The sequence below is a fragment of the Chelon labrosus genome (genome assembly GCF_963514085.1).
Source record: "Chelon labrosus genome assembly, chromosome: 6".
Lineage (NCBI taxonomy): Eukaryota > Metazoa > Chordata > Actinopteri > Mugiliformes > Mugilidae > Chelon > Chelon labrosus.
The window spans coordinates 16,416,814-16,488,902 of NC_140342.1; the positions used below are offsets into that span (position 1 = coordinate 16,416,814).

A 72,089-nucleotide genomic window follows, 5' to 3' on the forward strand; every position below is an offset into this window, starting at 1 on the left:
CATGTTTTTGGAAATCAAAATTCAAGATACTCTCTCATTTGGGCCCATTCATATCCCAAGCTATTTTCACATTTTGTACAGTGTTATATTGTAATAATTCTCTACATGTTCTGAGTAAATATCAAATCAAATCTCTATGTTTTAGTTATATTAACATTTTAAACATACTTTGTCCAGTGGCCATTGTGTGATATAATATAACATGCCACAGAAACAACAACATTTGAGTCTATATACTTCCTCTTATTAAATTATTCTTGCTAATTCTTATTTTTTTGCAGGGTAGCTTTTGTACTGAGCTACCAAATAACACATTTAGTTGAGATTAGAATGATCTGCTGCCTCTTTGGGTCAGTTTAGTGGCAGGTAGTGAAGTTTATTACATTACATGTTGAGCCTAAGGAGGATCCATCAGTCCACTTTAGACAACATGGGCTCCTAAAGAGAAATCAATCACTGCTGGTATTTAAAAAAATAAATAAAAAAATTAAAAGATTCGTCTGCCTTTCAGGTTCTGATGTCTCTGAGAAAAAAATAAAAATAATAATGTGTAACTTCTTGTGATTAAATCTAACAGATGCGTAAAGGAGACATTACATCAATGGAAATATCCACTAAACTTTCCTGAATGGCCTGGCTGAAGCTTATTAAATATTAAAAACTATAAAAAAAATATCCCCAGATTTTCAGTGATGTTCTTTTTAAGTCCAGAAAATTATCGAAAATGCTGTCGTTTTGAAATTAATTAAAAATAGACTCTTATTGAAAATAAGTGTGATGTTTATATTTAAAATGGGCTAAATCATATCAAAAATAACCGTCTCACTACAGATCGCCTTTGTGTTTAAACGGTGTAGGCCACATTTTAAGCGGGATAAAATGATTTACATCCATTTTCTTTTTAAATTACTTTCTAAATAATAATAATAATGATTCAACCTGGATTCCAACTTTCGTATAAAGCGATTTATTAGGTCAATATACTTTACACTTGTCCCTTGTTTGGTTGTTATTTCCTTCACATCGTTTTTTTTTTCTTCTTCTTCTTTTCTCCACAAATAGCTGTCAAAGGTGGTTCTCAAACAAACAAACAAACAAAAAAATAAATGTAAAACGTCTTAAGTTACATGCAAAATGTGGTCAACAAATTGTACGAAACACAAAAACAAAAACAAAAAATCCGGGATAGCTTCACCAAATGAGGACATGCACATAACCAACAGAACGTTTTGGCCCCACATATAAATACTTAAAAAAATCTTTACAGTCGCATCCCATAGTGCCCATTTGTACCATTTTTTTTGTTTTGTTTTTTTACCGATTTATATTTACATATTCACACAACAATAAATAAAAATGACAGCATATTGCCAAATAACTGATCTGTCTGTGAGCGAAATCCTCTTCTCTGCTCAGTCTCACCTCTCAGACAAAATAACTGAATCCTCCTTTTTGTGCTTCATGCGTTCAACAAATCAGTAGAGTCAATGTAAGTGTTTTTATTAGTAGTATTTTTTTTTTTAATCTTCTTCTGAGTTCATGGCCTGGTCCCTTGCTCTATTTGTTGATGCTGACTCCTCACAGCGAACCTGTTGACGTGCACCGGGATGGGCACCACGATTTTGGGATTTCTCACCGGTTCCCCTGACCGGTTGTTGACGTTGCCGGCCTTGATCCGTTTCCATTTGGCCCTGCGGTTCTGAAACCAGATCTTCACCTGCACCTCGCTCAGTTTAAGTGCGTGCGCGATCTGGGAGCGTTCAGTCAGGGAAAGGTATTTTTTACAGTGAAACTCCTTTTCCAGTTCGAGCAGCTGCTCGCTGGTAAAAGCTGTTCGTCTCCTCCTGCTCTTCCCCGCTGAGCTGCCGGTCGGTAGCGCCTCCTGCGAGCCGGTTTTTAGTTTGCTCTTCTGGGACAGGGGGCCACAGTTGTTGCCGTCCGAGAAACTTTCGTTCTCGCTGTCTGCAGAGCTGTCCTCCCGGTCGCTGCAAACCGTGTCTGCGGATTTGAGGTCCAGCTTCTCGTCGTCTGAACTGTACAGTTTGGTCTCACCTGAAATGTGGAGAGAAAGAAGGAAAACGTTGACATTCAATCACTTAACAGCACAATGAACCTGCAAGTCAAACGAGACCATTACGCACGTCTTCAGACATCAGTCAGTGCGTATTTGGGAAGGCCGTGAGAGATAATAGGCAAGAAAATGATAAGAATAAAAAATAAAATTTAGAAAAACCCCTATTACTTTAAACTGGCAGCACAAGCTGAACTTATATTGGATCATTTCAGCTGCACCTAGTTGTTCTGTAAGTTTTCACTACAACTGGGTACGTTTTTGGCAACTTAGAACATATTAATATTTAATTTATACACAGAATCATTCTACTTATGTCAAAATTGGATTAAGCAGTCTCCAGTTCATTTTTAATAACATCCCCATGGAGATCAGTTCAGAAATAATTCCACATTTAGCCTGTTTCAATAATAAATGTGTGAAATAAAGCTGCCTCGTAAAGTTTACCCTTCATCCATCTGCATCCACAGGATTTAGACTATGATACATGGTGCATCGTTAATATTTCTGCCAACAAATAAAAGTGGCAAAGCTGTGCAAAGACACCTTCACTGTTTATTCCAATTCGACACCACCTTCAAAGACTTTCTCCAAGCATCAAAAACGAACTCTGCTTTATCGCTTTTTACGCACAGAGATAACGTTTTACGCGACAAAAAAACGATAAAGATGAAGTCGTAGTAAAACAGACTGAGCTTACCTGATATTGTTTGGAAAGTTTCCGAGAAGTTGAGCAGCTCTGAGCCCTTGTCTCGGCTGTGCAGCTCATCAGAGTGCGGACTTTCCTGTCTCCTCGCTCCCGGGTCTGCTGCGCTTAAACGGGGGCCAGGGAGCTCTTGCGGTGGGTAGAAACTGTCCGGGGGATCCGAGAAACTTGGCATCGTCGTGGTGAGCGCCACCATGGACGGCACCCCCTGTCCCAAGCTGGCACAGAACGTGTTGGTGAGCCGTCCCGCGAAAGAAGCCAGCGGCGCGAGTGGAGGTATACCAGACGATAAAGGCGAGTGGGATAAAGCTTGTGGGATAACCAAAGGTCTGTACGGCATGAACATAGGATAGCCCGTGTAGAGCAGGTGTCCCGGTCGGGGCTGAGGGGTCCCTATCAGGGAGTCGATTGAAAACGCCGTCCCTTGGCCGCCTGGTCTCTGCATTGTGCAGGCAAACGCGTTTATTTGGCGAAAAAAAACTTGACGGCAGATGTCCTCTCCTCGGCGACGCGCAAAACTTTCAGTTCAAAGGCAGAGTGAATTGAAAGTAGATCCTGTGCCGTGCTGTCATCCCTGGGAGTGGACTGCCTCTCCGGATCTCTGCACTCTATATGCGTGAGTCACTCGGGCGCTTTGTTGTGTGCCCCAGCGCTACCTTTTCCCTCTTATTTGTCACACACTGAGACATAAACACACGCTCTCTCTATCTATCTACCTCTCCCCTCTCTCCCAACTCCTCCTTCCGCCCCTCTCCGCTCAGGCACCGTGTGTGTGTGTGCGAGTGTGTGTGTGTGTGTGTGTGTGTGTGTGCGCGCGCAGGAACAGAGGGCGAGAGCGCATTGGTTATCATCTGCAATACAAGAGGAATGAAAAGGGGGTGTTTCCCTGGGGGCTCATCCATCTTCCTCAAATTACGCTTCATTTCCTTATTCAGCCTCTGACTTTTTGGCCGTCTTGAGAGGCGGTAGTTTCCCAGTGGAGACCAAATAGACGAGTCGCACCCCCCAGCCCTCCTCCCCTTTTGCCAGGTTCACCATTGACTGCAAAACGGTGTGAGAGACTGTTCCAGCCCTTCCCCTTCTATAATCGTTGACCACACCAACCCAATCAGCTATTATTAATTTTGATTGATGATAAGTAATTACTCCGAATTCAAGGGACAGCGTAAAACAACGGTGGCTTTTGTTGGAATATTGGGGCCGATGGGCATCAGAGTCAGGAGGGAGGAGAGGCAGATGTTTCTCCGCTCGCCGTGCCTTTCTCCGCGGCTTAAAAACAATGCGTTCGGCTTCAGAAAAAAAAGAAGTGCCGCAACAATTGTTCCCCGGAGAGCTACTCCGAGCGAAATTAGATCCAGATAAAAGGCGTTTATGCGAGGTCAACTGCAGTGTGGACGCTGCGGGCACGGACGCACCGTGGCCAAAGTCAAATCTGAGCGGATTTCCACTTTGTTTGAAGTCGAGGGAATTTATTTTAAGCGCTGTGAAATCATAAACGATTACAGATCAAACGTCAATTAAAATATCTTCATTTTTTTTTCCTTTTTAAAGTTAAATAACACATTTTTTGCTCTGCGTTTTGGGAATAGTAATTTGCCCCCTGATCAAAAATTCATGTAGACAGAGAGAGAAAGAGAGAAAAAAATCACTTTTCTCTTTTCTTTAAGCACTGGTTTAATCGCAGATCATCTCACCTTTTAAATGGCAATGGGGACTGATGATGATTAGCCCTATTGAGTCCTGGGTGCCCGGGCTCTCCAACTGGTCGTCTGATTGCATGAGGACATAAACATATCACCACCGACTCTGATTAGCAGTGGAGGGCCAGGCCAGGCTAATTCTTGTAATTGCAAGTGACTTCAGCAGCACCTCTCTTTGATCTACTGAAACCATTTGCCCAGCTCCTCTACTCCTCTCTTTCTGTCTGAGCTGTTCTGACGGTGCACTGCTCATCTTCACACTTTGTATTAACGAATTTAGTCACGTCAAAGAACATTCACAATCCCAGTCTTTTATTTTCTTTAAAAAAAAAGCTTGAGATGGGTCTAATAAAACATTATTCCAACAACCTGATGTCACGAAAGGCATATTTAGATAGTTTTTTCCAGTTAAAGTGAATTGACAAAACACATATGGAAATATTAATGTGAAGGCTACATGTCAAATATAAAAACAACAGATTTTTTATATTTTTTTTCAGTTCAGTGAAAGATTTGAATAAACTTTCTAAATTAAATGACCGGATAAAAGAAGAACCTTTTCATAATAAAAGCACAAATTACAAAACGCCGTTTAACCCAATTATTTAATTGAATTTAAATCACTTTCAAAAACTTTTGTAAACTTAATTGCTTCTTGGATATAAAAAAAAAATGTTCGTTGTTTTTTAAACATAAATTGTTACTTGCTATTTTTCCACTTTTATATTTCCAAGATCACGTAGTAATCGAAAACCAACCAGTAAACACTAAGTAGCAGAAACATTAGAGCCATTTCTGGGGGAACAAAAAAAAAGGAAATAATAAGAAAAACATTGAGCAGATTACACGGTCTTGGCGGAACATTTTATTTCATATCAAGCTCTAGCTTTGATACAAATCAATCATCTCGGTGGGAATAAGCAGTTACGCAAATATTTGATGGCAGTCCTCGATGTACAACACGTTCCCTAATTACTGTGCGCATTAACATCAAACTACGACAATCGTTGTGTATAAAATTACAAGTTAGCCTCTTTATCATCAAGTGCATAAGTAAAAAAAAAAAAAAAAAAGTCGTGACAAAAAAAATAAATAAACATATAAAACATACAGCTGCATACCTAATATATATCTGATCAGCTCTGGTCTATAGCTCCCTCTTGTGGTGCAAACTCAAACATGTTAGTGTGCTGAAGCATTGATTTAGAATAAAATAAATCAACATGTAAAGCCTGTGTCTACCTGAAAATATGTCATTATTTGTTACTTATCATTATTACTAATGTTGGTGTATAGTTGAGAAGTGTTTTCAGTGTATATACCCCCTGTACTCCAGCAGCAAGTAATTCTTAATGAAGGTAGGCAGGTCAAGTTTAGGGACCACCTTGTGTAATCGGCCCGCCAGGAAGGTCCTGAGCCTGCAGCGTGCCAAGTGCTGCAGGGAGCGAGGAGTCATCTCCAAGGAGAAGATCGACTCGTAGAACTCTTTGTGCTCCTGGTTGGATGAAAACACAGATTAAGTTCATTTGGTAAAGCACTGATATCTCATCTTTATCAAAATGAATAAGAGAATTACTATTAGCTATTCTGGATATTCACCAATTACAAACGTAATTAAAGTATTGTAGTCTATTGCTAATAGTCCTTCCTGCAATCTGAGATATTTATTGACTTTGCTCTTTGATTAGTGTGTTATTTAAATGCCTCTTATATAAGAAAAACTACACAAACTAAACATCATAGCCACAAACTATCTAATAATATTTAATTTGCATGGTTTCTATTGGAGGATTTTTAATTATAGTGCTGTTGAGATACACTAGCATAAAACATGTAACATCTGAGGGCATGAAAATAAAATAAAAACATCCGAGACGAATATACAATTCAAAGAAATATAAAAATAAATGATTAAACCCTATTCATCAGTTAATAACTTAAAGAGCTTGCCTTAAACACTTCTGCAGACACGGACTCAACCCACGCGTCTGTGACTTTGAGGTGACTGTAGGCATTCAGGAGAACCTCAATGGTGCGTGGAGACGCAGAGCAGTGCTTCAAAACCTAAACGGTACATAGCGGCTCAGAGGAAAGCAATAGGATGCATACAATCATCATTTAAGTTCATGAGCAAGCGTGTGACTCCATAGAACTGAAGAAATAAAGTAATTAAACACTTGTGAAATGAACAGATTGGTCTTCCCTCCAGGGGTTTAACTGGAAATTATGCAATTAGTGCTAATTAATCTCCTATTAACACTTGCCTAATTAGGAACCAGGCATTTTGTCTAGTGCACGTGGGTTCACTGATAGTTGTAGTCTGTTTCCCGCAGAGAGTGCAACACTTCATGTTGTGTCATGGAATGGTAATGATTTGGATGTGAAGTTGTGAAGTCTGGAATATTGCAACGAACTGCGTTGTGTTTCAAGACTCGTAGTCAAGGTGTTACATGTGCTAATTATGCAAAATGAGCCACCTTGATGAATAATTGGTTCATACTGTAAATACAGTATATTATTATAAACCAATCAGGACTGAATTAGCCCATATTAGACGCTTGTGCATGGATTTATCTTAGGTTCCCTACCATGGGAAGAGCGCCAGGCCACACCCGAATAGAGCCATGGTTGAGCAAAGAGCGGACGATCCTCTCGGGATGATGGGAAACCTTGTAGCACACCACCTTCAGGATGTTGTGCATGGGAGCTTCGCCGCCGTAGTCCATGTCGTTAACACTGGCACCGTTAGCCAGCAGCATATCCACTATGTCTGGATTTACATTCTTACAGGACATGTGCAAAGGAGTGCGTTTGTCCTGGTCCATGGTGTGGATGTCGGCCCCTGCACCCAGCAGCATCTGGCACACCTTGAAGTAACGCTCCAGGTCCTTTGCCTCCTGTGGTTGCGAGCAAGCAGCGTTCAGGGGTGTGAGGCCCTCGTCGTTCTGTTTGTCCACGGCGGCTCCATAGCGCAGGTAGAGCTCGGTGTGCTCTGGGAGACCGTTCCTGGACGTCACATGTAGGGGGGTGTCATCCTCATCTACAGTGCGCCCATTGATTGTTGCGCCATACTGAAGGAGATACTTGGCACATCTGCAAACACAAATGCAGAATACAGTTTAAGCTACACACAGAATGTTTTGTTTTGTTTCTTGCACACTTTCTCCATTTGGTGGCATTGTTGATTGAGTATGAGGAACTGGAGTACTTTACTCACTCAAGGGATTCAGGGCTTCTACAAAGGTGCAAGGGCATTAGGCCGTCTTCTGATACAGCATTGGCGTTGGCGCCATGCATCAGCAGCAGTTTGGTGCACTCCGGCTGGCAGTTTTCACAGGCCTCGTGCAGGGCAGTGGTGCCACCAGGTGCCAGTTCTACGTTGGCCCCGCGTTGCAGCAGGAGGCTCAGGCAGTCCGCGAATCCTCGACCAGCTGTGATGTGAAGTGGCGTCGTCAGCTCCTGCTCATAAGTCAGCGACCACAGTCCTGCCAGCAGAGAGTATAAAGGCCACAAGATCAAGCCTTAGCGCCGCTGTTAATAAGCGTTGCGAGGGATTTGTTTTAGTTAATTTAGAACAGACATTCTGTCATGCACACTGCTCTCTGATGTAAATTACACTATAGGCAAAATTGAAAATCAAAAGTGCTGGAAAACCTACTCAAGCCTCTGTAGTTAAACCTGAAATTCTTCCATTCCTCTATGTTGCTGGTGTCAAAAACAGCGTCAATGATGGAGCCATACTCGTCGTCGTCCACAATGCTGAGAACAGTCAGCGCGTCGCCAACAAGCAGTGAATTCCAGAACTGCAGAACACAACCCGTGGCCTTGGCCGTGGCGATCACGTCTTCACGGTAGTTCTTTGGCTTATGCCACTTTATTTTAGGTGCTACATAAGCCATGGTTATTTTTTTTTGGTTGTGTTGTTTCTCTTGTAGAAACACTTATGTAGGTTGTTTGTGCAGACAGGGCTATTTCAGGGAGGTGTTATGTGATATTTTGGCTGACCTGGTGAACCTCGCCAGCGCAGCTTCATTGGAGCCAATGGCTGCGTATCACATGCAACCTGCCTATTTTTCCAGCTATTGCACTGAAATCAATGGACAAAGTGCATTTGGATTAAAAGAAAAGAAGTAACACATTATTATGCTGGATAGACATTATAAGCAATGTTGCCAATTTTACGTTATAAATTCGTCCAGAATTCTAACTTACAGCCCTCAACAAGCCATTGCAAGACTAAAAATGTTTGTCTTTTCCCAGCTTATCTAGTCTTCAATGGAAGGGCCGTTATTGAATCTAATGGATTAATATTCTGTTGCACAAAACAAACAGGTGACTCCCAGGTCCCTGGTTGACATAGTCACGCTTCTATAAATATCGCCTTGTGCTGCTTCTATAAATATAGTGTTACTGCGTCTTTAAATACTAGCTTAGCATGAGATGCATCCCACCCATGTTGCTCAGTTACATATTCTAGTGATTTTAAACCAACACAATTAATGTCTTTTTGTTAAAATAGTTATTTTTGGATGTCCAATCACATGCATTCATAAATAGATTCCTAATGAAGACAGATGTTGTCTCTTACCTTCCCCTCTGGGGACCCATCGCATGTCCCCTCCCTGTGGCTCAATGATGAGGTTTGCTTTGGATCCTCTAGGAAAAAGGCGCTGCATAGCCTCCAGGTCTCCTGTATACAAAGCGTTCTGGATGACCGCATCTTGGCAGACGGCTGGTGGCAAGGCAACGCTGGATCTCAACAGCGCTCTGTCCATGGCCTCCTTCCTCAGCATGTAGCTGCTGAGGTGATGGGAGGCAAGCTGCCTCTTGTACTTGTGCCTCTCCAGCATGTCCTTGTCAAGTTCAAGTGAACGCAAGGCCGTGGGTGAGAAGACAAAGCTGCCTCGCGACATGCTGAATGGCTTGCCTCTCAAGGAGAAAAGTGGTTGTGTTAGATGTGTATGACTAAGTGGGGGAGACTGTCTAGAAGATGCCAGTCCCTCTGTTTCTGTTGTCGTTTCACCCTCTCTGGCTGGTGTCCACTTTGTGCCCGCCGGCTGTTCATAGGGTTGGTTCACAGAGTTGTTTTGATATTCGGCATGAGACCCTCCCTGCAGTGTGACAAGTAATGCTATTTTTATGTCTCACATGCAGCCGCTCAAGCCTCTCCTGTCTGCCTGCAGCAAAGTTAAAGCCATGAAGGCTCTCTGTCAGGCTACAAGTATCAAATGAGTGGAATAAACCCAAGCTCAGGCTAGTGCTTGTTGTTTTTCGGTGTGATCACACAATATTTGCATTCATTTACACATTTTTAGTAGATAAAATCCCAAATTTTCAGTGTTTCCACCTCTTCTACTCTAAAAGTACAAAGAATAAACAGTCGATAAATGGTCACTTTTAAATTAACAATTAAGTTCAAAACGTATTAAACATTTGGCAAACTTTTAAGGTCAAATATTGCCTTGACATTTTTCTTAGAGAAAGAGCAAATAAGAAAGCCTCTGTGAGTAGCTTGCAAAATGTCTTTTTGTGCTCAGGGTTTTTTTTTTCCCCCTTCCAAGAGCTTTAATGGATTTTATGTATCCACATGGCTCCCTGCATTAGAACATTAGGCTGAATGACTGGCAACCGCTGTGTCACTCTGCCCCACGTGTAGTGTTCTGATGGCGGAGGGACGGCGCATAATTAAGCCTCTTAAGCCTACTCGCTAGGCATCTGACAAACATCTCTTTTGACTGATGGACGACCATTTTCCAGGGGTAGAAATTCCACCCGGTAGCAAAACACATCTTTCAGCTGTGTAGACACAAAGGATAGATTTTCATAGCTCTCAAATGTGACCCAGAATGGACAGTTTTGAGATTTTAAACTAATTAATATACGTATTTAATGGATTAAAACGTTATATTTTAAGGGGGGAGGATCTTGTAGTCCATGGAGATGTCTGCAAGCTTGGCAGAGAGCAAGGCTTGCGCCACAGGTGGAGAAATACATGATACTGACGAAGAGGTTTTACCTTCTTCCCCATTTGAAAACACAGAAGCATGGCTGCCTCTCATCTGTACCTTAACGACTGTTCTGGTATGGAAATCAAGGTCATTTATTTTATGTTACAGTTTGGTAATAGATGCCACATTAAACTGAAGGCGAGTAAGAGTTTCAACTTTGAAAACACACATTACCAGAGAGAGACTAGGAATATTGTTTTTGCGGCTGGAGTACATCCTTTTAAATGATATACATAATGAGTTTATAATATGCATCTGGGCTACCTCCTCTCTACTTTGATGTCTTCCAAATGGCCCGGGTGTCATCAGCAAAACATGTAGGCACTTTCCCGCCTCATTGACTCCCAAATGTATTTTAAATATCATTCCTGGTAACGCAATTATTTAAAACGCTGAACTAAACACTTACTAATGGGGAAAAAGACAGCCACTTCGATAAATTCATTTCTCAAATGGTGGGCATTCGTGTTTTTTTTTTCGTTTTTTTTTCTTCCTCCCTCTCTGTGGAGCGGAGGCAACTCTGATGACAACAACGGAAAAAAAAAAAAAAAGAAGCAGCAGTGGTAACACCCCCTGCCCTCACAGCCCCCCGTGGACATATTAAATCTTTGGTTTCTTCACATTACCCACCAGTAGCTGCCTCTCCGAGGTTTTCTGCATTGTGGTCAACAGCCTTCCTTTCCCAAGGCGGTAACAGGCTGGACATCAGCACCGGCGCTGATGAGAGCGAAGCACTTCATTTATGCAATCATAGGCAATTAGTTCCCTCTGATTATGTGGCTCTTAATGCTATTTTGAGTACTGTGCCACACAGTAATACAGAAAGAGATTAAACTATAGCCCTCCCTCCACACTGAGCAGTCATTTAATATACTGAGAACATAATGAAATGTACACAGTAATTACAGTAATATTAAATGCTAATGGGTTTGCAATTGGATCTGCTGTTAGTTTAAGACAGTGTCAGAGCACCCAAAGACAGTCTAAGTTTGGAGAGAGCACCACCAGGCCATCAGAGCACTCAGGTACTCATCAGGTGTTCCAGTATTTTCATGATTCGTGTGCTATTTAATCTTATTCTGATCAGGAGAAGCAAGATCATGTCTGGCATTTGGGCGACTGTGTGCTGGTAAGAGAGCAATTAATACGCAATTTACACATTTCAGATCACATTTAGGGAGATAAAGAAGAAACCGGGTGTGAAGTTTGCATTTTGGCGGTTGAAATAACTGGTAGGTCGCCATGGAAACGTGGTAAGAGATAATGAGCATGCTTAATTGGCTGCTGGCGATATCTAAAGAGGAGCTCGTAGCTGCATTTATGCATTTGTGTACTGGCTCCGATTTACATCTACACAAGTATGATATTGTGGTCCATGGGGTATTAAGTTAAACACACACAGTCTGCTTTGAGTATCTGATGCTATTAAAGCTCCTTTGATGACCAATCAACATTGGTTCACTTCCATACACGCTGCTCATGAGAGTCCACAACAGGGCTTAGACAAGGTGCCTTGTTTGCAAATCTTCCCCAGAGCTCATCACAATGCTCGAGATGTTGGTGAAGAACCTAAATGAATTTATAGAGCCTTGAATTGAACAGTAGCTCCAAACTATTCAGTGGGAGCGTGATTACTTTTTCTGTACTCTTTTAGCTCTGAGCCCCTCTACCTCTAATGTATTATATCGGTCTTTGCAGATTCCAATTGTCTCTCAATGCACTGATCACCACGCAAATAGCCCCCTGTTTCATCATGACAATTGAGAGGTTCATATTTCAACCTAATAGTCCTGTATAACTTTAACCATCTATCACAACCTCATTTCATTGCGGTTGCAGTTAATACGCGCTTCCCTGCCAAGTGGAACATTTTCTAATGATGCACTCTCACATGAAAACAAGGCAAGCCATCCCGGGCTCTGCATCACTCACTAATGCACCCATCCATAATGTGTTCATAGCAGTCTGCCTAAAGGAGACTGCGACGACTACCACTAGGCACGGGCATGAGAGGGGATATGGGGAAGGTTGCAAGATACAAAACCTAAATGGCTACGATAATCATGAACAAAGTCACTGCCATCAACGACCGAATCACCCCTCATAATAACATCTGTAGATTTCATATCATTGCCAAGAATGCTGGGAAGCATCTGAAATGGGAATCTCAACAATAACAGTCAGTGGTGGGAGTCACATTCAGCTGCATTATCACAGGGAGCCTGGCTTTGTAGGATGTTGATAAGTGCATTCTAATAGGTGTATGTAAAGCCTGATGTAAACACCGTCCTAATTACAGAGACCTTTATCAGTTGCTCCATTTTATGCAGATTGAACTGATGCAAACGCTAGTGTCATTATCCCGTAATCAAGTACTATTCAAGTTGAAGGTGCTGTCTTCTACAAAACTGATTAAAATGCATAACACGGATACAATGTGGCATTACTTCCTCTGTTCGTTTACAAATATGTCCAGTTTTTAAGCTAACTGGATAATAAGGGTTTGCCTGAACCTCATCAGAAAACGATTACCAAAAAAATCTGAATATTGCTGTATTTTTTAATGTAAGTATACTAAACAATGTTTGACATGCATGTGATTGTTACTTTTTTTAAAAAATAAATAAAAATGTATCTGATTTTTCTCAAACTGAAAAAATTAAAATGGAAAAACTCCAAGTTGGAGAGTGCTATGGCAAATAGGCTACATTAGAAAACAAACAAATAACACAACCCCCAAACCAGAACAAAACATAACATGGTTTTTTTGTTCAGATCTAATTTACCCATATCAACCCTTAAATTCCAAATTAAATATTGGAAAAATATAATATTAAATTTTTCTACTATAAAAAACAAAAGTCATAAGTCTTGCGTACAATAATAACGTTATATCCTGTTGATATTGTTGTTTTGGACTACAAATGTAAAGGTTAATGTCACTTCCGGTCGCCATCTTCATTTTAACAATCGTAGTTTAGTTTCGTAGATTATTTGTTTGGGAAATGTTTTCAAATTACCTGTTAATATAAAGCAACACTTTTTTTGTTTAAAAGCATGGCATGTATCAAGACGGTACGTTAACATAACAACTGTGACGAATATTTTTAAATTTTGAGGTTAACAAGTTGTTAGGCTACTAACCTTAGCTAGCTACAGCCAATTTAGCTAGCTAAGATAACTGATAGCTAGCGTATCTAAGCTAACTAATAGCTAGCTAATGTTAGCACCCAGCTAGCTAAGCTAACTGATAGGCCAGCCCCGTTTGCGAACTTTTACCTGTATTATTTGAGGTCGTACTGTATCTACTGGCTCTCATGTTTATGAAGTCTCGATTCATAATATGAAAAACTCAAGTAGAGATTACCTGAGTGACAGGAACTAAACTCTGATCAAGCTCTGTTGCTCTTTTCAACGTCGCAGCCACCTGTTTAATCCCCCACCTGTCTGTGCTGCTGTGCTCTCACTGCATCCTCCTTTATTTGTGTCAGGAAACACAGGTGCATCCTCTGATTCTGGCCCGACGAGAATGGATGAGGATGATATACATTTTTGAGGCAGGTATAAGAACTCAAAGAGATGTTTTTCTGAAAAAATGGACATAGGTATTTACATCTTAAGCATATTTTGCATGCCGTTATTAGAATGATAAGGCTATAGAAACATATTTTAATTTTTCTTTATCTTCTAAAAAATTATGTTCGTGCATATTCTGGTAATATTACTGACAAAATACACACACGTGGGAGTTTATTTCGTGCACCAAGCTCAAACAAATATTCTGTACTATCAGTACAGTTTATAGTACTGAAACGTTGCTCTGGTAATTTTTAGATGTGGACATTCTGCATATGGTGCAATACAGATGTTTACAGTTTATAATTTAAGTGGGTTGGGTGGGATATTCAATATAGTTCAGAAGTCAAAAGTAGCAGACTGCTGTTTTGATTTACTTCCATAAGAATGCAGTTAAAGAGGGGATTTCTTGTCTTAAGACACTTTTTTTTACCTAAATTGCAAGCCACAAGTAAATCCAGGTATTGCAAGGATAAATAAATCATCACACTGCAGGCCACGTGCATGTGGGTTGTTCTAATAATGTACACGTCCTCAATTTTGTTTGCACAATGGGACAATAAATCTCCAGCTAATATGTGTAATAAAGATAATCCTTTAATTTATCCCACAGCTTTATATATGCTGAAGCTAATTACTGTGAATATCATACACAGTGGTGGTCTGACAAAACTCATGGAAGTTGCAAGTCTGCAAGACTTGACAGATGTGCAAGTACACCATCTAGTGGTCGATACCGACATTTTTTCGCTGGTGGGGGAAAAAATGACAAGAAAAAAAATCCTCTTTGTGCATTTATTGAAGCTTACAAAACCATTTATTGACAGGTTTGAAGTCCTTGCCATATGCGTGCGCTGAAGTTTTCACTTGGAGCTGGTGTACTTGGTGACCGCCTTGGTGCCCTCAGACACGGCGTGTTTGGCCAGCTCCCCGGGCAGCAGCAGCCTCACTGCGGTTTGCACCTCTCTGCTGGTGATGGTGGAGCGCTTGTTGTACTGGGCCAGCCGGGACGCTTCCGTGGCGATCCTCTCGAACAGGTCATTCACGAAGGAGTTCATGATGCTCATGGCTCTGCTGGAAATCCCAGTGTCCGGATGCACCTGAAGGCGTTTGCGTGTTTGCGTGTGTGGAAAATGGGGCGTTTAAGACGGGGTTAAGGAAAACGGAAACAAGAGAACTCGTCGCGCTTTCTTCACCCACCTGTTTCAAAACTTTATAGATGTACATCGCGTAAGTCTCTCTTCTTTTGGCTTTTCTTTTCGCCTTTTTCTCCCCAGAGCTTTTCCCTTTCTTTTTGGATATATCGTTAGCCATGTTTGAAGCGTCAAAGTCGAGTAGTTTAGGAGTGATTATCCCAGTTTTGTGGCTCGCCTTCAGCTGTTTATATAGTTTAGCTTAATTAGCGACTCATTTAATTCACCTGCTTTGCTTTTGGAGCGGATATGACGAATTAAGATGAACAACCGCTGCTAAAAGGCATCTCAAACATGCATTTATTCAGGCAAGTAACGCTTTTGTTTTTTGCCTTGAAGTCTTTCTTCCACCTTGAGGCGTTTACACTGTTGCACGTAATAAATGTCTCCACTAGGTGGCGCACTGGTATTAGTTTTAAAAGCTCGGTAAAAACTGAAAAGTGGAGTAGCATTGCTGCTTTAAATTCCACTGTAAACCACTTTAATCTCCCATGTACCTCATAAAATGTATTACACCTGTGGGAAGGCTTAAATATTACAAGATTTACTGGTAAACACTTTTAAGCAGCGTTTGCAGTCATGTCCACCGTTCCACATGTGGGCATGTGCCTTCTTTAGACAGATTAATATACACTGAGGCTGTGCTCATTAAAAATGTATGGTATTATGAGCAGGGCTGGATTAAAGCGCTCACCCCAGCCCCAAAAGCCCCAGGTTCATTTTGTCCAATTTCACTCTAACATAATGGATTTTGCGCTGTAGCCTGGGCGGCACAGTGGCGCAGCGGTCGGGGCTGCTGCCTGCAGGAAGAGGGGGAACCTGCCGGCCAGGTGGAGCCGTGTGGTGGAGTTTTAAATGCAAGTGGCCCAGTGTGGATTATCTCTGGGAGCTTACTCCCACACAGTCCAAAAAATATACAAGTTTAGTTGATTGGTAAAGTGCCCGCAGGACACCGATTAGACTCCAGTGACACTAAAAGCATAATGGATAAATAAAGTGTCTAGATTTAACAAAAGAATACTTTATTGTTTAAATAAAACTGCATTTATTTGGTGCGTCGGCTATTTTCTCTCTCCTCAATCCTATTTGCCTGTAATTGCAAATGTCAAGCAGTATTTTAGTTCTGTGTCAACGCCCTTCACAAAATAAAGTTTGGGTGTGCTCCCAAACATAAAATCAGTAAGGGTACGGTGCTGGTAGCTGGTGATTGTTGATTGTTTTCTTTGCCCTCTTGCTTTTGTACAAAGAATTAGTTTGGTTTTAGTTGGTGTTACTGTGGTGTATGATTGTTGGAGCAGGGTTGTATATTTACATATCTTACATATCTTAATTTACATATTTTAATCTCACGTCTAACCATGGACTCCTTGTAGAACTTCCCAATACATGTAAGTTTTACATGCTGATAGGCCTTTATATATATGTTTTTATTTAGGCATTCTTGTTGTTTTATTTGGGATGAAAACATGACATCTTAACATGTTAGGAGTAACAGCTTATCTTTTTTTCTAGTTATTTAATAGCATGTTCGAGGACCAATTAGAAGCTGCTGTAACTATAAAACATCTCAGCTACTGACTTTAACTTCACTGTCTTTTATCTTTCAAGCAGGGCTTTTACTTTTTATTCCTTCCCACAATGTTATTGCATTTTTGTCGGTTTGGTTGAACATAAAGTGAGATATTTCCTAGCGCTAAAACACACTACTAAAGATGTTAGACAATAATACAATTGAAAAATGTATCCATCTTGTCTGATCCGTTAGAATATACTGGAGGTCCTGGCTCCTGCTTCACCAGCATTTTATCTGTTTGATCAATGAGATCCAAGGCGCTGGAAAGAAACTGAACACAAATGCCTTTTATCACGCATCTCTCTAAGCGTTAAAGGTACTGTCATGCTCATTCATTTATATCATGCCAAAGGTCACCATAGTTGTACTGTCTCTAAGCATGCATGCATTTTTGAGATGCATCCATTTAATTTACAATCTTACGGTAGCTGAGTAGTAAATCCGACTCTCGGGAAATTTACACTGGACTTATTTTTTAAAAGTGTCTTTTCAAGCTGCAGATATTTAGAGCATAGTCCACAAAAAATCTAGTCACTAAATCTGTTCTCCTGTGCTCTTAATATTTTATGCACTGATCAGCCACAACATTAAAACTACTGACAGGAGAAGTAAATAACATTGACCATCTTGTGACAGTTCAATTTTCTGCTGGGAAACGATCGGGCCTGGCATTGGTGTGGATGTTACTTGGACATGTACCACCCACCTAGACCACCAACCCCACCCCATAGCAATGACACTCCTTGATGACAGCAGCCATCCCCAGCAGGATGCAGCCTGACACAGACACACACACAAAAACAGTTTAGGAACAACTAAAAAAAAAAACAAAAAAAACATGAAAAACAACACATGGTGCTGACCTGGCCTCAAAATTCACTAGATCCCAAACTGATCAATTATCTGTGGGATGATCCACAGAGGACCCTCCCCTCAACCCATAGGACCCAAAGGCCCCCACTAACAACATTCTGCTGCCAGACACAACAGGACCCCCTCAGAAGGACCATGTCCATTCTCTGATGAGTCACAACTGTTTAAAGGCACAAGGGAGACCTACACAATATTAGGAAGGTGGTTTTAATGTTGTGGCTGATTGGTGTATATATTTTGCCTATGCGATGTGAAGTATAACAGTCTACAGCTGAAAAGAAACCCATCCAGATTATTTGTCTTCAACGACTCTTTTGACATATCCTCACTGTTATTAAAAGTTTTTTTTTCCCCAATTTGAAATGGGTATATTTGTGGCAATCAGTGACCCATCAGTGTTACCATTTGTATCATTAGTGCCAGTTCTCCTCCTAATACATTGCCAGTCCTGTGTTTTGTGTCCAGGGTCCTGAACCTTTTCTTCCCCTGTCACTTTTGTTCTCAACAAGCACACATTGAGCACTAGTTTACTTCTGAATAGGCCCTTACTGCATTTATGCAAGGTCAGTTGCAACAGCTGCCACACACATTTAAAACCACCCATTGATTATGAAGGTCCATCTTTTTCTCTGTTGTCTGGCAGATTTTGTCCTGTTTGGCTGCTTCATCTGTGAAGAGAAGAAGGAAAAAAAAAAAAGGTGAGTGCGTGCACATCTGCTACATCACTAAATCTGCTCGACTGCCACAGAAAACGAAGAATGTCGGCTGTTGTGTTTATCACAACCTTTCATATCAGACATATTGCGGAAGGCTCTGAGAAGTGTTTGTTTTATTTATTATTTTCTGCAGGATTTGTAGCCTAATAGAACAAAGCTTGGCTTGGTACCAGCAGTGATAGATCTGTAGCTGCCAAATGCACAGGTTGAGGACCTTGAGGTCAACCTTGAGGACAAAACAGCATTCAGTTTATGTTAAACAGTGAACAAGTGCAGTAGAGGTTTGCATTAATGATTCACTTCCACCTTTTTCTTATAAGAATTCAAAAACTGCTCTGAATGTGTTAATGCAAACTTCTGAATCTTGTATAAATGATACCAAAGTGCTTCGATGCTGGGGCAGTTCTAAAGGTTTTCTGGTGGTTTTATTGCATCTTCATACTGGCACTGCCTCATCCAGTCCAGTGCTGCATCTCTGCTGCTCGTTCCTTAACTTGGTGATATATGTGCTCTTAAATGCCAGCTGCTTTAATGCTGCGTTCAGTTCCTAACAGGGTAATCTGTTCTGTGAGGTGCTTTTTGAAAATCTGCATAACTTGTGCTTCACAAAGAATGACTTACTGTAATTGCTCCTTTTAGCTCTGCATCTTATCGGGGCGGTTTGCTTGTCACACAGATTTTTGCTGAACTGCAGTAATTATAGCACATTACTTAATATCCAACCCCATTTAGAGTCACACAGAGAGTAGGAACGACTGTGCTGTTCTATTTTTACGTTCACTTGTCATATTGGGTTTAATTTTTGTTTAGAGCGCAGTGTTTTTCAAAAGGTTGGGAGTTTTGTGGACAGCATACACAAATCAACCAGGGCGGCGGTATGAATCACATTGTTAGTAAATATACATTATGTACCCTCCAATTTAAACTACAGCAATCACCCTGATAATCTTGTACAGTCAGAACACAACTGATATAAATGAAGCATTTCTCTTTCCTCTCATTCTCAGGAATCTTGGTTTCAGTTTGCCTTCACATTCGCATTTGGTCACATTCCCGGGATTGCTAAACAAAAGTTTTTTATCCAAAATAACGCTTTTATGTAATAATTAATACACAGAGCACTACTTCGAAAATAAATGTTATTTGTATTTCAGTTGGCAGTGACTTTTGCACAGGCCCCGTGCACCACTAGAAAGTGTGTTTTTACAGAAGAAAGAACACGATCTTTTCCTAAACTTAACAAGTTTGGTTCCCTAAACCTGAACCAAACAGGGGTGAAAGTAAATAGAGAAGCAGAACTAAAGACATCAGTGAGTGATAACAAGCCTGCGCCCTCATACAAGTCATGATCAGTGTAACAGAGAAATTTGAAATTGAAATCCATCTACACAAATTAGTTAATTATATTTTGTTACTGTTTCACAGATTATATTTTGTTACTGTGGTGCAGGGAAGAAAGATAATCCAAACTGAGATACATTATTTTCAAACCTCTAAATCATTAAATAAATGGGATATTTGTATCCATGGACGCTATCGAATACAAAACATGGAAATGTAAGCTTAGTGTCCAGGGTTAGGGTTATGGATATATGATCAAACATGGAGAACAGTGGAAGTGAACAGATTACAGTCTGAAAAGTCATTTTATTTAGTATTGTGTCCAGTAAGTGCACACATAAATCATTAAGTTGTTAAATCATAACAACAGAAGCTTGTGGCTCTTGTTTAGATTCATTAGGGATCACAACCCTGTAACCGCTAGTGCAGTTTAACGTCATTATTTATAATGGAATATCAGGTTGTCTTAAATTCATATTAATATGCTTTTTTAAAACATATCTGAACTAGTTATTATGACGCTCATTGCGTTGTGTCAGTTATAGCACAGAGTCCTTAACCCAGATCTGACGAGCCTCAAATATTACCCCTCCTTATTATTCACTGCATTATGCTGTGCATTCTTGAATACGGCAATCTGCAACGAAGCCTGCTGGTATGAATTTGGAATAGAGGTTTGCTAATGTGTACACGGGACGCCGCTACCAAAATGTAAAGAGAATGGAAATGAATGCAGCGTGAACAGGATTTGCATTCTTTTACTGTACGTGGAAATAGAATGCAGATTCATGCAACAGTGTTGATGAAAATCACTGTAAGTTAGATATTTAGCATGTATCAAGATGTAAATAAATATTTGTATGTGTATTCTAATTAAATGTTCTGCTGGTAAACTTTTGGCCCTGGCATTCGTGTGGATGTTACAGACCAGACCAGGCACCCCCACCCCATAGCAATGACACTCCTTGATGGCAGCAGCCATCCCCAGCAGGATTCAGTCTGACAGAGGCACACATGCAAAAACAGTTTAGGAACAACTCAGAAAACATAAACATGAAAAGCAGCACAAGGTGTTGACCTGGCCTCCAAATTCACTAGATCCCAAACTGATCAATTATCTGTGGGATGATCCACAGAGGCCCCTCCCCTCAACCCATAGGACCCAAAGGGCCCCACTAACAACGTTCTTTTGCCAGACACCACTGATTAAAGTCTTACACGGTTGTCGTGATCAATTAAGTATAATTGAAAATATATTTTGCCTCAAACCGCTGACTCCTGTCCTTTGACCACTTAGCTGCAAGTGAAACAATTGATTGTTGAGCTCGATGGATTTATGGGTCACTTTTTAAAGATGTTAAACTGCATTAAGCCTACAGTCTTCATCCTGTACGGAAATTATGAAATAAACATGTAATTCGCTGATTTACGCTGCTGGTTAACTGTTTCTGTTTTAAAACTGGAGTTGGTGTGTGCTCTGCAGTACATGGATTTAATGTTACGTGTCCATCAGCGGAGAACAGCCCTTCTGCTGCAGCATAAGTACTGGGGAAGGGCCATTGTTATTCAAGGTGCTGTACAGATGCAGGGCTTTCCAAATGAAACCGACCATACACACACAGTTATTTTCTTCGCTCCACCGCTGCTGGTGGAAGATTTGCAAAGTGCTACAGTGTGTGTTGGTGGGCCTGTTGGATTAGCTCAGTGTACTGCTTTTACAAAGTATTCGCAAAATGCTGAACTTCTCGCAAAGTTAATTATTTAGTTAATTATACTAAAATAACTTTTAGCATGTTCCTACTTTTTATTGTCCGGGGGCTTTACTACGCCCTTGTTGTTGAGTTCCACCATTTTTGGTTTTATGAGAATTGCAATTATGTGAAATTGTTTTTTTCACTCACAGGATACAGGATACGTAACCTCAGGGGTATGTAAGGTCAGGTTGTAATCAACCCCCAGCAAATACACTCCACTCCACAACCAGGTCCAGTCCTTTGGGATGAGCTTGAGTGTGGATTGCTTAACTTGTGCTGATGCCTTTTCACCAAACAGCAAAATTGGCTTCAGTGTTCTTCAGTGCAGCGAGCACTACAGTCTAGTAATGACTTCTTGTCACTGTACACTAGTATGTATAAAGTACCAGGAGCCCTCAGCCAATTCCATGCTCTGTTTCTGTTTTAGACAATGTCGTGACTCTGTGCTGAAGGATTTTTAGTTTGTCAGTGTTTGTTGGCCTCGTTGACTTGCAGTACTTGGCACTGTGTATGAATGAAGACACATTAAGACTCAGTGAAGGTCTCGTGTGAGAAACGGGCGCAGCGTCATTCATCACTATGTCTTTTTTAGCACATTAATCATTTTCAATCAGGCGAATACAGAGGAGTGCAGCTGAAGTTCATACATTCTGATATATGGATAGAATAGCAAGTAAACCACTAGATTCAGACATTATAGTTGAATCAGTGACATTTTGACAAGGGGTAGAATTAGATATATTTGAGGCGTCATAGTGTTATGAGTTCTTAAAATGTCTTAATCCTGTTTTGTTTGTTGTCTTTTTTTTTTTTTCAAATTGTACCTCACTGTAACAATGTATGGCTGACATTGCCTATCTCAGTTTGCAGATTTGCAGAAAGTTTTTTTTTTTTTTTTTATGAATAACATACCTCTGTGGTATTGTGGGTAGTGGTTGCTATGGTCCCCTGTGCTTGGTTACTAAGGCAGAATATTGATTAAATCCTGAAGGGCTCTGGTTTTATCCTTGGCAGTTCACCTATTGTTATGATAATAAGCCGTCCCCGGGTAGCCAATGAGTGATAATCTTGTTTGGTCCTAGGAGAAATTAAAATGTCTCTCAGCGTGGTGTGGTGAACTTTTAACCCCAATAAAACCACCGACTCCATTACTGGTCAAGCCCTAAACTCCCATGTAGTCACGCATGACGAAGCATGTCCTAGGACTGCTTTAGCCAGACTGTGGGATGCTTTTGCAAACACACTACTACTTCAAATGAGAAAAAGGGAAAAGAATTCACCCTGTCATAAGAAATTACTAAATCTAATGATATTATGATTTATTTTTTTTAATTAAGAAACACTTAAAATATGCATTTGTTGTCCTTCTTTTGTTATAAAAACGTGAAAGTTTGGACATTTCTAGAACACTGTATGACACCGTTTATTTATTACACATGTTAATACCATAAACATGCAACCTGTGGCATTCTTTGCCGGCAATCATGTTGACGACAGAGCGGCAGTTTAGAGAATATAACGCGGTGAAGGTGGTGTCCAGATTGAGACTTCCCTTGTGAGCACAGACACACAAGCAAAGCAGCCATTCAGCAGTGGGATGGATCCTGACTACTAAAGAGGAAGAGGGAGAGAGAGGGAGACTGAAAGAGAGAGAGAGAAACGGAGAGAGAGCGAGAGAGCAAGAAATGGGGGAGTGGTGGGAGAGAGAGAGAAAGAGAGAGGAAGCGAGAAAGAGAGTGAAAGGCTCCACACGGCAGAATATAAATCTGTATGTTATCAGGACTAAAGCTTTGGGGTCTTGAAGCGGCTTTAGTGGTTATGCTGGTGGGGGGCGGCCATAAAGCATCAAGAGGTGGTCCTTCTTATTAACTGAGGATCTGTGCAAATAAGGAAGTGGAACCCGCGGAATCTGTGAACGCCGGCTGTCAAGCACATTGGTGGGCTGGTCGGAGGTCTCTGACCCCCTCATTTTCCTTTCTGGAAGAAAAAGCGAAGAGCAAAAGAGGCACGAGGGGAAAAAGGAAGAAGGTGACAGCGAGGGACTAGTGAGCCATTTCTCTCTTTATTACCTTCATTCACAAAACCATTGCATCCCATTATCACAGCGATGTAGAGGCATTCTCTGCGATTGGCGGAGGAAGGGTCCCATTGACTGCTGAGGCTTAGCACCTCTCTCCAAACGCTAGCCCTTTTCATTGCAGTCTCCCCCCTCATCTCGCGCTCTATTCCTTGCGTCTCTTCTCTCTTTTCTTGTATTCTTGTTCCTTTTCACACCACTCAGCAATCAGGAGGCATTGCGTTTTGGTAGAAGTGGGTGTTTCTCTCATTGTGTTTGGTGGCGCTACAAAGGACAGCTGAGCAGGGAGTGTGAGAGGCAGCTTTGGAGATAATAAAACAGCAGCCTGAAAGGAAAGGGGGGACCTGGGACAACAGGAACAGCTGACAAACCGATGGAATGCGAACTGTGATGAAGAGAAAACTGTTACAGAGACTGACAACCATTTCAAGGAAACTATTTATTGACAACATTGCCACTTCCTTGAGGAAATAAAGAAGCAGTGTACCAAACCAACACTCCTCGCTGAATTCTGTTGTTCCTGTTGCTAAGCAAAGTCTCTAACCTGAAGTGCTTTGGAAGATAGTGCTGAGCATCACTCTACAGCCATGAAAGGAAGCTCAGAGGAAAGCATTGAAAGCGTCAGGCCCTCCAACCTGCAAGCTTTCGCTAACATTTCCACCCTACATGGCATGAGTCACATATTCGCCTATGGGCACATGACATTCCGTCGATTTCTTTGGACTCTTTCATTTCTGGGTTCTCTAGGCTTATTGATGTTGGTCTGCATGGATCGAGTGTCATATTACCTGGAGTATCCTCACGTCACCAAACTGGACGAGGTGGCGGCGACAAACCTCACCTTCCCAGCAGTTACCTTCTGCAACCTCAATGAGTTCCGCTTCTCCAAAATCACCAAAAATGACCTCTATCATGTGGGAGAGCTCCTGGCTCTCCTCAACAATAACTATCAAATAGCAAACCCACACTTGGCTGAGCCCGAGGTTCTCGCTGCCCTTAAGGATAAGGCAAACTTCCAGAACTTCAAGCCCAAACTGTTCAACATGACTGATTTCTATAACCGAACAGGTCATGACATCGGTGAAATGCTACTGCAGTGCACCTTTCGAGGAGAGGATTGCTACCCAGTGAACTTCTCCACAGTAAGTAGCCAGATGCTCTCATCTTAATGGTGTAATTCTGCACACTTGACTGGTGTTATTTTTCCTGCAAGATCTGACCGCCTGTCGCTTTCTTTTACGTTCAGTTCAGTTGAGACTCAGTTTCAATGTGACCTGTGCGGTGTATTTGAAACGGACACTTGGCGTCAGTACATTTGCTACTGTGAGATGGTTAATATTGTGGTTGTTGTTTCTGAAGTGTTATGAATGGTTAGAAAAGCCGTTGTTGTCGGTGCTGCTTTGCTTTCTGTGGCTGATGTTTGTTCTGAGAGCAGCGAATGCATAAAAAGTTGTGTTAAGGGTAAGAGTGTCATTAGTTGCTCAGTGGTCTCTGAAGGCAATTTGGCTTCCAAGAGGACAGAAAACATTTTGTTAGGTGTCGTATGTGTGTGTGTGACTATCCCTGCATCTGGAGAAAATGCGTTTTCCATTATGTGTGGTTACATACACAGTCTAAGGATGGACACAAGGCTTTTAGTAATGTAACATATCCTCTTGTAATGTTGCTTGGATTGAGGTTTGTGCCTAAGTATTGCTTTGTTTGGGCCTCTGTGTCAGTTGTCAGTATTATTCAAATATTTATCAGTGTTGTCAGCTTCAAATAAGTAATTTCTCAGTTGTCATTTCGCTGTAACAGATTATTTTCCTTTTAAAAATGTTGCAGAAATTGACCTTAAAAATCATTCAGAAAAGGTGTTTTAGGGCTTTGATCCATTGCACAGTCCACTTGGCAATCACTCATAACTATTCTGTCATTGTATACAGTATGAAGAAGTTCTCAAACGCCAGTGTGTTTTCTTTTGGCTGTATGCTATCAGTACATTTATATTAATTAAAAGACCCTGATAGTTCATAACCAATTCACAATGAGGCAGAACTGAAAAGTCAATTAGTGACGTGAACTTGGCCCCAACGCTGTTTCCGGGTGATGTGAAGTAATATAGCTTAAAATATCTGAACACAAATACAGCAGCTGCTTCATAATGTGCACTGTGAAAAGTGGCTGTATACTCTTAATGAGTGGCGCTTGTTCAGGGAGTGCGACTATGCTATATTAAATAACTGTGCTATTTGTGCTGTTTGTCTGGAATTTGTGTGTGTGTTGTGATCATGTTCCAAACCCTTTTCCACGTTATGCAGCCTTTGTTCTCATTTTCTGAATACAAGATTAAGTTCACTCTGACAGCATACATACCATTATCCGATTTTATTTTAGTGAAATACACACACAATAAACACAGACCAGTAGATAGAAAAATAAATATGCAGCCTAGGTATGTGCAGCACTGCAATATCACTTGTTTGTGTTTTACATCCATCCCTTACTTTAAGGCATGCTTATTATTCTCCCTGTGCCTATGTCCTGTATCCCATCTCTTAAAGTGCATGTTTGATGGAGTACCACCCAACTTACTTATCTCCGTTCTCAAAAATACCATCGGTTATCTGCATCGTATCTTTAATCAACCCTGAAAGAAATCCCTGGAGATGGCCAGTTTTTAAGTGACTGACTCTGCAATCTTCAGCGTTGATCAAAGCTCTTCTTAGCTGTAGGAAGAGATAAAAAAAAAAAAACACTATATTGATTTTGCTAATTTTGCTATTTAGTCTTATTTATTTCTTTTTAGTTTGCCTTGCTAATATTAGGAAATGGGAATGTCTTCATTTACATGTTTCTTTCCAAGCAGCACTCGAGAGTGTCTTGAGAAACAAATCATTCATGGGAAGCTAATTGCCGTTGTATTGCTTGATTGAAAAAATGCTTGCAGCATCAAATGAGCTGGTAGAATATATTTTTTTTAAATGAATTTTCTTATGCTGCACGTTGACTTGTTGTTGGGGAAGTTTGGTGGTGCAGCAAACGGAACTTTCACCTGGCTACGAAGCATCAGATTTGAACCGTGTTGTTGACAGTCATTAGTCATAGTGGTGTGTTGTTTGGATGGAGCGCCACACCATTCTGTATTTCGCTCTCTGTGGGCAGAAATGTGTTTGTCAGGACTTGGATGAGTGCCAGTATGCCATACCCATCAAGCAGAGTGTTTGGTACCGTATCTGATAATAATCTCACACAACTTACTGAAAACACTGCTGCTTGCTCACTAATAGAGTAACTGAGTTCGTAACCTGCTTCAGTGGGGGATATTGTTTATTAGAAATTTTCAGTTGAAAACACAAAATGAAGATGTGCTCATAATACAGATGATTGTATTTGGCTGAATTCGTCTACCAGAATGTCTTGGTGTTGTTTTCTACAAACACAAAATCACCATTCACCGGGTGGATACTGATATTTAGACGACTGCCACAGGAAATGTTCAGTTATTCAAATTCTCCCACAGACACGTTGAGAGGACGATTTACAATGCAAAGGACTATGGGAGTGATGAGCTTTGACCTTGAATAAATCAAGGAAGAATTCCATTAAGTCTGGGTTATGATGCATTTCAGACACAAAGCATTCAAAATGTTTTGCACTGTAACGGATGGGCGGGCAACGGGGGGATGGCAATTGGCATTTCAAATGCCATTAATCCCTCCCAAATTTTACTTATTATATGAAAAACTTAGTTGCCCAAGCATGGCTCATTTTGGAGGACATTTTGCACCATTGGTTGAAATTTAAAATAGCCTCATGAACAAACATGAACGTGTCAGTGCTTCATCTATTAATGTTGTCTGTTGGATGGTTGAATAGCATAACAAATTGTCACACGTATGTGGACAACGCTGGATTAGATGTGTTTCTGTGTGGCTGATTGGCCAGCAAAGGTGAAAGTAGAGCAAATAATTGTTTTTCAGTGACTGGTGGCAATTTTATGTGCGTTATTCAATGCACGACTGTAATTGTCTCTGAAAATGTGCATTTCCATTTGTAAAACTGTATTGCATATCCTTCTATTTATAGCCAGGCTCGCACATTAATTCCAAGACAATTTCTTTTGCTGGGCTCAGACTACAGGACATTTGGACAGATCTCCTAATTCATCTCTCCACAATCTGCGAAGAAATCCAGCCTGGATCTCACTTTGTACCAAGGGCAGGCCCAGTTTATTTGGTAGTGAGGTGTCTACAGAATCTAAAATTACCCAAACTGCCCATCAGGCGGTTCTAATTAAAACAAATAATTTTAAGTGTTCAGAATCTGGATAGTTACATCACTTAACAGCCAATGAGAGAGACAAGTCTACAAAGCCACAAGTTATGTTGTTGTCATGCAGCCATAAACGTTGTACCCCTTGAGGTGAACATTACCTAGCTTTCTACTGCAGAAAGATATAGAAAGATATTAAAACTGAAAAAATCTCATCTCACATGGCTGACATATAAACAACCTATGTTGGCCACATCATTTTAGCATTCACACTTTTTTAGCTGTCTGCCTTGTGTTTCTTTCTCACTGTAAACTATTAGTTATTGCAACTTTTTCTTCCTCTTCTTCTTCTTCTTCTTCTTCTTCTTCTGCTTTTGGTTTGATTGTTGGTTTACAAAGCAGCTGGCTGGTGCAGGGAGATCAGTAGACTTGTGGCAAGTTGCTGTAGCGCAGTGTTTCGTTTTGTTTGCATCAGTTTCCCCGTGTGATCATGTGAGTGGGTGCATCGAATGCTTCCTGTCCTGGCACAATAAGTAATGCGTAAGTTATATTCTGCAGTGTGTGTGTGGCACTATTGTTTTCTAATTCTTTAGCGTGTGCTTTTTTCACATTAGAGAGAAGAATATCTGATGTTTCTTCTTAAATGTGTGATGCAGCCTGATTTCACCATTTGGTAATCTTAAAATAGCATTAGGATTCAGGTCTAGATATTGTTTGGAGTTTCTGTTTTCACACATGTAGTAATATACAGAAGGAGATTGTCATTGTGGGCTTGGTTCAGTTTGGTTTAATCGAGGGGTAGCGCCCGGCACGTGTGCAGGAGGAGAATGTGGACTCATCTTTATAATAATGTTTTTGCAGTGAGATTTTGACGTATCCTCAATATCCACAAAAAAGTGGAAAGCAATACACAAGCGAGCATGAAAGAGTATGAACACTCACACTTGCTGTGAATTGTCCGTACAATTATCTGACCTGTTCACACATCTCTACTGGACATTACACAGAGTTTGTAGTTGGTAGCTGGCAGGATAAAGTCTGTTTAATATGCGGTCCAACTCATTGAGACATTTGGATTTCAATAAACAGCGCCTCTGGGTGATGTCTGGAAAACATCAAGGCAGTAGTGCATGTGTGAAATGTGTTTTTGATGGTTTACTTTTCACTACTATTTGCAAGAAATTCGTCAAATCAGGACAGTGCACTTCATTATCTCTTAACAATGTTATCGTCTTGAGATGAGTACTGTAAGTTTTGGTCCTTCAATTGGTCTACTTAAATTCATTCCACTCTGAGGTTAAGGTTTAAAATTACAAAACACGTTTCATTTAAACTGTTTAGTGAAGTCTTAAAATCTACCGTTCAGTCTGAGGTGATCCAGAATTAAGTGGATCTAAAGGTTTAATTACTCTGAATTGTTCATATATCAGCTTTCTAATTTCATCATTATTTTATTTTCAGCTTAAATAACTGCGTTCAATACGATGACCTTTTATGATTATGTATTTAATGACTTACCGTAGCTCTGAAAGACCTATGACTAACACTATGTAAATGGCACCCCGGTCGATGATGGACTGCAGCTAGTGAACAAGAGGTTGATTGTCATAATCTGATGGTGCTCCGTTCTGAAGTCTTGACAGGTCATGACAACTCCCTGTGGGCTACATCTCTGTCCATTTCTTGCAGAGTGTGTAAAATCAGTATTCATCATCACATTTTGCTGGAGCCCAGTCTTTAAGATGTAAGTTGTCTTTTATCTCATCGTCCAGATGACAGCAGGTGCCAAGGGGTATAAGACATGGCTACATTTGAGACTGGCGCAGTGTGACTCGGTAGATCTACACATGGAAGAATTAAGATTTTTGGCCGCTGTCCTCGACTTTTGGAGGCTCATTTCCTCTCTCAACCGAGCGACACCAAAGCCAGGCAATGTATTTCTTAGGCCCTGTGCACCAGCTTCGGAGTGTATGTCGATTGATGGAGTGCAAGTGCGGCAAAACACACTTGAAGTAATTTTGAGACTGTCCTGATTTCATTGTTTGTCAAGCAAGTTTTTCTTTACAGCTTTCTGTGACAGCTGTATTGGGTAACATCTCACAGTACGGCAGATGGTGATGCAGACTCTTTTACTAATAACTAATCATGTACTGCAAGAAACCCTGCAAAACACGTATTGTTTATGATTATTTTAATATTTTGGAAACGGGGGAACAAAATGAAACACAGCATTGACATATAGTATTATCACCTAATACATTTTCTATGTATGTTAGCTAACGGCTTTCACCTTCAGAAGACACAGAGCACATGTATTTAGAGTATTTTTTTCTGACCAGCTGATAAGTGGACATTGGATATTCTCTTTCTTATTAGCTCTCTTTTGGTTTCCGACAATTCTTTCTGTTGTTTAAGAAAAAAGTTTGTGAATCCGAGCTTTTCTACTGTTTTGATGACACCCATGTTAGTAATGGCAGCAAAGGTGCCTCAACTCTTTATAAAAACAGGCTTTATTAATTCACATTGTCCTTTAATCCGTTATAAAAACTGCTCATAACACAGGTGCTTTTCTAGCTGTGTGTGCTGCTGCTGGGATTTATGAACTCCCAAATATTGGTTTTGAGAGTTAAACTGAAGCATCAGTCGAGGTCTAATCGATGCACAAGCTCAGTTTTGTTTACATATCTTCTTACCATGTGTACATAAACATGGGCAGATACACAGAAGCGTGTCCGCTGTCAGGAACATGGCTGCTGACGTAGCCTCTTGAAGCCTTGTGTACACACGCAAAGTACAAGCTACAACACATCTCGAATTCTGCTACCCATGAAGAAGAGTTTGCGGCGGTAAAATATCAAAGCGCTCTAGCAGCATCTGTGTGAACACGCTGCAGCCGTTTTGTTAACTGGGTATGTGGGCTGACATTGTGGAACAAAGCTATCCTCAGACTTCAGCTGGCCAGAACAAGTAGCATCATTAAGCTGATTGGTTTAGGTAAAGGAAATAAATTAATGTGTCCGAGCTGTTCCACTAGCTGCTCGGCAACAGTAGCTGATATGTGAATATATATATACGGAAAACAGGCGACAGTGTCAGGAAAAAGGAAAACAAGACGCTTTTTCTTTTAAAAGCTGGTGGGTTATGAAAACTAGCAGAGTGTAACAGACAGGGGAAACATGAGCACATCTGGAAAGTAAGATAACTTACTACAGATACAGCTAAGCTAAGCTGCAGTGCATTTTCTGAAAGGGACAGCATACGTGTTTTTATAGCTGACGAAGTCAAATACCTGACAAAAGTTTAAAGGATTTAAAACATTTTGGTTAGACGGTGTGCACTCACGAAGCACTTTTCTACACTAGTGGTACTCAAAGGCTTTTATAATGCCTCTCGTTCACCCATTCACTTATACATCAGTGATGGTAGAGCTGCCATGCAAGGTGCTCACCTGCCTTCAAGAGCAACCTGGTCTCCAGTATCTTGCGAGGACATTTGGACGGTCTGGGGGTCAAACCACCAACACCGTAATTAGTGGAGAACTTGCTCTAATTACAACCTGCTCTCATGCCACCTGAGCCGCAGGGATATGGGACTCACCGAGAGGTTTGTCATGTGGAAAGTGATTGTGTTGAGTTATGATGTTTATGATCAAATACAGTATCGTTCACAAGTTCTTAATCAAACATACACTGTAAAACAGACTCGTTAAAGAAATACGTTGGAGGCAAATATATATATATATATGTATGCGTATATCTCGTCCAACAAGCCTCCAGTCAGCTTATGTGGAGATAAATTAATGGTGATATACTTTAACAGGCTGCATGCATGCTGTTGCAATAAAGATTGTGCAGTTACACAGGGATCTAAGAAGTGTCACATAATTCAGCACTAAAATCCCCACCCAGGCATCTGTTCTTTAAGTTACTTTTTGTTTGGCCTCCTCTGTTACTGCCTACAGTACAGTTTTGCCCATAACATTTATACCTCCATAACTTAGAATAGGCAATGATAAAGCTGCAAAAAGAGGGGATTTCTATGCGTTATGCCTTCAGAAAAAAAAGAGCTGTTATAGAAAGACGTATGGGCCTGCTTTTCTGTGCTTTCGTTTCATTACAAGTATCAAACCAGATCTAAAAATAAACACACAATGCCTTGGAAGAAGATGAGCTGCAAGAGGGGGGAGCATTACATTTGAAGCGGCTACTTTGTTCACTAATGTTCAGCTAAGTGTAATTTAAGTTAATCACCTCCTTAAGTTCCAAAAAAGACGGCGGGATTTACTGTTTACTCTCCTAAGAATAAACCTACATCTATCTGTCATCACTGTAGAGCAAAGCTGCAGCCTGTCATGCTCCAATCTTTCATGTAATATATGGTGTGAACAGCTCATGGGAGACTTTTGTTCCCTTCTTTTAGCTTTGAAGGCACTGATTCCTTCCAGAGAGAGAGAGAGACTGTGTTGAGGAGAAGCCTCCCTTAAAGGATATGATATATGGAAAGTTTAAATAGTTGACTAATTGTGCATACATATGTGAAACTATAAAAATTAAAAAAGACAACATACCCTCTACAGCTCTGACTTGAGGTGAATCAGTCCTCTGTGACCTTATCTTGAACCACACTTTGCATCAGTGTTGCAGAAAGAGAGAACTGAACAAAAAAAATAGCAAGTGTAATTATTTTTATGGTTTGTTTTGTCATAATTGAAAATAATTATTTTGTTATCTCAATCTAACAAACGTCCCGCTCAAAGTCTCATCACGTTCACATGCTAAATAGGAAGAGGATGTAAAATAACAAATTGAATCAGTCGCTGGAGACTGACAAGCTGGTCGATAGTTTAATTCATATGACACTTTTTTATCTCGTAAGCCAGCCAACATCAGCGGCAACACATTTCACTGTGACAAATATTTGACAGTGTCGTCTGAGGAAGGCTGAAACTGTCCAGCTTGGTTGCAGTGTTTGTCCTTTCCCCAGCCTAAGATTCTCGTCTACATTCCAGTCAGGGCGTCTTCAATGAGACTAATCTCTGCCTCAGATTGCTTTGTGTCAAAGCTCACATTTGACAGCAGATAACAACGTTCGTTATTACAGCCTGCTGCCCTTGCAGCCAAATGACACTAAACTAAATACCCAGAACTTTCCCATAGGCTGCCCTGTAGTAATCAGAAATTGCTTCATTGTGAAAATCAACCTCTGATTATGTCTGGGGAGGATTAGTCCCTTGTGGTCTAGGCCATTTTTAAAGAAAGATGATGACCATCAGAGTACAGTCTTACAAAATGAGTTCTCAAAAGGCTCCATCTAAAGTGCTTGTTGGATGGTCTGATAGCTTTCTCTTCTTCCAACAGATCTTCAGATCAGAAAGGACTGTGTCCAACCATGTCTATAGATTTCCAAAACAGAGAGCCTGAAATTCACACCAACTAAAATCTGTGGTTTTATTGCACAACTGCTTATTTGCAGTGTTGTTAATGAGTACTATCGAATGCAACACTGTGAATGTCCCCTCAGAGACTGTCTGAAAATGTGCGGCATGCTTGTTATCAATCAATACTGCATCTGCCCTTTCTCTATGACGGCCTGCTTTTCGTTTTGGGCTTTGAGCGTGGCATGACATATGAACAATTTGCTTCTGATGGGGTCAGGCAACTTATCACCTGATCCACTTCTTTTTGGCTCTGACTTTTAATGGCTATATACACGGAGTTGACTATCACATCAGTGGTAATTACTACAGTAGCTGCATTCTCAGAATGAAGATGTGAAGATATTAACCAAGGCTCCCAAAACACTTTAAACTCATGCAGAGAAGCAGAGCAAACGAGAAAACCAATATATCAGAGTATAACAGGCACTGGTAGGATTATTCAGAGCCAATTTGAATTTCTGCCAGTCTATATATATTTTTCCATTGATTTGTAGTTGGCTACCACTGGCTAATGAAAGTCCCTTTTTGTATTGTAAAACAGGCTACTATCCGTCTGATAAGTATTCAAAATGCCCCATTTAGTCCCATTAAAACACTGAAAACAGCAAAGTAAACGCATAATAAAGTAGAGACTATTAACAGTCCTAACCTTTACTTTCCATTAGGACTGGACAGTGCTAGAGGGTGTTGCATGTTGTACACATTTTAGCCATTTGATGTGAATTTGTGATTACAGCCTGCGTTAATTGACTTGACATGGCTGACACAGGTTTTTTTTGTTTTTTTTAATAATATCTCCCTTTGGAAAACCTCATAAGCCCTAAACTTGTCAGCATTTTGAACAGAAATGCCGACAAGACAAAGGCTTTGAAGAGAACCCTTTTGTTGTGCCCAGTTTTATTGTGACACAGAACACAGAGCATATGTTAGACAGGGCATGATTGCACAAAAAGCCAGTAGAAATCAACTTTAAGTAGATGCAAATTTACACAAATTGATAACTTGAGCAAAATTATTATGTGCATCCTTGTCCTTTATTAATGTACTTTGTTAACATACAGGGACAAAAATAAAAAGAAGGGTGGAAATGAAGAGATAACCGAAATAATAGAACTTCCTTTACTTGGCTTTTAAAAAAAAAAGACCTCGCACACATGATTTATGTATTCTGGCTGCATAGACCAGCCTAAAATGTAACAGAAAAAAGCGTATAAAATTTAATATGTCATTTTGATGTACAGAGATCTTAATGATTTACACCGATCAGGCATAACGTAATATTGTGTAGGTCTCCCTTGTGCCTCCAAAACAGTTCTGACTCATCAGAGAATGGACATGGGCCTTCTGAGGGTGTCCTGTGGTGTCTGGCAACAAAATGTTGTTAGTGGGGGGCCTTTGGGTCCTATGGGTTGAGGGGAGGGCCTCTATGGATCAGGCTCGTTCCAGTACATCCCACAGATACTTGATCAGTTTGGGATCTAACTGAATTTGGAGGCCAGGTCAACACCTCATGCTGTTTTTCATGTTTTTTAGAGTTGTCTCCAAACCTTTTTTGTGTTTGTGCCTGTGTCAGGCTACATCAAGGAGTGTCATTGCTATGGGGTGGGGGTGCCTGGTCTAGTCTAGGTGGGCAGTACATGTCTAAGTAACATCCACGTGAATGCCAGGTCCAAAAGTCTCCCAGCAGAATATTGAATTATCGCAAGATGTCAATGTTATATACTTACTGACCTCCTGTCAGAGGTTTTAATGTTGTGGCTGATGGATGTAGGATTTCAATGTATTTACAGCCCTACTTTCTACAGTACAACTGATCTGTGTCTATTAACGTGCAACAGAGAATTTAAATTTCAGCGCTCCAAAAATTTAAAAGTGAAATTGGTTTCTCATGTATGAAAGTTCCCCGTGAGCAAGATCACACTGTGAGAAACAGCAGTTTGAAAGCTGAAATGATGTGTTGGTCCATTATGTTTACAAATTGAGAAAGAACAGTTAGTTGACTGTGTTTATCTGTGTGACCTCAGTTAAAATAATATCACTTGATGAAATTATTTCTAGAAATGTCATTTATACCACAAGCAAAGGTTAATCAAGTTTAATTTACGTTTATGACTCGCTGGTATTGAACAACAGATAAACAGAAGATGATGTTGCTCTCGCAAAACAGAAAGTTTTGTGTTTTTGGTGGACAATGAGCTTTTTGCACCTTCTCTTTGCATGAGTGCTTTTTCCATTAACATACAGCAACACAATGAGGAAGGATAAATGAATATGTCTCTGCGTAAATTGACTCTGCCTCCTACATGTTCAGAATGTTCATTAATTTCCACCAAAATTTGCCCAGAGGTTGAAAACCGACGACTCCTTTAGTCTTTTACATTTTAGTTCATCGAGCCACTAATCACACAGACAGCATTGTGCTAGAAATCATTACAGCTGTCATTACCTTGATTGTGACCTGTGCCGCAACAATCATAAATAGGGCTGCAGTCCTTTGCTCATTTACATTCATGGGCGGTTGCGGTCTGTTTATCTTGTCTAGGAGTGGATTACTGTATATAATGGTTTAGTCACCAACATGTTCCTCAGTGTTGTACAGGCTCAACAGAGAGTGAAGCTGTTCTAGTTTGTTATGAAAAGCAAAATGTTTCCAGTCACACAAGGCTTGTATGAATTATAAATACATACGTATAACATAATTTCTTTGTTCCAAATTTAGATTTAGAGAATATTCTTCGCCAGTAATGGAAAAAGTTTTAAGTTGTTTGTCTGCTGTGCTTTGATATGAGATAGCTTGGAGTCTTGAATTAGTGCTCTTAATGAAATTAATCTCTCAGAGATTGCTCTGCGCCTCTAAACGTCGCAGTGGCTCCCCTTTTTTTCCCATCAATAAATCCACTTAGTTTGCTTTTGGTACGTAATGTGCTCTATCATGATTTGTCCCTTTTTATTTGTCCTGTAACAACCATGGCCAATTATGTTTCAAAATCCCCTAATTTGTGGTTAATACTAAATCCAGAATATCCCCGTTCCCTCACACAAGGGTTATGTGATTTATTCTTATTCCTCATGTTTTCCATATCGCATGGCATCATCAGCGCTGATATTCACAGTGTCAGCCTAAATATGTTGAGTAATGCGTAGCACGTCAGTGGTCCCTATTATTTGTGAAAATTCAGTCTTACTATGCCATTGCCAGAAATAGAGACCCCATCACAAATAGGCTTTGCAGACAGTATATTTCTACACTTCTAATGTCTGCTCTCGCTGAACATTGTGCAGTTAATAGACACAAAGCTGTTAGATGATGTGATAGCTCACACTCAGTGGCCAAACAGGAGGTCGCACCTCTGCAATGGGAATAATAGAGTCTCCAGTATTCCTTAGCTTTCGCTGTGTCTTACCATTTTGAACTGTGAGTGAGTGAAAGTAAGCATACGTGATCGTTTTATACGTTCAAGGGTTATTTTAGGTGTATGACTGGTCTGTATTAGTTTATCATAGCCACATTTATCAGGAACATTTTGGTGCTCTTCTCTAAATCCTACAGCTGATTTCATATTTAATTCATTCATCAAATAATTATTAATGGTCTTTAAAATGTAAAAAAAAATAAATAGGTAACATTGCTTTGTTTGGCCCCTTTAGCATTTCAAAACCTAAAGGTATTTGAATGTCAGGAATTCAGAAAATATTTGCATATTTGCATCTGAATTAATTATTTTTATTGTCATACCCTTTAAAATAATGACTTAAGAATGGTACCGACATTGTGACGCATACTTGATGAGTCTACTAATAATTTCAGTTCTAAGATGATGTAGAATAAATATATAACAAGGAGCTGTTATTCCTGCTTTCAGCAGTGTCTAAAATATATTCTCTCATGATTCAACAATCCTCACCCCCCGCAGTTTTTTTTTTTTTCATGTCTCTCTATCCTGGTAACACCAAGATTTCAAAGGATTTAGCCAAAGGGAAAGTTGTAGTATTGACAAGGGAGTACAGTGTCTGCCCTTTGAAAACCCATTTAATCATAATTATTTTTGTCTTCTTCACTGAGGTCAGCCAACTTCTCGGCCATTGTCTCTGCTGCAGTGGAAGAACCTATTGTAGTTCAGAAACTGAAATAGTTGATATTATTACATACGTCCACGGATAAACAAACAGTGGATTTTCATTTGTGCATGCCCGCTACAGTGAATGAACAATTAAGTAAATTATTTCTTGTGTTCTGTTTGCAATAACCAAAAGGCCTGTAGCAATGTTGTACTGGTCTATTTACAAAAATGTAAGAGAAATATTTGAAGCTTGTTTTTCATTACATCTATGTCGAATCATCAACGATAACCAGCCTTTATTAAGCCTTTAGTCTCTGACCATTAGCTGCTTAAATAGATCAAAGCTTGATATATTGGTTCATGATATATTGGTTCATGATATTGGTTTCTCTTTTCATTGGGAATGGAAATGCAATCAAGCCCCTTGCTACCTTGGGCCAGTCTGTTGCCATGGCATCATGTCATCTGTGAGGCATGCTCTATGCTGTTATCACGAATTGCATTACTCTACATTCAGCACAATTACCCGACTTATCTAACCAGCTTTGAAGATGCAACTGCTCTCTTCCTACAGTTAATACAGACTGTAGTGACTTGAGCACACTATCCTACGCTTTCATTGTCCCACGTATTTGTTCCAAATTACCCCTGCGTGGCGTGTCCGGTGGGTGACCGACATTTGACCACAGTGACATCTCATTTCCCTGCTAATCAATGTATTGAATGAGTGAACATAACAACATGCTAACGGAGGCACTATTCACCCGAGAATCAATAAGTGAGCTTGAGCACAGTGATTTTGAGAATATTTTTACGAGAATGACAAGTACAGAATTAGTAGCTTATTTCAGTTCATGTAGAGATGTTTGTCCTGGCATTCACGTTTATTCAAAAAACAAGCTGGAACAGAGGCAACTAGACTTGAAGTGTTGTAGGGAACTCTCCACTCCTTTAAGTAGCTTCTTCAGCTCTAAATGACTCATGAGGAGTTGGGGGTTTAAATAGGAACATCTGTGGGTGTTGACCATGAAATGGTACAACAGCACTATTCATTGGGGAAGGAAACCGGGATCAGAACAGTTTCCCTCCAACTACAGGTAAGTATCTGGTCGTTACAGACTTAATCTTGTGTATTTCTCACAAGCAACACCCACAGATGTTCCTTTTTAAACCCCAACTCCTCACCAGTGGGATGATGGTGAAAGGCCTTAAAGAAACATGACCAGTTGCCCTTGTTTTAGCCTGTTTTTTTTGGACATACCATGACCTGAATGACTGAGAACCTGAGATTAAGTGCATATCCAAATTATGATACTGGACAAATGTGCCTCGATGGTGCACTTTTGCTGTTGGGTGCTCATATTATTAGTCATGTCATTGTTTGACCAGCAGACATAAATACAAACTGTTAATTTTGCTGTCCAGAATTATTTTTCTTTGCATTTAACCCACCCATACGTACACACAGTTGCGAACAGTTGCTCTCAAAGCAGCGGGCAACAATCCATCTGTGCCTGGGGAGCAGTTTGTAGGGTTTAATTGCTTGCTCAAGGCCCTGCACCTGTAGATGTGGAGGGGATTTGTAACAGTGACCTTATGGTCCCAAATCTGCTTCTCTAACAGCACACGACTCAGCTTAAATTTCCAGGTGTATTCAATTTTTATTTTTTGGTTTGTTTTTTAAGGTGGATCGACATCCAGCCCTAACATTTGTCAGCTATGCTAGCTAGCCAATTCGTTCAGCATTCAAAGGGCTCTCTGTCTAGAGAGCAGCTGTATACACACACCTTGAATTTCAGTGGGTTGTGGGTTGCTGTGACGGATGGTGTAGATTAAAGTGTAGATTGTGTATATTTCATTGATAATCTGGCTTCTTGGGTAACATCAAACAAGGATACAAAACACTTATGCACTCTTGAATGACAGTTATTCGTAATAAAGTTGTAAGGCCAATGATGACAAACCAACATGAGAGCTAAAGGAGTCTTGAAATATGGGAGAAACTCTGAAAAAGCTTGAGCGTCGGCGGGTATCCCATTGAATGTGAACATTATCTGCAATTTGCATTGGAGGTGGTGCTGAGCTATCACTAAGGATTCATGTTAGTAGTTTGAACTTGATAAAGTCAGTACACAGTGACCAGGTATGAATTACTCACAGCATTACTCACAGCAGGTAGTATAACAATACAGACTGTTTCAAGTTTCCTATGTTTCCTTGTTTGGTGATTGATCCACAGTCTGACAACTGTAGCCAGTTTCATTTTATTAGCCATCCCTGTCTTAGTTTCTACTTTGAGCTGGGTTCTCGTTAATAATATTCACTCTCCTCTGGGACTCATTATGGCTTTGGAACTTGAGGATATAAAATAATAGTTTCTCTGGGGACATGTCTGCAACCAGAAACACTCTTTTGGAATACAAATCCTCCTCCCATGCGTGCGTTTACTGAGGTGTTGGACTGTAGCTGTGTGGACACTGAAATGCCACAGCGTGTATTCACGGTCACACCCTTCAGAAGTGCCAAACAGACTGTTGTCATGGATATCTTAATGTCACTCGGGCTGAGTTCATAGTTTGTTGTAGTTCAGAATTACACTGGCTCTTCTTTATTAATGGGTTTGATTGGAAGCCTTCCTGCCACCTGTGAGTTTTAATGGAGGGCAGTGGAAAGTGGGCATTGTGTTACTGCAGAGCGCAGCCAGAAATACACTGTAGGTGTAGTGAGTGTTGTGTCTCTCTTGCACTTCTTTTCGCCATGAATCAGGTCTCTGTACCCACATAATGCCAATCTTGAACTGCAGTTGTTTCAACAAAAGCTCTTTAAATGAGGGGGCCCAATCTGCCACAGAGTGAGCAGCAAGGGTTAGGAGGAGGACGCTGACAGAACTGCAAACCTGCAAGAGATAGCGCAACAAAATCACAGAGTTAGCACAGCACTGAATTCTGGTACTGTATTGTTATCTGTAATTGTAATGACCTTACCTGAACAGTGTTGTTCTGATACGTGCGGGGAGGAGTGGTGACTCATCTAGTTTGCATTTTCTATAACTGTGCTTATCTCAAAGTGTCTCTGTTCTGCAGCACAGTTCGTACCTTCCTGTCTCCTGTCCCTGCCTCTGTATCTGCGGATTAGTAAACCTTTGCTGTTGCTGATTCACTCTTTCCCAGTACAACACAATCCACTGCTCAGGCTTGTTTTGATCAGAAAAATATTACACACTTGCTACCTTTTTTTTTTTTTTTTTTTTGCAATTTTTCGTCTGCATTATGAATATGTGGGCGATCTCTGTTGCATTATATTCTGTGTTTTTAGCTGTTGTATCGATATTGGCTCAAATTAACCATCCTCAGCTCCTTTGCCTGTAAATGCCTATAGTTTGAATGGCTTTGTTTTGAAAAGCTCTCTCAGAGAGCTGGTGTTTTAGCAATTATTGCTTGCCTTTGAATGCAGTAATTACTAAAATAATGTTGCATGGCACTTACAATATCCTCTTTGCATTTAACAAAAACAGCCGTCACATAATTTATGTACTGTGGAAAGCCAAGGGAATCGTGTTTCTCTATTTCTTGGTCCTTACGTCTGCCTTTTCCCCTCTTTATTTCGTCTCAATCTTCCTCTCTGTCTCCACACCTCTCTCATATCTGCCGATAAAGTCTATTAAGAGTCTGTATGACAGCCACGGGGGAGCGTTCCTTTTTTGAAGCCACTTTAGACTGAACACTTAAAACAGTGATTGTTATTAAGAAACGGCTGCTTTGGTAGCTGAACTAGCTCTCCCTGATGGCTGCTTCAAGGCTACGTGTTCCCCAGATGCACTCCCTTGACAATGCTGCAAGATTCCCTTGTCCCCGTTTGTGCTGTTCACACACCGGTGCCATATGGAAACCGTTAGGTCTGCTCCGTAAAATGTTAAGCTGTTTATATATTAGAGTCGCCATACGTCCGTGTAACGCCGTTGCCGAGAGCTGAAGGAGATCAGTGGATCGTGGGAAGACTCTCTGCAGAGAAGTCAATGTCTCACTCGCTCTGCTTAGTCAGGCCAAACACACCCGGGGCAGATCACTCTCTGCCTGCATATAAATTAAAGCAGATAGCCTTGCCCATGCTTTATTATCTGCTGCGTGGCTGAGTGGTGTTTCAAACTTCTCGCGGAGAGGCGGTGTTTATTTTATAGAGGCTAATGACAGGAGCGTCGACCTCATTCGCATGCCTCAAGCTTATGACGAGTAACGACCACCGCCATGAATTTATGGGAAGCGCTGCAAATGAATGATCAGTGATTCATCGCCGTGCTGTTTTTGTCAGGCTTTTATGACTGTTCCAAATCAACACCTTTGTTTACAATCGGTACATGAGGGTCTACATGTGTGTGTGTGTGTGTGTGTGCCTCACTGTGAAAAGATTGAACAAACTGTGACTCACATTTATTCACTGATCTTAGCAAAGGCTGTGTTTTTCAACCAAGACATCTTTTGGGGTGTTTTCTTCACTCAGGGCATTATCGCCGCCTTAGTCATATTGCAATTACCACTTATACGTCAGCATCCTGTGTACAATGTGGCTCATACAGTTTTAGATGGTGACACATTTGCAGTCAGTTTTTCAGATAATTTGAAACCTTCAGTTTTTGTTGTGTTATTTGTTACATAAAAAATGGATTTAGTTTGCAGTCATTTAATTCTCAAAAACAAGTAATCAAAAAATAAAAACATGTTTATCAAATGTTTTGCAGTTTCCCAAAAAAGACAAAACAGACACTGAAATCCTGCATTTACCTAATTAATTTGACTCTTTGCTGTGGTAACTCCAGATTGTGGTTAGGCGTATCCTGTTTGCCTAATTTTAAGTGATGTGTCTAGAACTTGACTGGACCACATGTGGCAAACTGAATGGATCTGATATTGTTTACCAAGGCACACACCTATGCGTATACTGTAAATTAAGGCGTTATAATTCACAATGCATCTGAGAAACTGACCAATTGGAACCAGTATTTCTCTTCGGACCGAGGTGATCTTAGATTCAGAAGTTTTCTGCAGAGATCTATCTCAGAGGCACTCAGTTATTCAGGCGTTAATGATGGAGTGGTGGAAGCCACTGAGAAAAAAAAGGGACCTGATACCAATTGGCATTTAAAGGGAACTGAGACCGGGAGGAAAATTGTCTCAGGTTTAATGAGTCACAAGCTAAACAATCTAAGCAGAACACCAAGCACTATTACTGGTGCATACCAGGCACTCCTCATCATCTGACTAATACCATCCCTGCAGTGAAGAAGCATGGTGGCGGCAGCATCATGCTCAGCAGCAGGGACACCAGGTTTGGTCAGAGCTGTGGGATGAATGCCGCCAAGTACAGAGGTCCTTGAAGAAAGTCCAGAGTACAGCATCCTGAAACTGGAGTGACTATTCACCTTTCCACACAACAATGACACATTTGAAACAATCACATGGTTTTTTAAGTGGTTTTAGGATAACCCTCTGACAGTTGTTGAGTGCCCCTGGTAAAGTCCAGGCTTGAGTCCCAGAGATGGTCTTTGGAGTGACTTGAAGATGGCAATTTAAAAATGTTTCCCTTCCAGTCTGACAGCTTTCTGGCACTAGAGACAGACAAATATGTAATCGTTGCCAAATGGGCAGTCTTTTGTGAGGTAGATATAGTCACATGGAATCGTAAGCTTGTTAAAAAATAATAATAAGAATAAATAATAATAATAAAACAACTAAAAACATGTTTTAACTTGACAGGAAAAAGTGGCAATTCTATTAACTTAAATTGATATCTATGACATAGTATAGTGGGGTAAAAAGTGAACTCTTCTGAATCTGCTGTTTAAAGGTTCATATCTATACTGTGTGAAAAGTGAAGGACCCGTACTCCTTGTTACATAATCCACTAGTTTTCATTCAAAGCACCTAAATGTTAAGACAACATTGTGAGATGGTGTTTCAGGGCAGTGTAAATGTCGTTTTATACATATTGATAGTATGGCTTTATTGACTGTGATAGTGGGCATGCAGACAGGAAATGAGGGGAAAGAAATGTATGACATGCAAGAAAGTCTAGCAAGTCACTAATCAGTGTCGTTATGTGCCTTTAGACCTAGTAATTCTTAATTCTCATCTGCTTTTTGTTTTTTATTCTTTTGGTTATTTTGTTGTTTTATAACCTCGGTGTGTTCTGCAACAGCAGCGTCTTATCTGCTCAGTGCATTTTCTGTGTCTGTGTTTGGCTTTGCTAATCTAAATTGCTAGTGGAGCAGCTAATACAAAGGTTTAAGAAGCAGAATGGAAAAATCAGCCCTGGCTGTTTCATTATCCTAATGAACTCATTATGGTTCTGATAATTGTCCTCAGTTGGCACAACTGATTGGAAGCTGTTGGCAAGTTTTATTTCACCATGTGGTTATTTTCAGTGCGTGTTAATACAGGAACCGGTGTACGATTGTGTAACTAGACAGCCTACATTTATTAGGACAGTGATTCTTATGTTTTATCACTGTAGATGAAATTGTAGTTAGTTGCATTGTTTTTTCTCTGTTCAAACATCGTCTCCTCGCTTATGTGTGAATTGTTAAAACAGGGAAAGGATTAGATCAACAAGAGAAACAGAACATGTGACAAGCTTAGCTAGAGCCATGGAAATCTGCCCACATGAAGTTTGGGAACAACAGTTGTGGATGTGATTCAGAGCGGGGATTTTGAGCACATACCACACATGGAAGGGTTAAGAGTGCTTCTCACTGGTTTAGATGGTTTTCTGACTGAACAAATTCTCAGAGGAAATTAAAACACAAAAAAAAAATTAGGTTTTTCATAGATGGAAAAACGAGTGAACAAAAAGAGTTGCAGATTTTCGACAGTATTACTCATTGGTATGCATATCGTTCAAGAACTCTTCCGTTTTTAATGTATTATCAAAGGCATGGTGGAGCAGGGGCAATGCTCATTTACGCTGCTGTTACTCCTAATTCACCAGGTTTAGGTCCGTCCTCACTCAGGCTTGTCACGGACTATCCTCTTAAAGAGGATTTCACTCAAACGTGCGCCTTCTGACTCTTTCACCCTCAGCCAACACCCAATCTCATTTACCCGACCAATTTCCTCTCGTCTGCAAAGCAGTCCTAGCCAATGTGAAAAATGTCATGTTCTTGTCTCTTGTGAATGTGAATGTGAGGGCTCATCGTCTGACATGGCGAACAAAAGGTGACGCCTGACTTGGCACCGAAATATCGCTGTAAACAACACATGTGATAGTAGTACAACAAGAATAGTGCTGGTTTTATGCTGAACATAATCTGAATATTTCAGTATATGTAAATGGTAGATCCAGTATTGTGGTTACACATTTGATGTTGGGTAGTTTGGTCACTTACTCTGACCAGAACTGTGGCTGGCTTTGTCTTTTTCTTTCTTTTTTTTTTTGTTTTTCATTCTTGGTTTTGACTTAATAGTTACTACTGTTCATACAATGTGCTGAATACTTAATATTGCATTGCCTTCCTCATTGTACATTGTGCAGCTGAGATTTTTCCCTAACACCTGTTTGCAAGCCTACGCTTTGTGACCTTTTTATAGATTAACAAACCATTATGCAGGGTCATTAACGGGTATATTTTCCGCATATAATAATCTCGACAAACATCAAATGAACCAAAGCCGTCTAAAAGAGTGAATGAAGTAATGCTGATACTTTAGCGTCACAGTAGTAAACTTCACATTTTGAAGTTCATCTTCTCCCTTCCAGACTTGGTGAAAGTCCCACACGCCACAGGCATGTTCTGGCAGAAAGGCGCTTGGTTTGTACCAGGGGGTGAGAAACAGCTCCCTCAGCCAGCGGGATAACATTCTCCTCCCCTCCAGTCTCACAAAACTGCCTCCTGCCAAGAGCCTCCTACTGCACCGCCACCTGGTCTTGTGTTGTAAGTCTAATCCCAGCCAGAGACCCACCCATAAGGCAGCCAGGTTTTCTTATGAAGCTGTTTTCCCGCCATCAGACCTCAGCAAGGACCCTGGCAACAACTTGTGTGAATAAGCACACATCAGAGCCAAGTGTTTAGCTAATCGTCTTTGTTTAGGTGTGATTGAATCACAGGATTGAATAAGCAGAAAATTAATAGTCGACTTTGAATGCCACACAATCAAAATCATTAAGGTTGTCACTGATGGAGAGCACTAGGCTTACTGCTAGACGACTTTTTAAATGAAAAGGTCAGTGCTATCCCGAATTCAGCAGCTGAAATGAAAGGATTTCTGCATAACAAGGGACATTCTTGCTGATATAAGAACTCTCCGTGGTTTCCAGAAATGGGTGGTTTTATCAAACCAAGATAAATACATTTAAGCCAATTGCCTGCTTTTGATACAGGAGCCGTGGTCCACACAGGGACCCAGACATTTAGTTATTCAGTATGAGGAGGGTTGAGGCTGACCTTTTTAAATGGAATTTTCCCTAAGAGCAGTCGCCAGTGACCAAATTTAAGTCTTCAATCTTGTAGATGTAAACTCTGACATTCAGAGCCCTTATGTTTATCTTATTGATTCAGCAAACGTCGAGCACCAAGGCGTTGCACCAGAATTCCCTCCTCTCCTCCCCCCCACGCCTTCCATTTTGTCCTCTTTTTGCATGAGCACAAATGCTGAATACAAATCGTACGTGATATTTAAACAGCCATAGCATTTGCCTGAATCAAACAGCCACTGCCCAAAGCAGATTGCCTTCGTCTGCAGCATGCAAAAAGCGTGCTGTCGATTAGCGTTTGTAATTTGCCCTGCTGTCTTAAGTGAGGATAGAGCACATTTGCCGTATGCTTAGAGGTGACAAGGCTGCTGTCAGGAGCTCCGGCACAACTCCTGTCCTGCCAACTGTTGCTGATGATTCACAATTATCGATTTATACTCAAAAATCTAAATTAAACCTACGTTAACCAAATCTCTCGTCATTTAACGGTCAAAGTTGTTATTAATTATTTTAATGAATGTAGCTCATACACATTAATTAAGTCATGCCACAGTGGTGGTTGATAGAAATCTGAATAATAAAAGAGGGCAGGGCACAGTAACATTTGATCCAGAGTCTTGGTTTCACAATTTAATTCTCCTCTGTGTGTTCAAAACATTAAATGGCAATGTCAGAGTTTTGTGTATGAAAACAATATTGAGTGGAAAGTTGCTATGTACATTTACTTACTCAAGTACTGCACTTAGCAGCTTTAATGTTTCCACTTGAGCTACCATACTGTGCCCGTAATTATAGAGACGATATTATCACAGCTACCGTACAATATACTATTATTGTGATTTTTAACATTTCTCAGTATACTGAGTATTTATTATATTGCAATATAATGCAGTTTATAACTTTTTTAGATAGAATTTATGTCCCCAACGGAAAATCTTTGTCAGCCTCTGTTTTATCTGAAAGGATAAAGTTCCCAGTCGGTTCATTTCTCTTAAGTCATTTTTACTGCTGCAAAATGGGATTGTCAAGCAGGCAGACTGACCCGCTATAGTTTGGAGAACTTGAGACAGCAGTCGACAGACTTCTGTGAGATAATGAGCTGTTAACAGTCGCGTATGAATCAAATGGCAGTCACATCCATGCTCTGCAAGTTAATGCAACCCTTTCTGCTGGAGTCAAAACTTCACTTCTCTGTAGAGCTTGGGGATGACTGGGTCCGCAATTTACACAACGCTGCATGAACACAGGTCTTTGCAAATTAAGTAGTTGATGGTTGTGTTTTTTTTTTTTTGTTTTTTATTTAAGCTCACTCTGATTAGGGAGGTAGATTCATCAAGCTAAGTGTGTCCAGTGTTGGTTTTATGGGGGAGGTGATTTAATGTGTCCTTGTGTTAGACACTTCTTGCAAATGTGAAGTATCATAGTCATCTTCTTCTTAAAAACGTCCAGAATAACTGCGTACCTGTGATTTAAACTCAGACAGCCCTATTATGAATTTCAGTCCAAGGCCTCTATCTTTGTTTTATCAATTTAACCCCAAACCTTGTTACTTCTATTGATTTTACCAGGAAAGAAAAGCTCAAAGGCACCTTGCATCTTCAGTCCAAAGGTGGACTGAAGATGCAATTAATTGTATTGTTCCAGTACCAAAATCTTAATGTATTGTGTATCAATAGCACACAAAACATCCTAAGCATTTTTTCCCCTCATCCATAATTTTTACTTCCCTACATTTATATGACAAACTTAAGTTACGTGTTAATTTTTAAAGGTGACCGTTAGCCTTTCTGAGCATTTACTTTCAGCCCCTTAATATAATCTGATGCCAATACATGCTTTGAGTGTATGACCTTTTTATGTCCAGCAGGGTATTTCAACTGTTCCACATAAAAGTAATGGTTTAGTTTTACTGTGGTAACGGATATGAGTACTTCTTCCCTTGGCTTTTACTAACTCCCAGGGAGAACATCCTTCTTGTTGCAGTGCTAGTACCATAGAACATCCATTATGATCTGCAATACTGGTGGTTTTGAAATCGAACAGGCCCGAGTTACGTTTTTCCTCGACCAGTCAGAGGAGATGAGGTCTCTGCTTTGTAAACGTTCATCTCTCTTATATCTGAAGATGACCAAATGCTTTACTCTGTGTGCCACATTTCCCATTCTGCCAGCACAGTAATTATAAGCCATAGTGTTATTAACAATGAACACAATCAATCTCTGAATTGATTCAGAATTCTAGAGAATAAGAATAACAATTGATTTCTTTTCCTCACCTTTACTTCAAAGGCTGACATTCCTTTGTTCTTATCCGCAAACTGATTAGTTATCGGTTACAGTGTGTGTTTTCTCTGAGGCGGATATTTGGGAGAGCTGGCTGAGGACATTCATACCCTTGTTTAACTCTGCCAAGCGTCCCAACAAGACGGAGCGATGAGTCACCCTGCACGCTTCTCCTCCCCCTCGCTCAGACTGTGTTATGTTGGCCGGAGTGGATCTACACATTCATGTCAAGGCAGAAAAATGTGGGGCAAACTCAGCTAATTTCTCATGGCTGTCTGCCACTGGGGTTGGCCCGGCCCAGGGAGCACTGCTTCTTACTCGGGGAACACAGCATACACACAATCCATCACAGAGCCACTAGGATCAGCCATCCCGCCAGCCTCAGTCAGATCTAAGCACCCAAAGCACACTACCTTGATGAATGGAGTAGTTGGGTGTCTAATGAAGGTCTTTATGTACCTCACATTTCAAACAAATTGCACCAAATCAGAGTCTTTAGGGATTTAAATTCTTTTCCTTGTTTCACAGAATGAGCTTTAACACAGCCAAGTCATCTTTTTATGCCTTTATCAAGCTGAGTATCCTTTTAATATAGTTTTTTTTTATAATCCAAATGGGCTTAAATTACAAACACAACCGCATTGTTGCAGAAATCAATATCTAGCCAAAGCTCCAAGCCCAAATTAGCCCCCACGCTCTCATTTGGGGTGTGAGAATCCCGGCGCACTTCAGTGGATCTGCATGCAGTGATTGTCCCCAAACATCGCTAGACGGATAGCAACATGAGTGAGCAAATGACGAGGCAGCTGCATTGTCCTTTTGTTCCCTTCCCGAATCACAAACAGACACAGTCCACAGGGCTGCCGGAGCTCTTTTTTCTCCAAGTCTCTTGCTATATTGCATTGTGGACTGGTGCTGAACATATGTAATTACCTGAGCCTCTGTAGGTGGCGTTCCAAACAGAATCAAAATAGCTTAGGTGGCAGAGGGGAGTACAAGAGGCGAGACGAAGGCAGCCCTTTTCGTGATGAGGGAACTGTGGCGATTGCAGATTGCGGATTGAGTGTGTCTGTGTCGTGCATGAGTGGTCACGTGAGTTATGAGGAATCGCATTCAGACCGAACTATGTTGAACTGCAGTTCCTACACACTCTCCCATCTGACTGCGGTGCAGCGGTGATATTTATGGGAGGTTGTGACACACCCAGACGCAGCAATGGTTGCGTCTGTTTTCAGCCTGACCTGCAGGGTTTGACAGAGACGTAGGCTGGGTCAAGTGAACCCGACTGTGTCAGGAGGCAAAACTTTTTTATGAGTGAGAAGCGTGGTCGAGTAGCTTTCTCCTGACCAGATGATCATTGTAAAACAAGTTTGTTCATGTTATTTCTTTACACAAATACCTATCAGTGTGCAGTATATCTCTAGTATTTTAATAACCTTCAATCTGTTTTTTTTTTCCACAGATAGAGTATTGCTATGAAATTTGTCAGGCCAAATGTTGCATTCCCCAAGGTGAAAAATGTGTGAGCGTAGCTGCATCAGTCGCTGATAGACGAGTGCAGGGATTTAGCTACACATAAGCCTTTTTATCAATATGACTTGTATCTGCGTAAACATAATTTCCACAGTGTCAGTCACAGATTTAAACAGGGTTAAAGAGTCAAGTCTTTTGCATATTAACACCACGATTTACTTTTTCGCAGACAAATACAGACGCCTGAGCTGACTGGTCCGACGGGCCCAGTTCTTTATCAGTACATTTCCGATTTCAAGGTTTCAGAAATTCTCGTGTCATTGTGAATGCTGCGCAGTGTATATATGATCTGACGGATAAACACCATAAGATACCAGGTTTTTCTGTCGTGTTTGTTGCAGGCTGAGGCTGTGGATGAGGTGCCTTCAAGGATGCGAAAACACCTGCAAACCACTCAGGTGTACAGTCATATAATATTATGAAATAGCAGTCAAATCTATTTGATATTCAGCTAGTTGTTTTCCTGAGTATACTGCTAAGCCCTAATGCAGCATTTTAAGGCTTTCTTCCCTGCCGGCTTTTTGGCAGGATGCTAGACTGACCACTTCACCTTTTGTAGGTTGATGATGAGCTGTTTGCTTTATTCTCTCTGAAATACTGTTTGTGTGCAGAACCAAAGGGCTACACATGTCTAGTTTTTTTTTCCTGACTGTATTACAAATAATTCACAGTCATTGTTTAATAGTTTAAGATGATATTTGTTCTCATGTCAAATCTATAAATATATATATTGTATCAGCAGTCCTGTGTGGAGTTTATACTTTACAGTTTAGGCTGTGAAGCAGTTAGCTCAGCAGGGCGCTGCGCTAATTGCAGCCAGAGAAAACACTGCGCAAGCTCAAAGTTGTCACACTTTTGCTAATGGGCAAGATGAAGTTGTAACGCATGGAGCACACAGCAGTGCGACGGCTCACTGCAGCTGTCAAAGCACTGATGTAAATAGATGGAGGATAGATAGGTACAGTACACGGAGAGAGGTAAACATGCAGGCAGAGACGGGCAACTGTACTAACGCATTCTGAAAGGAAGGTAGTTTCCTGTTTGTAAATGGAAAAACAAGTAAGAAACACATAATGGTAAAAACAAAATCCCTGTTTAACCTAAAATAGCTGATGGGAACAGTTTGTTAAGAAAATGATTGCAGGGCTTACAAGGCATGGTCTCTTTATGGCGCTGCGTGGGGGAGGAGACATGGACAAAGGATGAAGGTGTTTAAAAAACCTGAAAAAAAATTGTGCAGCAAAACAAAACTGCAAAGCAACAAACTCGTATTTATCTTTATAACATTTATCTCAGAGTGTGAAAAATATAGTTTCTTATCAGTTTATGTTCTTAATTGGCCTCTGACCTCGGATTGGCTCAGTGTCTTAGCGCACAAATAATTAAATTATAATGAGTGCATGTATCATGTTTTACAGCTACAAAAAGACATGAAATCCCAGCCTACTTCTGTGTACATCTCTGTTAAACCTCCTCTATTAACTAAGTTTGTCTTTTCATGTTACTACAACCAAAATAGATTAGCTGCAGGGGAGTGAGATCCATACTCTCTGACCCAAAAACAAATGTTTTGGGGTTTTTTTTTTGTTCAAAGATGAAAGGACTAAAATGGATTCACAGGCATGCCGGCTAGTTCGCCGGTCTTCAGAAGAAGCCGTTCTTCAGATCATTCTCTCTGACGTCTCCGTGATTGTACTGTATTTATTCTCCGCTGCTGGTGTGAAACACATCAGGAAATTGGTGTCTCGTGTGGCAGCCAATTTCATTGCCACATGTATCTTCTTACTATTCCTCTTTTTTTCAGGACAGGGCTGTCGCCTTCCTGGCAGCGAAAACTGCTGACTGGGCACCTTTACGTTTTGTTTAGGACGTTAGCGTTTAGTCTTCAGCTGCAGCCGAGCAGACTGTGATGGAGAAACGGAAGTTTCGTTGTTATTTTGTTCTCCCGCTGTAAGGAAATTTAAGAAAGCTTGACAAGTAATACGTTTCTCCTCATGGCACCAGATTGACAGCTGAGAGATTTAAACAGCATGTGCATGAAGATCTATTAAGCTGGGTTTGATGTTTGGGGGAGAATTTATCTGGGTAATTGAGAAAATCAGTTGTAATTTTGTTTCCAGGGATTGTTGACCGTCCTTGAGTCCAGATTTTGTGCTACTTGTGGTGGCTCGAATTGCTTTCAGTGGATAAAATAAGACAATCAATCAGCTTGAGGCATTCAGAAAGTTTAGATAAAGCTAAGTGGGATATTGACTGGACCTCTGCAAACAGCACAGGTATTAAAACACCTTTGTTGAATCTTTTAATGTGTCCCGTGGCTGAGGATTTTCTGGTGCCTGAAAATACCACGCATTAAAAAGTCGAGAGACAGTCGCTCAGCTGACACCAAGCTGAAGTTTAAAAGGTCATGGGTGTAGCCTGGCTGAGCTTTGTTTATCCTCTCCAACTAAATGAACAGCGGCTAGGGAGGCGGAAGGGTGGATTGAGCTCATTATTAATGCATACAGGTTTCACAGGGGCATTATTAACAACCATAGCCAGCTCACACTTAGTAATAATGCTGCGACGCACCAAAGAAGGAGAGAATATAGTAATGTTGTGATATATCTGCACATTTTCCTTAATAGCATTTATTTGGTCTTCACAACAGGAAATTGCTTTTTCTGCACACTAGTATTATATCAATATTATCTTTTATATCCGTTGCTCTGTAAGCTCAGCTGCCATTACGTTTAAGTAAGTGGTGAATTGGCAATGATACTGCAAGACCCATTGTAAACAGTAGAAAACAAGACTGAATTAATGCTGCAACTTAAAAGCATTTTCATTATCAGCCAATCATTTTCTTAATAATTTATGGTCCATAAACGTAAAAATTCTTACTCTAGTGTCCCACAGATAATATATATGTATATATATATACATATATATATATGTTATTTAAAATTAAACAAACTACAAATATTAAAACAAAACAAAACAGAGAAGACTGCAAAAAGGGAACAATATTAATATTTGAAATTTACAGCAACGATAACTGAACTGCTCAAAGCTGCATTTTTATCTCATGGCTGATCCGCCTGTGTTGTTTTCAGTCAATACAAATAGAAATCCTACTATAAAGTTCCCGTTTGTGCTTGGAAACGCTCCAGCTGTGTCAGTCTCATCCACACTCTTTGTTTTGTTTGTAACTCTCTTGTTGTGACGCGGGAACATGACATCCTTATTTTTTAATCTCGCCTTCCAAAATGGCTCAGTTGGTCCAGTGGGGAAACAAGAATGAGCACAAGTTGCGTTTGAATCCACGGATCCAAATCTTAGTTATGGCAATAATTCAGTTGGCTGAAACCAGGCTCGAACCAAGCAAAGAAAAGGTTGTATTCATATAAGAAGACAAAGGCCACATGCTTTTAAATGTTTCCCAAGCAGCTAAGTCCACAAAATGAACATCTGCATTTGTTCACAGAGATCATGACAATGAAGTTCTTTTGAAATTAAGAATGTGACTAATCTGTTAAAAAACTGTACTGCACTGTGTATGTTCCCTATTAATAACCCGATGACTAGATGTCACTCAGTGTGGGAGTGCAGAAGGAGGAGGGTTGCAGCACTTCTTGGGTTTTATTTACATCAGTCGTGCTGTTTATTTCTGCCAGTCACCTGCTATTTTCTCTGGACCCAATCACGAGCACTGAAGCGTGGCCTCCTTGTACAGGCACACATGAGCATTATCTTCTCTGCGTGTAGAATTAACACAAGAAGGTGCAACATTAATTAATTTCCACTCTCTTCATTATACATTTGGTGATACTGTTAAGTTTGGGGCAGAGTATCATCATGCACCAGGTTAAGTAATTCAGCTGAAGGCCAAAGAGAAAAGGGACCAAGCAGTAAACCCTGGGGAGTGTCAGAGGGGAAATTGAGAGAACCTATCTCTGCCACAATTTTCACGATCTGTTGCCTGTTTGGCGCTGCTTTACGCGACGTTGAAAGGTCAAATTCAGCCAAGACGAGACCTGTGAGAGCAAAGAAATGTTTGTGTGTACACACAGACTCGCAGTGGCACACAGAAAACACATTCCCATGCATGCACTTATCCGCCCACTCGTTTGTAGACACAGATACACAACGCAGCCTCCCACACACATATGCACACGGCATAGAAATCTTATCACACACACACGCCACGAATCCCGCCATGTCCCGTGCATTTATATTAAAACCCAACCTGTCTTTTAAGTCTGCATCAGAGAGCATTTTGAACCTTCCCTTCTCCTTCCCTGGGAATTAAAAGGAAGCTCGGCTGGTCATGGCAGAATAAAAGAGGGAAGTAATTTAGCTTTCAGGCCCGTACTGTCATAATCTCCTTTAATTATTTTATGAGGCAATGTTAGCGTGTGTGTGTATGTGTGTGCATTTGTGTTAGTGATTCGCTATAAGTCCTTGCATGTTTGAAGTTGGTCATATGTGAGGGCAGTTCAATAGCATCAACTCAAGCCAGCTTAGTGAGAATCCTACGGGAAGAATGAGGATTTTCTATTGAAATAGTGGCGTGATGAAGTATTTCTGTGAATTTCCATTATTATTCAGCTGGCTTTGACAAAATCTCAGGTGCATCATACGCCCACATATTCCCACAGTCTGTGTGAATGGCATTGCACTATATTTAATCCTTTTATGTAGCTAATTAAGACACATAACTGACAAAAACACAATATGTCTTGATTTGGTAAATGGTACTCATGCAATAATAGGTCCCAGCTGACTACCTTTGTACTGAATGTGAAGCAACTGGTATGTTATTCTGAATAGCCTCCATTTATCATCTCTCTACTTGTCCTGTGCATTGACAGAAGGTGGGTGTGGATGAACTGCAGAGATTGTGATTTAGTGCTTATTCTTCACAATGCTGAATGCCAAATTCAAATATTCTGCAACTTTGTTTTGTATGCAGTTTGGAGACAGCAACAAGCCTGGGGAGGGGGATGAGGCAAAAATAGCTTTTAAAATAATATTAAAATATAAATTAAATATACATATATGGAGAAGCAATCGTTTGATATTGCGCCTGCAGATGAAGGTGAGACACTTGGGCTAATCCACAATGGAAACATGCTCACTTATATCGTCACTCATTCATTTATTCATTTTTTGTAACCACGTGTCCTCTGGAGGGTTGTGGTGGTGGTGGTGGTGGGGGTGCACCCTGGACAGGTCGGCAGTCTATCACAGGGCTAACACAGAGAGACAGACAACCATTCACACTCATACCTACGGCCAATTTAGAATCACCAATGAACCTAACGAGCATGTCTTTGGATGGTGGGAGGAAGCCAGAGTACCCGGAGAGAACCCACGCAGACACGGGGAGAGCATGCAAACTCCACACAGAAAGGCACCAGTCGGCTAATGGACTTGAACCCAGAACCTTCTTGCTGTGAGGCATCACTTATGTCAACAGATGTGATATTCTCCTGTAGAAAATGTAAATACACCCCAGGGTTCAGAAGCTAGGAATGCAGGAATAGCAGAAATAACTTCTTGTATGTGTCCGTCAGTCACTGACATTGGCCTGCAGAAATGTTCTTTAATGCAAAAATTTCTTCAGTCTCAAGATGTTAGATAGATTTCTTATATGTTCTGCCCATTTCCTATTCCCTTAGAAAATGACAGATGACTATCCAGTGGAATAGTCATACCGTCAACTAATCATCAAGCATTCTATGATGAGATGCAGAATCCTTGAATCATGAAGCAACCTCGAGCCATCAGGTTTGAGAGTCGCTATTGTGGCCAAACGACTGTCTTTTTTTTTTAATTTGTCCTAATTAGTCCTAATTTTATTGACAATAGACGGAATGTATTTTATGTTACACAGTTAGATACTGATAAGTTAAGCTTGACATTACCTAGTTGCAGCCTTGAGAAGCCCTTAGCCAACATGCACCAAAGAACAGTTTTAATCCAGTAAATACAATGGATGGATGGATATAGCTGGCAGTGGTGACCAAATGTTAATAAACTAATCCAAAACAAGTGAATATGGGCCATCTGTATAAGGTCAGTGCATTATGTCAAGCATTATCAGCAGCTGCCATGAAAATGTCTCAGAGGCGCAAGACTAGATGCTTATTCTACAAGAGATAAGATTAAAAACAAAAAAACAACAGCTCTGTCTGAATATAATCTCTTCTTTCAGCTAGAGCACAGCCGAGGGACTGCCAGATCTACTTTTTGAGCCCCCTCTGACATCAAGGCTTTCAAACGTATCTGATTTTTGTCAGCACAAAATGCTCTCTCGCTCTGAGACGACCCTAAATAGGTGAACAGTGGGCAGCATTTGGGAGTGAAAAGTTGCTCTGCAGGAGTGTAAACATCAAGAAAGAGAAGGTGCAGCCTGCTGGTTTTGATTGGACTTTATTATTTTGGGCTTTAGACTTTACCTCTCTGCAGAGCAAACCACACATGCGTCTCACGTCTCCTTTCCCCGTTTTATCCTCATAAATTGGCACGTAGCCCTCTACTCTTCCTCATTGTGTCTTTTCTCCTCACATCAGTGCACAGACAGTTTCCGCTGGGAGCTGCTTCCTCCTCGAGCTGCAGTTTAGCACAATATGGCGAGAAACTGTCTCATTTGCTCTTAATTTTCACAACATGAAATGGATCAAATGTACAACTAGATCCACGTAGCATATATGTTTCTAACGGGGGGGCTTATTCCCTTCCCTCCTGCTTTTGATTCTCACCTTCCGTATATATTTAGTGTTTTTCTCCTTCACGGTGTATGCAGTTGTTTAAGCATGTACTTGGGAAGGAAGTGTACCCACTGATATCAGCAGGGAGTCTGAATATCCTTTTTTTTTTTATTTATTCCCACACTCCAAATGTGCTTCAAAACCAAAGCCTCATTTGTTCATATTCCGTTGCATTTTGGCTCTCTCTCCAAACTCTCCCCCAAGGGACTGAGAGCTTGAGTTCCCCGTGGCGTGGCGTTTGATTGATGCAGCCCTTCTCCCTCCATGTGATGTGTTCACCGATGCGGTGGAGATGGAGTGAGATACCCCTGCCGAAGCTGATCTAGTGAGCAGCTGGCCCGTGTTCCCCCGCTTGCACAGTGGCTTCGCAGTTGTTTCCCATCACATTTTTTCCTCCTCATTATCACTTGAGGGTTGTGTGCCAGTGGCTTGGCTTTAGGGAAATGGTGGGATTTGCTGAGCCGTATTCCACCCCCGGGTTAGTCTTTTTTGATGATACCCCGCTAGAATTTATATTCACGTTTAAGGAGGTTAAGCTGGGCAAGTGAAAAGAATGAAGATGTCAGTCTTGGCCTGTTGATACTGTTGGCGTACATCTGGATTTGACCAGCTGATAGATGTTGAAATTGAACATTCAGCGGTTTCCTGGTGAATGTGTTCTCTAGCGTTTCTGCCACGCTCAGACACTTATGTTGAACAGAAACTTCATTCTGTGTCACTACTTCACAACTACAACACCTAAATGATCGTGCTACTTCAATCACAAGAGATTCTCCCGGTTAAACTTTCCCTTTTATATAAAGCTTTTATGCTCATTGCCTGAAAAGTCTTGCTCCTCAGAGTTTTACAAGACGCTTGAGAAAAAACAAGGTTTTGCAGTCAGTTGGCTTCACTTGTTATTTCAGTGCATCAGATCTGTATTTCATCACCGTATCACATCCAAGGCTGTTTATCAAATGAAAGTTTGTGCATCGTTTTATATAAATTTAATATTCAGCTTGATATATTTTGTAACTTTTTAAAATTTGGGATCTGTTTTGAATTTAAATCTTCATTTTCTTTTAAATGTAGTTTTATTGATGGAAGAACGACGTAAGTTTGTCATGGGCTGGACGCAATCTCCAACATTTTGGTCCTGATTAATTTAACGATACCTGTAGTTACCGGTGCTTTAATATCACTGAGTGCTGAGGGCAACAAAACAAACTTAATTTTATTAAAGAAGCCGGGCAGTAAATGGCATGTTTCCATCATTCTGTGAGCAACAATGATCTGATTTTCTGCTGCACACGACATGTAAACAGCGAGGCAATGTGGAAGCGCCTTGCCGCCTGCAGCTCTTCATCTAGCCACTCACTGTGGCTGCTCCTTCTTGTTCCATTACTTCCGGCAATATTTTAAACTGATCTGGTGTCTAAAAGGGACGTTTTGATGATGGCAGTGAGTGTTTAATGCTTTTAATGTAAAGCTGTGAGACTAGGAAATGCTCAGTTTGCATTAGCAGCGATTTATTGGCTGTCGTCTGATGTCTATTCAGCATTCTGCATTCATGTATTACATTAGTAGTAACTTAATAAAGCATTTTTCCAGTGAAACTCGCCAAAGACACCCAGTTCATAGTAACTGTATCGCTCAAATCAAATGTTTACAGTATATCGCAACACATGTTTTCATTTTATTTATCATTTTAGGTACTTGAAAATGTTGAAATATAAACAAGATTGATTTGAGAAAGCCTTCGATGTCTCAGATGTCTCACTAGAGCCACTATAAGCAGGCTGGTGTTGTACAGCGAGAAGCAGAGATGCAGCATCTGCTGTGGAGACGCCTCCGTAGGGGTGGCTCATTTCATGCCTTACTGACGTCCGTCCGCAGTGGATGCGTCTACTCATTTTAAGCAGGAGCAGTCACCCTGACCCTGTAGCTGCCTACTACTTGACTGTAACTTGAGGAGCTGTATCAATGCACGAGTGGCAGGCCAAGTTTTACAGGAATACAGCGTTAAAGCATAGGCTACAGTGTGTTAAAGAAAACTATTTCTCTTGTGTGAAAGGTGAAAGTGTGCTTGTACCATTTCTACATTCTTCAGTCATGCAGGAAAATGAAAGATACCACTTGAAATTCATGCATGGGAAAGGTTATTTTCAGAATGAAATTTCTTTTTTTTTCCTCAGTGATTAATGCTTGAAAATCTTCAGTAGCTCTTTGACTTATAATAAGTTTCAGTGGAACCTTGCTGAGACAGTTCTGTCAGTATTGTGACCATGAACATCCCAGAAAAAACAAGACTCTAATCTTTCATGCAGTGTGGAACTGCTCCTTTTGCATTACACATCCTGACTTTGAGGACTTGGCCAATGTTTGTTTGAATTTGCATTCAAATGAGCGTTATGTCACGGCAGGACTATCAGCCCTAACCAGAAAGCATGCACACAACAGTAGAAAATTATCCCGTGTACTGTTAGGCCAACGACTTTATCTCTTTACACTTGATTCTGTGCGAAGCCGCACATAACTGTGACACTGCAAAATCGTCTCGTTGCCTGCCATTCAGAAATGAATGTTACTGTAACTAATAGAAACGCCTCTGTCCTAAGGGTTGACGGAAATCTTATTACAGCTCAGTTATTCCAGTTTAGGACGGATGATTGGGGGTTTGGCTGCTATTGAACTTTGCAACGACTTTAGAGACGGTTGTGTGAGATAAAATCGCATCCCACAGTTCATAAAACTGCTTCGACAAAAGAATTTACTTCAGATGTAAATAAGGAAGGAAAAGAAAGAAGGAAAAGGAAACGGATAGTAAGCAAAATTTATACAAAATTTAAATACTGTGTAGAGCGGGTTGTCCACAAACCAGAGGGTTAGCGGTTCGATCCCTGGGACATGCCACATGTCTGCTGTATAAATACAAGACCATTTAGCACCAATCATCAGAAACATTAGTAAGACGAAATAAATAAAAGATTTGATTAATGATGCTTTTAAAGAGTTTGGTAAAGCCTAGATATTTTTTATGTTTCTGTACATAATCTTTATGGATATTTATATTGTTTTTTACTTAAGTTCTCAAATATCCTTGTTCATGAAAATCTAGTTTCGGACAGGATCTCTTCAGGAGTATCATGCCCCTGTTTTCAACTTCAGTCTGAAGCCTTATAGATAATGACATTATAAAATGTGTTCCACTGGCATTTTGAGTTGAACTAACTTTATTGTAAAGGACATTGCTTAATGTGACAGGAGTATGCAGGGATGAAGATGGAGCTTCAGGCAGGGACTTTAAACTATGAACAATATGTCGTTTGCTTGCGTCACATTGGAGAAAAAAAAAAGAAAATACCAATTCATGATGATGCATAGCGTTCAGGATCGTCTTCATTTGCATGTAAAGGCCTGCATTTGTGCATCAGCTTCATTACCCTGGAAGGTGCATTGAGTCATCCTCCTCCTCACTGATATTTTTTCCCTCGGCATAATTTAACTCAAACACCTTATCAACAGACTTCTGCTCAGCAGCTTTAGAGACTACCTAAGTCTGTACGCAGCATATGATTCAGCATTCATCAGCCCAGAAAAACAAGTGGATCCTCTATGGATCGGCTCTCCGTGGATACCCTCCTAAAAGAGCTGGTTTGACACGAGATTTTTCTGATAGACGCCGGCTGAAAATCTTCACTTTTGAGTTAATTGGGGCCCATGTGTATTACATACGCTGGCTATCTTCAGTGGGATAAATGAAGGCTCTATTATACGACATTGACAGTATCGCAACATGCTTATCAATCGCATGACCATTTTTATCTCAAAACAGCTGGAAATGAAGAATCTATTATGTGGGATTAACGTGATAATTTTTCTTGGTAGCAGTGCTAGCATGTAAAAAAAAAAGGTCAGCGTAGGTAAGGCCTGTTCTCACTGTTAAAGAATAAAATGTTTGTTTATAAACCAACTCAAACTACTTTTATCACAGAGAGCCAGTCGCTCCATCTAGCATTTGAATGTACCCTGAGGTATTACTTGCAAACCTACAGCTGCTTTTCATTAATTAGTCAGATTCATCAGGTAATTAAAAATTAAATTTAGTCTTTAAAATGTCAAACTAAATATTTAAATGTCACTCTTAACATTCTCCCAAAACCATAGCAGTAAATACTCACAACTGAGAAGCTGTAACCAACCAGTGTGTTACTCGATGAACAGGTTTAACGTTGAGGTAATCAGTATCTAAGCAAAAAATGTGAGAAGGATCAGTTGTAGAGAGAAATTTCCCCACATCCTCCAGTTTTTGTGTCTTTTTTGTCATCAGTTTAAAGGCCAGATTTTTGCTGACTGTGGTTGGTGGAGACCAAAACAGAGTTAAAAAAGAGCAAATGGTGCTCCGTGTCAATGCAACATGTAAATCAACATATTAACCTTGTGGGGTAATAATATGCTTGTCAGTATTGTATTTGAATTCCATTCATACATTTTAATTCTCTGACCACCTTTTTGTGTGCTGCAAGTACATCTGGTCCTTTATATTAGGATATTCTGACATTAGAGATGTAAATATTAATCAGTTATTTATAATGTAGTGTATTAATATTAAATAGCCATAAGGCATTAGATTACTCACTTGAGTCGGCATTGAAATCGGACATTTCCAGAAATGTTTCCCTGCAGAAGAGATGGAAACTCTTCATGTCTTTCTGCTTCACTGAAGCAAGACTAGCTTTTCTGCAGACACGCCTCAAACCTCAACCCCTTCTGTTCCAGCTAGGAGGACAAGAAGAAGAAGAAGAAGAAGAAAAGTTACTTTTTTAAAACCTTTTTTTCAATGTTAAATTTCAGCATTTAATTACACAGGACCTGATTAAACCACAGCTTTCCACAGAATACAACAGAACAAATGGATGCGTCATATAAGGTTGTATCAGAAAATGTGCTTCCATTCTTTGTTGAACCTTCAATCATGAATGCAGAGAGACTCTGCAAGACACGACGAGACCAGCCTCATAATTAGGAAGGGCTCAAAAAACAATTTCTCTCTTGGCACTGAAATAATGACTGGAATGAGGTTTAAATAACCTCCATAGTGTTTTATATATATATATATATTTATAGGTATTTATACGTATTGAATTAATGTGTGTCTATTAGCTATGTAAAACCTCAAGATAGATAAAGTGAGAGCTGCAGGATGGTCCCACTGATAACAGAAATTATGCATTTTTATAAATATGAATTATTTGGTCTGTTTGTGTTAAACAAGAGTCTGATTGCTTATATGCAGTGCACAATAAGGTAAATAAGTGCCTCCAGCACTCTTATTGCAGATTATCAACTCAATTCCTGATGACTTACAAAAACTGTAATGTCCTTTTTTTAGATATCAGAACCTTATGTTGCACACCATGGACTGAGTGATCCCTATAGTGCCTGATTCTTTATTGTTGGCTGTCGTAGTGACCTTTTTGCTCTTGACAGAATTGACCGTAATGAGAGTGATCACAGGCCGTCTGAGAAACACGCAGACAGACAAAGCCAGACAGAGTAAATGGCAGAAAAGAACGTGAAGCATCATTTGAGGATACTTTACTAACACGACATGAGGCAAAATTGTGATATATTTCAAAGGTCTGTGTGACATCGTGGCAATTTCACCTTCTAATTCATATAAACATCGCCCTCACAAAAGACCATGAAGTGATATAACGATGGGGAACGGGGAGAGAAAACGGCCAAATGTCCCTGCATCAGGTGCACGAGCGAGGCAGCGTTCTCTGATGGAGCCTTTCAGAGAGACAGCCATTATCCATCCAGGAACATAGACGGAAATTGACACAAATGTCCTGCACAAAACGCGGCCAGTTGGATGTCTGGGCTCAGCAGGACATCTACTACACTGAGCTTTCCCTATACAGGATAATATGTGATACTTTATATTGATTATGTGAAACACCAGGATGTTCACATGTGTGGTAATGACACAGATCAGCAACAACATTAAAACCACTGACACGAGAAGTAAATAACATTGACCATCTTGTGACAATCCAATGTTCTGCTGGGAAACTTTTGGACCTGGCATTTATGTGGATGTTACTTAGACATGTACCACCCACCTAGACCAGACCAGGCACCCATAGCAATGACACTCCTTGATGGCAGCAGCCATCCCCATCCCCAAACATGGAGGTGTTGACCTGGCCTCCAAACTCAGTAGGTCCCAAACTGATCAAGTATCTGTGGGATGCACTGGAACAAGCCTGATCCACAGAGGCCCCTCCCCTCAACCCATAGGACCCAAAGGCCCCCACTAACAATATTCTGTTACCAGACACCACAGGACACCCTCAGAAGGCCCATGTCCATTCTCTGATGCGTCACAACTGTTTAAAGGCACAAGGGACACCTACACAATATTAGGAACGTGGTAATAATGTTATGCCTGATCGGTGTATATTACTATATAAATCAGAAAATGTAGGGAAATAACAAAACGAAGCAGAGAAACGGCTCAGTGAAGGAATCCAAAAATCATAATTAGCCTAATATCCCCCAACGTATTGCACTCTGAATAACGAATTTCCTGTTTTAGCCGTCCAGCTCTGGTTTGAGCCTGTTTCTCTCAACTTGGGAAATGCTGCTGACGTGTGATATTGATGGTTTAATAACTTTAATGTGTTAACAGACTTTGGCATTGTCACCTAGGACAGGTGCAACCAGACAACCTTATTAGCTGAGAAATCTTTCTTGAATAAGTAGTTCGTAAGGTTCTCATTAACGGTGCCAAACCAGACTGCTGCATTGGCGTGTATGTTTTATCACTTTCCACTGCATAGATTGATTTGTTTGTTGGTGAATTTACACAGTAAAATTTTATCTCGTACGGCTGTCTCTAAAGTCGAGTACAAAAGTTTATACATGGAGAGTCTTTATTATAACATCAATCGATTCTACTTCCAATCTATTGTGTACCGCAGTTTTTTGCTTCTTTTCCCCTGCGGACAAAACCCAATAATTCTACCAAAACTTTTCTCGTAGCCCAAGTCTCACAAGGTGTTATTGATCTTGGCAATGACCCTCCCCTCATCAAAACATACCGAATATACACACACACATATATATATATATATATATATATATATATATATATATATAAAACTGAAATTAATCCTTAGTTCTGTTATATTTGTCCTAACAGCAACAGATTGTAGAAACCCAGATACTCTCCACCATCTGTGGCTGCTGTCGAGTATTCGTAACTCTAATAACAAACATAACTCCTGTCTGGAGTTAGGATTTGTAAAGACACTAAGAGGGAAGCTTGTTAAATCACAGATGGGGAGTTAAGTTGCTCTTAACCTCATAACAAGCGCCGTCCCACCGGTGTATCAGTGAGGAATAAGATGATTTTAACAACCTTTAAGCTCCTTAAGGGACGACAGAAGGGGTTAACGTTGTATTCATTTAAAAACATGAGGGATTTCAGCTTCGCTTTGCTCTTTATACTAAATCCGGGCCTTTCATTTGCCCGTGCAGTGTTTTGTGGCACGTCAGACAAAGTCAGTGGTCCATCCATTTTAAGTTTGGTGACAGAAACATACCAGTTGTGCCAGCTTTCTTGTATTTGATTGTGTGTTGAGTCATAGCATTTCACAAGTCTGAGGCGTGTGAGGTGAGATCTGCACTCAAAGGGCATTTTGCATGATTCTTTGTGGCGTTAACCGAGAGGATTGTTAACCACGGAGATCCTGTAATACATTCCGACAGGGCAGTACTGTTCGGACAATCGGCCACCATCCAGTGAAATATTATCCCATGTGAAAAACCATGCTGGGAAGTGTGAGTCATAGTCACTGGACTTCTGTTCAGATGGTCACCCTGTCCTGGATATTTAATCAACGGTTAATTGTTGGTCTTGTGAGGCTGTGGACTGATTCATTCAATTACACAGTGTAGCTAGTTATCTACAGTACCAATATAAAACAATCCTTCCACATGCAGGTGGCTATGATCACACTGTTAACAGGAATTAAGCTGCTGATGACAAGATCGGATGCTCATTATACGCATGCCTGGAGAAATGAGCGATAACAACATAAAGTTGATAAGTTATGTAGATGAAAAGGCGAGTACTGGCAGTTTATGGCTAAGACAAAGGGCAATGAAGATGGTGGTGTCAATTTAATGAATCATGAATTTTGCATAATCACTTAGTGATGGAAATGTTATCGGCAAGAGGGAACATTCCTCTTCATGAATATCTAATTTACCTTGTTGGAAGAATTACGAGGTCATCGAGTGAAACATTTCTGGAAAGACTTTAAATTGTTCATTGTTCAGACCTACCAAGTGTTTCAGTTTATTGTGGTGTTGAGTGTGAGAACATATCCATCACGAACGAGAACCTCAACCCATAAAAGACTGAATGTTTTACAAGAAACGGGTTCAATCTGCACAGAGGAAAACAATAAAGCGTACTTGTCTCATTTAAAAACATCTCCATACCTCCAGTGTTTAAAGCTTAATCATCTCTCATCATATGTATCCTCCTCGTGCTTTAAATCTCGGTCATAGGGGACAAGACTGTCAATGCTTATCACCTATTCATCTTCTCACTTTACTGCGCGCTCATTTCTTGCAATCATATTTTCAATTTATTTTTAATTTGACTGACGCAGCAGAACTCACTGTTTCCTCCAAGCAGAGAAAATCCTTTCGGAAACAACAATAGTAAATCTTCTGCAAGGGTCCACGCACTATGCTCCCTTAAATCACTAACCTGCCCATGCACTTGTTTCTATAAATAGCCCGCTGTGTTTTATAACCCGAGGCTTTACTCTGGTGGCAGGATGGAAAAACTACATCAGCCGAGCACATATGTCTAATGACAAGAACTGCCTCATCTCGCTTTTACTTTGGATGAGGGGTAGACGAAATACAAGTTCAGTCGCGCACTAATATTCATCACATTTATCCAGAATCTGATAGAAAAGAAAAGTTAGAATAGAAAAGCTTAATGTTTTTTGCTGTTAGGCGTTATTGTAGCTCTTGTATTACATACTAAACTGATGTTAACCCTGCTCTTGAAAGAAAAATGGGAAAAATGCTATGAAATGGTAAATTGTGTAATCTTAGATATTTTTATTTGTATTTTACTGAGACTGATAGCACATTTTGTGTCTGCTTTGAAATGAAACACCCTTTTTCTTTTTTCTTTTTTCCAAAGAAAGGTAATGTCAAAGCAATGGGAGAAAAAGAAGGAACATATTGGATGTGCTATGAATATACTCAATCTTCTAGCAATCACTACGAGGACATGTGTTCAATAGAATGAGTGCTTTGCCTCTGGCACTTGATTGTACTGTTTCCCTGCTATTGATTTGGGGGGGAAATCAAAAGGTACCGTGTGAGTGGGCTCGAGGATATGGAGCACATATACCTCCACAAAAGACTTTATGCTTCAAAATGCAGAGTGAGAAGGAAAATGCTTATTTAACCCTTACTGAGCCGTGGAAAACTACACCGTAGGGGGTGACAGATGTATGAAAATTATAGTACTTGTTTCATAAGTGTGGGCTTTTCTCTGAGGCTGGCAGAAAACATATCGTCATTTGCCGCTATCATATCAAGCCTGAAAGTCCAAAAATTGTAAAATTATAATATATTTTTGATAAACTTGATGATTAAGCAAAAAAACTGTACTGTAGTGGTGTTAGTGGTTGAACACAGATAACTTGCGAGCATCTATTTTTGCCCTGCAGGCAAATTTGAGCCATTCTTGTACTGTTTGCATGTATGAATCTGCTTTACATAGTGACTGCAGCAGTAAGTGAGACCCCAGCCTGACACCCCATGCCCACACACGTTGCTGTGTGTGTAGGAGGGGTACAGGATGACGCGTCAGGGATATACAGTCCTTGGCTTCAAGCTCACTTGGTATCCCCGTTTATTTAAAAAGCCACACGCAGAAAGGTGCTTTTCACGCCGAGACCCGCCATGTGTGTCTTACGGTGTGCAACGTGTGCAGTGTAATGTCTGAATAATGTCCTCTGCTTACCAGTTGTGAGAGCCACACCAGCATCTAGAGGGATGAAGAGGTATCTCTTTGTGCTGCATGTATTTGATTCCCCACCCCCCAGGAGCTACAAGCAGGAGCCATCTCCAGCTAATGATCCTTCACAAATTAAAAAGCTGCAGCCCTGAAACCAAAGCCATCCCCTCCCATCCATCAGAACGTGCCCGTGATTGGACCAATCTGTATTGAAACAGACCTAATCCGGTGTTTCTCTTCTCACACCCCCGATGATGCATGGCTGCACAGAAACGCCACAATCGGTGCGAGAGGACAAAGTGATCTCAAGAGCAATTGATCGCTAAAATTAACAGCCTTTCTAGGAGTTCTGACCGATTGAGCATCTGGTTTGTGTACAAAGGCGTCTATATACTGTGTAGATATCGATGCATAATTGTCTCTTAACAGCCATGATTACACAAGTAAATCGTTGTATTTCTAGTAGTGAAAGCAACGTGCCTCACCAAGCCCTCGCTTTTCCTTTACCTCACTGTTCCCTAGATGTGATCACGGTGTCAGACAAAATAATAGTCCTTTAATTATAGATTGTGTTTATGAGAATAAATGGCAGCACATGACAGCCGCTTCTCTGACACCCACAGATTTGCCCTAAGAGCATTTATCATGGGTGGACAGAGCTGTTTGCCATCCTGTATGATATTGGTCATGGAGGCTTGAGAGTAATAGGTGGAAAGCCAAGTCCTCTTCCCCCGCCATGTACCAGCGCCTCTCACAGGCAACCAGACCCTTTGTAATCTCTCACACGACTGAACTCAAATTAAATTGAAATTTCCAGGTGTCAGAATTGTAAGCGCCCTTCTGCAGCCACAAGTCTAACTACTTATACACACAGTTAATGTGTTTTCTTCCCCTCTCGGGCGCAAATATTTTACCCGAGGATAAAGTTTACCTCGCATCAGATAAATCATCTTTTCCAGGCGCCTTTAATATAACCCCTCGAGACAAATGAATGACAGCCATCATTTATTAATGTTCAGCTGTGCAATCATACGAATATATTTTGTTTGAATTTGGCGGCTCGAGTCATTTTTAAACAGAAATCAAATTTCACAGAACACAGACTCCATCCAGATATAATCTGGTGGCTCGCCTGTGCTGACAGGAGCAGATCTGGACTGGGACAGATAAATAGATTGTTTGTCTTCACTAACCAAATGATTTGTGGCTCAGTAGTTGCTCTGTGATAGAATACACTATCTTCTTTTCTGCGTGCGTTCACATATTGTTTATTATAAGGATTTCTCACCGTAATATTCATCACTTCATTTGTTTCACAGGCCCAGATTGACTCACGTGTAATACAGCTGTGTTTGGAGTCTGTTATTCTGTTTTCAATCTGCCCGTTGATCTGCTGGCTGTATCCAAGATGATCACTGACATTATGCCTAAATGAGGTTGTATTTGTTTTATTAGGTACACCAGTACAGTCCAATCCAGTTCAATCTAGCACAGCAGCTCCATCACATTATCCCTTTATGAAGCATATAATAGCCGGTTGGTGTGTTGAAAACCTCATGGCAATTTACAAAATACTTACACTAGTAAAATGAATACATCTTAGTCATAACTAAAATGTTGTTTTGGATTATTTTATAATTTATAGATGGTAATAAGTGTAATATGTTGAGTGCTTAGTCTTTATCATGATCCTGACACAATAGCTTCTACACTGTGTCCCTTGCTAAATAAACATTGCCACCTGCTGCCTGCCTCTATTAATTGAAACGGAGCACAAAAAAGATTCTTCTGTGTAAGTAAGCTGACAGTTTAATTTTACTGTCATGACCAAACGGATAGGGGGAATACAAATAAGTCAAATGCACAATGAGGTGCAGATGCATCACCGACGCTTTAGCTTTATCGCTTCACAGATATACACATGCAGCTGTTTGAATGTTAAAACCACCTCTCTGTCGGAGGAGCAGGCCTTGACGACTGTACTACCCGGGGGGGGCGAAGACAGTTGGTGGGGACTGTGTCGATAGCGAGCGTTTGGTGGAAGTACAGTGGAGGATGTGTAGCTGATGGCTCTGAGGCACACAGGAGAGCTTGTTAGGGAGGCAGCTGAAAAGGATAATGGAAGCTTCTCACTTCACTGTCTGCTAAAGGGCCTAGACAAAAAAAAAAAAAAAGTGTGTATATATATATATATATACTGTTCAGGGAATAGACATGTACCTTACATAGCCGCCTCTGTTGTTGTAGGTTAGCCTCTACTCCCAAAAGAAAAATCATACGGGGCTGTACAAACTGCCAAGAGGAAGACAAGGAGGCTGAAATGAGTTGGAAAGCCAGGAAAAGCTGTAAAAAATCTAGAGGCAATAACCAAGTTAAAGGGCAGCAGTTTTTATATAATTTGCAACATATTAAATCCATGTGTCAGACACTATTGATTAATATGAAATGTTTCATATGTCCTGCATGGTTAACCATCAGAAAGAAGGATGTGTGTAATCCCAGAGGAATAAGAGGACAAAAAGCTCAGATGGATATTCCCGCGGATTAATGTCAAAGGTTGTAGCTGAGTGAGCGTTTACTTGCCCAGTTTAATTGAATTCCTCACACTTTATACACAGCCGTTACAGGCACAAGATAGCCTGATTAGTTAACTCAAGCTTGCAGCACGTTGACAGTTCCCTTCCACACCAAACGGTCAGATGTAATAGGAAACGATTCTTGCAATCAGTAAAAATACAGACCCTAATGCCGCTGATTCCCGAGTGGACTTATGTGCTCAATTATTTTGTCTCACTTTAAAGTTACCTGTCAGATGTACAGATAGAAGTTAATTGGTTTCAGAGGGTTGTTCGCACGCCACGTCTCTGTCACAGCTCGGCTCATAGGAGGAGACTTGAGGAGATAGGAAGTGGAAATAAAATTATCATTATTCAATTTTAACACAGGGCGGCACAGTGGCGAGGTGGTTAGCACTGATGCCTCACAGCGAGAAGGTCCCGGGTTCGAATCCATGGGCCGACTGGGCCTTTCTGTGTGGAGTTTGCATGTTCTCCCTGTGTCTGCGTGGGTTCTCTCCGGGTACTCTGGCTTCCTCCTACCGTCCAAAGACATGCTCATTAGGTTAATTGGTATTTCTAAATTGGCCGTAGGTGTGAGTGTGAATGGTTGTCTGTCTCTCTGTGTTAGACTGGCGACCTGTCTAGGGTGTACCCCACCTCTCGCCTGATGACAGCTGGGATAGGCTCCAGCAGACCCAGCGACCCTTAACAGGAATAAGCGGTTACAGAAGATGAATGAATGAATGAATTTTAACACATTTAGTATATATGAAGGTGGCTAAATAGGGGAATATTTAAAGCTACAGTTAAAAGTTTTGGTCTCCCCCTTCTGGCAGTGAGAGAAATTACTTAAAGTCTGTAAATCCAAGGATTCTGTTCAAAAATATATACAATAAAAAACATACATTGATATTGACACTTAATCAAGTAGAGCAAAAGCCACTCCAGTGGTAATGCATGCTTATTCTTGCTGTCAATTGCTTCCTTGTTCCGACGTCAGTCTCTCCTTTGGATTGGATACTTTTCTTGGAGGCTTACTGTGTTTCTCCATCATGACTGCCAATATACTCCCAGTTGCTGTAGTTTACTCTGTTTCTGTTGGTTGGCGTCAAACCCCAGAGCAGTAAGGTCGCCACAAACACCAGATTTATTAACTTTATTCCTGTTTATTTACTCTGGTATACTGTGAAATTGAGAGGGCATTATCTGCAGCATTGTGTTAACTCATTTGGAGGACCTGGACAGTTTTTTGTGTAAAAGTCCTACACTCCAGCTTTGATGATGTATTGTAAGCACTTTGTGCACCAGCATCCAACCTGGCTACGTTTCAAAGAAGACTACAAAGAACATAAGCACTTTGCAGAGCAGCAAAAATACATTAACATTTAAGTTTTCTTGTAAGGACATTAAAACCCACCCACAAAGGTATAACACTTGAGGAAGATCAGACGGCATTATTTAAGTTGTCAGGGGCATTCTCCAAGTCTTGCAGGGACACAGAACCTTTGATTCTTGATTTATATCATTAAAAAGGATCATTTAGATTTTGCCTCAGAGTGATTGGAAAGCTAAGATCCATTAAACAATCAAGAGTTCTAACTCCGCTTTTAATCTGGAATCAATGTTTGCATTAACTAAAGTCCTTCCTCCTTGTTGCCAACAGTTGGATATCTGTATCTAACCCAGTGAAATTTTGTCACATCCAGTTGTTTGCTTTCTTTTAGCAATGACACGCCGGGGAATGTTTTCCAATGTACAGGAGAAACTCATGTAGGTCGAGACCCAAAACAACAAACCAAATACCAGGGGAAGGGGAGAGTGACTGACTGCCTGCATCAGCTTATAAAGCTGAGGATCCAGCCAGCACAGGTGTCAGCAGTCCCTTGATGGACTTTCTGTCAATCTCCCTGAGGGAGAAGACAGCCGAACAGACCAGGCAGCACTGCAGATCCATCACACCACTCGCAGTTGTTCTGTTTACCTCCTCCGTTTCATTTTCCAGATGTCTTTCAGACAGCTATCAAAACAATCAAGCGCGCTCCAGTAGTATATTAATTGGTCAGTTTATAGCCGCTATAATTAACGGCTATGAGAATGACTCACAAGGACGTCTGTGCTCTCCTTGCAGTCTTTACACAGAGGCATAAATGCAAACAGGGAGTGATTCTTTATTGACAAGAACTGTCCTGTTCCTTCTATTGACTGTCATAGCTAATCCAGTTTGCTGACTTTATGCTGCAGTGCAAAGTCAGGAATGGAGAACATTACACTCTAGAGCCGCCTAAATACTCAAGTCTGTTTACTCATATATCTAAATGTTTCATATTGATGAAATGCTTCAAACTACTAAGCTGTGATAATAATAAGTGATAAAATATCTAATAGAGTCCATCAATCCAGATGAACATTTCATGAATTTATCATGATTTCTAAGCACAGCATCACTTTCCTGTACGGATGCAGAATAGAAGAGTGTCAACTTTTCCTGTTTTTCTACCACTGTTTGACAGGATTTCGTAGTCTTTGCAAGTAATTGGATTCTTGTCCCACTTGTCCCCCAAGTATACAACCACCTGTTATCGCTGTTACAAAATAGTTTCTCACGGTAACACCTGAGCAGACTCCATGTGCTGATTGAAAGATCCAGGAAAAGCTTGAGTGAAAACTGAAGAGTATTTGATCAAACTGCTGTCTGATGTCAAAGGTTGTGCTCATCCTGTGGTCTTATTACCTCAGTTGTAAACTAAGACCTCAGTCACCCAAGCTAAACAAGACTTCTACGTTTCTTCTATTATCTGTAAGTTGCAGGTGGTGATGGATATTTATATTTCATTGGCCAGGAGAAGATTAAAACTAGTTTCATTTTACAAGAAGTGAAAAATTAAAATTTAACACCTATCCAGAGAAAGCTGAAGTCCCTAATGCGATACCTTTTTCAGTTGGCTGTACCTTTGCATCCCTTGGCGTAAAGTGAGCACTGCAGTCCATTAAATATAAAACATTTTGCAGAACTCTTCTTTTATTCACCAAGACACTTTCAGCCATCTGTGCTTCGTCAGAGTGTTGTCCCCACAGACCATTAATGAATATATAAATCACCAATTTTCACCAACAAA

At 40.6% G+C, this 72,089-nt stretch overlaps 3 protein-coding genes across 4 annotated transcripts; all 3 read right to left on the reverse strand.

Annotated features, from left to right (window-relative positions):
- Positions 1-1,349: 1,349 nt before the first annotated feature.
- On the reverse strand, positions 1,350-3,276 carry gbx1 (gastrulation brain homeobox 1). The gene is made up of 2 exons (XM_084545669.1): positions 2,772-3,276; positions 1,350-2,052 (listed from the first exon to the last, which is right to left on the reverse strand). Exons 1-2 carry the CDS (start codon positions 3,220-3,222, stop codon positions 1,538-1,540), a joined length of 966 nt encoding a protein of 321 aa, XP_084401795.1. The 5' UTR covers positions 3,223-3,276; the 3' UTR covers positions 1,350-1,537.
- Positions 3,277-5,248: 1,972 nt separating this feature from the next.
- asb10 (ankyrin repeat and SOCS box containing 10) lies at positions 5,249-13,868 on the reverse strand. Of its 2 annotated transcripts, none has more exons than XM_084547474.1 (6): positions 13,853-13,868; positions 9,066-9,588; positions 7,695-7,962; positions 7,066-7,570; positions 6,428-6,541; positions 5,249-5,972 (listed from the first exon to the last, which is right to left on the reverse strand). In XM_084547474.1, exons 2-6 carry the CDS (start codon positions 9,388-9,390, stop codon positions 5,787-5,789), a joined length of 1,398 nt encoding a protein of 465 aa, XP_084403600.1. In that variant the 5' UTR covers positions 9,391-9,588; positions 13,853-13,868; the 3' UTR covers positions 5,249-5,786. The 2 variants fall into 2 exon arrangements, with proteins under 2 accessions (XP_084403600.1, XP_084403599.1); XM_084547473.1 differs by lacking the exon at positions 13,853-13,868 and adding an exon at positions 11,116-11,174.
- Positions 13,869-14,842: 974 nt separating this feature from the next.
- h2bk1 (H2B.K variant histone 1) lies at positions 14,843-15,418 on the reverse strand. The gene is made up of 2 exons (XM_084546603.1): positions 15,262-15,418; positions 14,843-15,161 (listed from the first exon to the last, which is right to left on the reverse strand). The coding sequence occupies exons 1-2, from the start codon at positions 15,373-15,375 to the stop codon at positions 14,925-14,927; spliced, it is 351 nt and encodes a 116-aa protein (XP_084402729.1). The 5' UTR covers positions 15,376-15,418; the 3' UTR covers positions 14,843-14,924.
- Between the last annotated feature and the right edge of the window lie 56,671 nt (positions 15,419-72,089).

Excerpts from the sequence above, each read along its gene's own strand:
- gbx1 (XM_084545669.1), bottom strand. The coding sequence starts at position 3,222 with ATGCAGAGACCAGGCGGCCAAGGGACGGCGTTTTCAATCGACTCCCTG. Across the intron at positions 2,053-2,771 it reads AACTTTCCAAACAATATCAG|GTGAGACCAAACTGTACAGT; the intron begins GTAAGCTCAGTC and ends TCCACATTTCAG.
- asb10 (XM_084547473.1), bottom strand. The coding sequence starts at position 11,145 with ATGCAGAAAACCTCGGAGAGGCAGCTACTG. Across the intron at positions 7,963-9,065 it reads ATGGGTCCCCAGAGGGGAAG|GACTGTGGTCGCTGACTTAT; the intron begins GTAAGAGACAAC and ends CTCTGCTGGCAG. Across the intron at positions 7,571-7,694 it reads AGAAGCCCTGAATCCCTTGA|ATGTGCCAAGTATCTCCTTC; the intron begins GTGAGTAAAGTA and ends TTGTGTTTGCAG.
- h2bk1 (XM_084546603.1), bottom strand. The coding sequence starts at position 15,375 with ATGGCTAACGATATATCCAAAAAGAAAGGGAAAAGCTCTGGGGAGAAA. Across the intron at positions 15,162-15,261 it reads TCTATAAAGTTTTGAAACAG|GTGCATCCGGACACTGGGAT; the intron begins GTGGGTGAAGAA and ends AAACGCCTTCAG.